Raw genomic sequence first — 72,089 nt, forward strand, 5'->3', positions numbered from 1 at the left:
GGGTGAGGTACCCGGTTGTACTAAACTTGAGAACACACAGGTCCCCGATTAGTAGGAGTTTGGCACATAAAAGTCCCCGGTCGACACACAACTCATAACAAAAGTCCCCAGTTGTTAAAAAAAGTCCCCAGTCGGCACACATTACAAGTAGGGGTGGTCATGAATTTACTGGGGATCATAGCGTTTGTAGGCCTATACCAAAAATATTCAGTATTTTTTTACAAATCAAAAATGGGGGGGGGGGTGTATAAAATTATTAAGGGCTTGTGACTCAAAATTTTAGCGCGTTATGCGAGCATTTTTTTAACTTTAAATAAAAATGTAGAGTTATACTAGTATACCGCAACATTTGTACACATACAATGAAAATGTTCGCATGCACCGCACCCTTTCTTTGCACTTACAATCAAAGTTTTCCACGCTTCGCGCTAGTCCAACGAATGTCAGTGCCGGCGACAATTCCCTGAGGGGGTGTGTTACCCCCGGCCACGGTATCTTTTCTTTACTTTTTACGGGCCCACTACGGTCTCTTTCGGTTACGGTTTTCTTTGCCTTTACTGGTTCATTACAGGGTCTGTTTTCTTTGCTCTTTTACGGCCCATAAAAAGCAAACAAAAGTAGCGGGCCTGTAAAAACAAGTAAAAGAAACGTGAATTAACAATACAAGCTAGCCTTTGACATACAATTTCTAAAACTATTTCACACGATTATTATGTTACTGTCTGCTTTTGCCACAATGATGATCATCCTCGACTTCGAGAAATCAGGGAATGCAGCTTAATCGTGGGAACACAAATTGAAGATTTCCGCGCGCTTCGTGCGCATTTTGCCCTCAATGTTCATTATTATTAATTTTGATTATTCAACTTAAAATTGACAATTTTTCCAATAACTTCAATCTGGTAGCAAAAGCCGGTATTTTCGAATTGCAAATTTTGGCGCGATTCGCGCGCATTTGTCCAATTCAACGGTTCAAACTTGATCATTTTAGCTTCAACTTGACATTAAATTGGCACATTTTCTGCACTTTGCGCGGAAGTTGTTCAGAGTCTATGTTCAGAGAAACTTAATCTTAATATGTCACTTCAACTTTGAACATAATGTTCAAGCATTTTACACCAATCCCCCGTCCCCATGTCACCAAGAAATTTACGCCCCTGTTCCCCCCCCACCACCACACACACACACACCCCTACACCTATGAAGTCATACACCCTCACCATCATCACTCGGATCAAAGGGGCCCGTGCGTTGATTTTACCCCCGGGCCCGTAATGGCTCTCGGCGGCACTGCCTGAACGATAATGGATTGAGCCTGTCTGGCGGAAGGGGGGGGGGGGGAGTCACAAAAATTTTCAGCCAGATTTTCATAAAAAAAAATTAAGCCAGTGATAGGGGGTCATACAAATTGACTCTTGTCACCGATATATTCATGACTTCCTTTCCAAAAAATGACATCCCCTATCGATGCGTGACATCCCCTATCAGTAAGGCCTACATACTCGTACATATACGGTAAGGGGCCTACGATTATAAACGGCAACTGAGTTCCAATATATATGCACGCTTCATATGCATCATGTGTCAATAGTCCCTTTTGAGGCAAACTATAGGCCTACACAAAATAAATGAATGAATTCCATTTGTTAAGCAGCTTACACCCAATGACCCCTTTTTTTGGACCGGAAGTAACTAATACACCCAATCTCCCAATTTTACATTTTAAGTTTTTGCAGACTTTTGCCCAGAAAGTTATTTTTCCCTCCTCAATGACATCTAATTTTCAGTTGTCCCACACTGACTGACTCCCATTTTCTTGGGAGTCCACGCTAAATGCCCCTCCCCTTTTTGAGAAAAAAAAAAAATCCTATACCGATAGTCTCCTGGGGCGAGTTTCTCAGTATTTGCTAAGCAGTTGGCTAGTTTAGCCTCAAGGCTAAAGGTCGTAAGACCCCCGGGGGGGGGGGGGGGGGCCCCCCAACTTTGGAGGTGACGCGCGCGTATGTAGGGCTGTTAAGACCCCCTTTTTCAGCATCGCTGTCACCCAAAGACCCAATATTTTTTTTTACGAACACATGCTCTGTCACCCGAAGACCCCCTATTTTTCAATTTGATCTGTCACCCAAAGACCCTTACAAGTTCAATTTGAACAGCAACTTTCATTTATCACTGATTTTGTTACTTATTTTGAAAAAACAATGAAATTTGAAGCCATTTAGGACTAGAAATTCGATTTTCGAGGTTTTTGCGTGCTGTTTCAGCTCTCACCCAAAGATTCCATTTAAAAAAAAGGTCATGTTCTCACCCAATGATTCCATATTTTTTAATTTTGCTCTTACCGAATGCCAAAAATCATGCTCTCACCCAATGACCCCATATTTTTTACATTTTGCTCTCACCGAATGCCCCTTAGTGCGAAAGTGTCAGCCCTACACCTATATCCATTTCATATTGAAGTGCCCCCCCAGGTAAGACCAGGCTTAACTGCAAACACGTTTCCCGAAGCACGGCTACCATAGCCTCGAGTCTTAGTTAGCCGTGGGTGCAGGCTTGTATGATAAGCACAGGCTTCGCTAAAAATACTCAGCATTGATTTGGTAATACTTTCAGGCATATGTTTCCATAGGCCTACACCATGAAACTGAAAATAAAAACACAGTTCGCATTGAGACTTTCGCGTTACTTTGGGACCGCTCATTATTAATGCGGGGGGGGGGCAGGAAAATGTTGAGCTTTATGGGTGAAAAATACCTACCCCCCCTATTGCGATGAATCAATTTCATGTAACCCCCTATTGAATCAAACAAAATCACATACCCCCCGCTTCAAGCAAACTTAAATATTAATTAATTCAGTTACAGAGATTGTGATTTTGACATTGGGGTGATGGGGTGAGAAACAATTTCTTGAAGTCATGCATAGGGAATCCAGGTCTTTTTGGCGACAAAATAAGTGTATTGTACAAATGCGCGCGAAGCGCGAGGAAATTTTTGCCATTTTGAAGCTGAATTGATGGAATAAGATTCAAAAGTGGAATAAATTCGCGCAAGCACCTAAAAATTTGCAATTTTTGACTAAAATTGCCAAATATAAGGTTAATTTGGTCAGAAACCCACATAGGCCTACAGATGATTGTATGGACCATCTCCCTGGCCAAATAGGAGGGAATTTAACCCCCACACATCTCCAGGGATCTACCCCTATGCCAATAGATCTACTTTTGATGAGAAAATTTATAGGTGTGTGCTTGGAGGTGGGGTGGTCATGTGGTGAGGAGTGAGAGGTGTGTGTAGCATATGGCAGTGGCGTAGATTTCTTTTCTTAGGAAAAAGAAAATATTTCTTGAACTTGGTATAGTGAATCCAGCACATTTTGGCTGTTGACAATGTTTATAACTACAAATGCCGTGAAGCGCGCAAATTTTTGGCCCAATTGAAGCTAAAATGGTGACATATGGTGCAAAATGGGAACAATGTTGTTCAAGTCAAGTTAGACAATTATGTATGGTATGATTGATATTGTTACTGTATGCAAGACCTTCCAGGATTCTTGGTATTAAAAAATAGTGAATGACTATTAAATTTCACATGACCCCCCCTATCAGGAAAAATAAAATCACATAACCCCCCCTGTTTGTCAAAGTGAAAATCACATAACCCCCCTACATTTTTCCCGGCCCCCCTCCCACATTAATAATGAGCGGTCCCTTATTGGAAACTTTTTTTTAGCCTAACAGGTATATCGCGAAAAAAAATGTGCTTCTTTAGTCTTTAGATTCCTCATTACAAAAAGTGCACGAAAATAATCAACAATAATTAATATAATAGAGGTTTCGACTTCATTTTAAGCTCCATAATAAAAAAAAAGTCATTATTATTCTTTACAACTGACTCAATTCCAAAACCAAACAAACAAAACCAAAAACCAGCAACAGAAAATCAACTATAGGTCTGCTGTATAAAATATTATTCTGGTGTTATTTATAGAAGCAAATAACAAGTACAATTTGCAAATGATTTACAGTAATTACTTGATCGTGATTCATTTGCTTTTTCTTAATATGACGGATTTAAACACCACGGTACATCTTTTTCGGGAATATAATAAAATCCAGAATACCCCAACAGTATAACATCCAAGTTAAAATAATGCCATGATTGATCGTATATTGAATGGCATTGGTTACATGTAAGCACTACGGCAACGTTACACACAGTGAGTGAATTGGGGCGAACTGGTCGTGATGCGAAATTTGTGTTGGACGAACCTATCTGGGGCGAATGAGTTTCGGGGTAAAACGTCTCGAATTCAAAAATATAGGAGAGCACGCCATTGACTGGTAGTATTGTTTATAATATCTAATGTCTACGGTGACTGATATGTGACTTTTTTTCAGACTCATAAAAAATAAATAATTAATGCAAATAAAGTCATAATATTCGCGAATTAAACGTTTCATTCGCGAATCAAACGTTTCATTCGCGAATTAACCGTTTTATTTGTGAATTAAATGTTTTATTCATGAATTAAATGTTTTATTCGCGAAATTAAATGTTTTATTCATGAATTAAATGTTTTATTCGTGAATTAGAATGATTTTATTCGCGAATAAAATATTAAATTCCTGAATTAAATATTAAATTCAGTCGCGAATTGAATGATTAAATTCGCGAATTGAATTATTAAATTTTCTTACAGATTAATTCGTTAAGCAAAGATATGGTGAATTTGTGTACCAGAACGAAATTACAACACATTGTCTATGGAGCAGTCTAATACACATAATCATATGTAACTCGCGAATTAGTCTGTTTTTTTATCTCCGTCTTTCATTATAAAAACCCCATCAATGCAAGTAGGGCCTATTGATGAGAGCCATTAAACATTTTAATAGAGGTTATCCATGTTCTATAAGCTACATGTCCTATCAACGACTGCTATAACGTGTTTAGGACATTCTAAAGAAGTACCTGCATGTGCAACCATGACTGTTTCAAAATAGCCCGCCAAAGTCATGCAGGTAACTCCGAGGTCGTGCATTGAATTAGTTTGAATGAGGAATACTACGGGAACCAGTCAGTGGCGTAGCTGGGATTTTTCCAGGGGAGGGGCAAGCCTGTATGGGGCGGGGAAAATGGGGTTAGGTGCGAGTGGTGCCACGCACCCCCATCGAAAAGAAAGTGTACTTTCAAAGAAAAGTACACTTTCAAATATATCAAAGAAAAATAAAAACAAGGTAAATACGTTTAAATTTGGCAATACAGTGGCCCAAGAGAGAAAATGGTAAACCGGGTTATTACTGAGAAAAATTTGCCTTTTTATCACTAATTTGGTCTTAATAGAAATGAATTTGGGCAATTCTTGCTAATTTCCTGGTTAAATTTCAGACAATTTTATTCCAAAATGAGGGCAAATTTTACGTCAAGGCTAGGGCTGCGCAAGCGCGCAAAATTTAACAATGTTACCATATTTCGGTGTGTTTTGGGGAACATACCTTAGGCTATTTTAGGGGCCTGGACCCGGTACCCATCTGGTCTAATCGTAAATCCGGCCCCAAGTTTGAAATAGCTCAATGGTAAATGACTTAATCGGCCAATTTTGTGTCGATACTGAAAATTTTCGGTTGGGGCATGCTTTCTTGACCACCTTTTTCGAGATTTCTTTTCGGTTGACCATTTTATTGTTTTAGTCAATATACTGTTCCTATAGGTGCTTTTGTGCAATTAGCATTTCAAAAGATTTATATTTCTTTGTCTTCAAGAAGTCATTACAAGTATATTGTCGAGTATATTCATAATAATCGTATGGCCCTACATATCGTAGGCCTATGGATTCCCTCTTTCTCTTTCCCTTCTCTTCCCCATCTTTTTCCTCTCTCTCCTCCATCCTTTCTCTTTTTCCCCGCACTAGGGGGGCGGGGGCCCAAATAGACAATTTTTGCCAGGCTTATTGACAATAATCGTATGGTATTGAATATCGTATGGATTCCCCATCTATTTTCCTCTTCTCTCCCTCTTTTTTCCTCTCTCTCTCTCCCTTTTCCTTCGTTAGGGGGCGGGGGCCCAAATAGCGCTAGGGGCGCAGGGTCTGAGGGGCAGGGGCCCAAATAGACAATTTTGCCAGGGGAGTGAAGTGGATAACCTCTATTCGTCACTTATAGCTAATATCATTTTTTGTTGTTGATATATCTAAAAAAAATTAAATATGTCACATATCAGCCACTGTAAATATCAATTAGTATGATCGAGCGTATATATTTCGAGACGTTTCACCCCATAACACATTCGCCCTACTACCGGTCAGGGGATGGAATGCTCTCTTATATTTTCATGTTCCTCTTATCATTTTTGGAAGACTTTTGTGTTCATGCTTTTGATTTATTCCGTCCCTTTTTAAAAGTTTGTGTTTTCATGTTTATATCATTATAGTGTCTTTTATATTATAGTATTTTGGGGGCGAAGTGGTATTGAAGTGAAACGTCTTGAATTTATTTCAATTCCATTCTATAGCTACTGCCGACAATTCCCAGGGCCGTGTGAACATTTTTCACGATTTCGTCGGAAATATATCGATTTGGAGCATCAAATTTCAGGATGGTAATGAGAAATTTACTATCTAGTATGTGATATCAGCAATGAGAAAAATCGTGTGGGGAGTGTGAGGCTGTCGATTGCGTCATGGACCTTTAACAAAATTCAAGTGATATACTTCAGAAAGTACAAAAGTTGCTGTGACAGCTATCTTTAATGCATATACTAACAGCCTACTGTGCTACAATAATTGCCTATTAGTCATTTTTTGTAATTTTGAAAACAAAGTACAAAATATGGTTCAAGCATGCATTTTATTTATTCACCAATCTTTGAACAAGAACAAATGATAATGATACAATTTAAAGGGAATAATTCGAAAAAATAAGGGTGATAATGTAACTAATTTACAAAATTACAAAAAAATGACTTATTATCGTAATAGGTAGACCTCTTTTCTTTGCTTCGGGCCCCATGGGCCCCATAGCATGGATGACGCATAACGTAACTAAAATTTTTGTTTTGCTCCAAAGTGGTCCAAATTTTTAGGAAATTGGATTTTTCCCCATTAATAATCATCGGAGGTCAAATCAAGTCGATTCATGCAAAAGATCCGGATAAAACAATTTTTTGACATGTAAACCATCAAAACGCATAACATAACAAAAATTAGACCCACTCGATTTTTCCGACAGTGTAACTTCCAAAACGCATTACGTAACAAAAAGTTAGACCCACTGGAATCTATTTCTTTCTTCGATATTACCTGGAGGTCAAGTCATGTCCATATATGTGAAATTATCCGGATAAAAGAGGTTTTCCGACAGTGTAACCTCCAAAACGTATAACGTAACAAAAAGTTAGACCCACTCGAATCTTTTTCTTTCTTCGATAAATATCAACCGAGGGTCAAGTCATGTCCTATGCGAAAAAAGCCGGATAAAAGAGGTTTTCCGACAGTGTAACCTCCAGAACGCATAACGTAACAAAAAATTAGACCCACTCCAAACTTTTTTTTCTTCGATAATTAGGAACGGAGGTCAAGTCAAGTCGATTCATGCAAAAAATCCGGATAAAAGAAATTTATAGAGCTCAAAAATCAAAAAAACAAGTTTGTTACGTTATGCGTCGGAGTACTAAAACACATACAAAAGGGACAACTTTTAGCATGACTGACGCATAACGTAACAAAATTTTAATTTTGCTCCAAAGTGTTCCAAAACGCCTGGAAATTGCTTTTCTTATTCCATTGATAATCATTGGAGGTCAAATCAAGTCGATTCATGAAAAAAAATCTGGATAAAGGAACATTTTCGACATGTAAACCATCAAAACGCATAACGTAACAAAAAGTTAGACCCATTCGAATCTTTTTCTTTCTTCGATAAATATTAACTGGAGGTCAAGTCATGTCCATATATGCGAAAAAATCCGGATAAAAGAGGTTTTCCGACAGTGTAACCTCCAAAACGCATAACGTAACAAAAAGTTAGACCCACTCGAATCTTTTTCTTTCTTCGATAAATATCAACCGGAGGTCAAGTCATGTCCATATATGCGAACATATCCGGATAAAAGAGGTTTTCCGAGAGTGTAACCTACAAATCGCATAACGTAACAAAAAGTTAGACCCACTCGAATCTTTTTCTTTCTTCGATAAATATCAACCGGAGGTCAAGTCATGTCCATATATGCGAAAAATCCGGATAAAAGGGGTTTTCCGACAGTGTAACCTCCAAAACGCATAACGTAACAAAAAGTTAGACCCACTCGAATCTTTTTCTTTCTTCAATAAATATCAACCGGAGGTCAAGTCATGTCCATATATGCGAAAAAATCCGGATAAAAGAGGTTTTCCGACAGTGTAACCTCCAAAACGCATAACGTAACAAAAAGTCAGACCCACTCGAATCTTTTTCTTTCTTCGATAAATATCAACCGGAGGTCAAGTCATGTCCATATATGCGAAAAAATCCGGATAAAAGAGCTTTTCCGACAGTGAAACCTCCAAAACGCATAACGTAACAAAAAGTTAGACCCACTCGAATCTTTTTCTTTCTTCGATAAATATTAACCGGAGGTCAAGTCATGTCCATATATGCGAAAAAATCCGGATAAAAGAGCTTTTCCGACAGTGTAACCTCCAAAACGCATAACGTAACAAAAAGTTAGACCCACTCGAATCTTTTTCTTTCTTCAATAAATATTAAGCGGAGGTCAAGTCATGTCCATATATGCGAAAAAATCCGGATAAAAGAACTTTTCCGGCAATGTAACCTCCAAAACGCATAACGTAACAAAAAGTTAGACCCACTCGAATCTTTTTCTTTCTTCGATAAATATTAACCGGAGGTCAAGTCATGTCCATATATGCGAAAAAATCCGGATAAAAGAGGTTTTCCGACAGTGTAACCTCCAAAACGCATAACGTAACAAAAGTTAGACCCACTCGAATCTTTTCTTTCTTCGATAAATATTAACCGGAGGTCAAGTCATGTCCATATATGCGAAAAAATCCGGATAAAAGAGGTTTTCCGACAGTGTAACCTCCAAAACGCATAACGTAACAAAAGTTAGACCGACTCGAATCTTTTCTTTCTTCGATAAATATTAACCGGAGGTCAAGTCATGTCCATATATGCGAAAAATCCGGATAAAGAGGTTTTCCGACAGTGTAACCTCCAAAACGCATAACGTAACAAAAAAAGTTAGACCCACTCGAATCTTTTTCTTTCTTCGATAAATATAAACCGGAGGTCAAGTCAAATCGATTCGTGAAAATAAAATCCGGATAAAAGAAATTTATAGAGCTCAAAACTCGAAAAAACAAGTTTGTTACGTTATGCGTCGGAGTACTAAAAACACATACAAAAAGGGACAAATTTTAGCATGGCTGACGCATAACGTAACAAAATTTTATTTTTGTTCCAAAGTGGTCCAAAACACCAGGAATTTGCTTTTTCTTCCATTAATAATCAGCGGAGGTCAAATCAAGTCGATTCATGCAAAAAATTCGGATAAAGCAAACTTTTAGACATGTAAAATCGTCAAAACGCATAACGTAACAAAAAGTTAGACCCACTCTAATTTTTTCCTTTCTTCGATAAATATTAACAGGAGATCAAGTCATGTCCATATGTGAAAAAATCCGGATAAAAGAGCTTTTCCGACAGTGTAACCTCCAAAACGCATAACGTAACAAAAAGTTAGACCCACTCGAATCTTTTTCTTTCTTCGATAAATATTAACTGGAGGTCAAGTCATGTCCATATATGCGAAAAAATCCGGATAAAGGAGCTTTTCCGCCAGTGTAACCTCCAAAACGCATAACGTAACAAAAAGTTAGACCCACTCGAATCTTTTTCTTTCTTCGATAAATATTAACCGGAGGTCAAGTCATGTCCATATATGCGAAAAAATCCGGATAAAAGAGGTTTTCCGACAGTGTAACCTCCAAAACGCATAACGTAACAAAAAGTTAGACCCACTCGAATCTTTTTCTTTCTTCAATAAATATTAAGCGGAGGTCAAGTCATGTCCATATATGCGAAAAAATCCGGATAAAAGAACTTTTCCGACAGTGTAACCTCCAAAACGCATAACGTAACAAAAAGTTAGACCCACTCGAATCTTTTTCTTTCTTCGATAAATATTAACCGGAGGTCAAGTCATGTCCATATATGCAAAAAATCCGGATAAAAGAGCTTTTCAGCCAGTGTAACCTCCAAAACGCATAACGTAACAAAAAGTTAGACCCACTCGAATCTTTTTCTTTCTTCGATAAATATTAACTGGAGGTCAAGTCATGTCCATATATGCGAAAAAATCCGGATAAAAGAGCTTTTCAGCCAGTTTAACCTCAAAACGTATAACGTAACAAAAAGTTAGACCCACTCGAATCTTTTTCTTTCTTCGATAAATATAAACCGGAGGTCAATTCAAGTCGATTCGTGCAAAAAAATCCGGATAAAAGAAATTTATAGAGCTCAAAACTCGAAAAAACAAGTTTGTTACGTTATGCGTTGGAGTACTAAAAACACATACAAAAAGGGACAAATATAAACCGGAGGTCAAGTCAAGTCGATTCGTGCAAAGTAATCCGGATAAAAGAAATTTATAGTTGGTCTACTTTAAACATAAGATCTCTGAAGTATTCGTTATTTTTTAAATTTGTATATAGAGGACAAATGTGGCATGGGCCGAGTTTTGACTTGAACAGGAGGGACGACTTCCAACATATTGAATTTTTGAAGTATTTGTTATTTTTGAAATTTTTATTTCGGGGGACAAATTTGGTGTGGACGAGATAGCATGGCCGAGTTTTGACTTGAACAGAGGGAGGAGGACTTCCAACATAAAATCTTTTAAGTATTTGTTACTTTTGAATTTTTTTTATTTCGGGGACAAATTTGGTGTGGACGAGATAGCATGGGCCGAGTTTTGACTTGAACAGAGGGAGGAGGACTTCCAACATAAAATCTTTTAAGTATTTGTTACTTTTGAATTTTTTTATTTCGGGGACAAATTTGGTGTGGACGAGATAGCATGGGCCGAGTTTTGACTTGAACAGAGGGAGGAGGACTTCCAACATAAAATCTTTTAAGTATTTGTTACTTTTGAATTTTTTTTTTTTGTTCAAATTTGGTGTGGACGAGATAGCATGGGCCGAGTTTTGACTTGAACAGAAGGAGGAGGACTTCCAACATAAAATCTTTTAAGTATTTGTTACTTTTGAATATTTTTATTTCGGGGACAAATTTGGTGTGGACGAGATAGCATGGGCCGAGTTTTGACTTGAACAGAGGGAGGAGGACTTCCAACATAAAATCTTTTAAGTATTTGTTACTTTTGAATTTTTTTTTTATTTCGGGGACAAATTTGGTGTGGACGAGATAGCATGGGCCGAGTTTTGACTTGAACAGAAGGAGGGAGGACTTCCAACATAAAATCTTTTAAGTATTTGTTACTTTTGAATTTTTTTTTTATTTCGGGACAAATTTGGTGTGGACGAGATAGCATGGACCGAGTTTTGACTTAACAGAGGGAGGGAGGACTTCCAACATCAAATCTTTTAAGTATTTGTTATTTTTGAATTTGTTTATTTCGGGGGACAAATTTGGTGTCGACGAGATAGCATGGGCCGAGTTTTGACTTGAACAGAGGAGGAGGACTTCCAACATAAAATCTTTTAAGTATTTGTTACTTTTGAATTTTTTATTTCGGGGACAAATTTGGTGTGGACGAGATAGCATGGGCCGAGTTTTGACTTGAACAGAAGGAGGAGGACTTCCAACATAAAATCTTTTAAGTATTTGTTACTTTTGAATTTTTTTTATTTCGGGGACAAATTTGGTGTGGACGAGATAGCATGGGCCGAGTTTTGACTTGAACAGAAGGAGGGAGGACTTCCAACATAAAATCTTTTAAGTATTTGTTACTTTTGAATTTTTTTTATTTCGGGGACAAATTTGGTGTGGACGAGATAGCATGGGCCGAGTTTTGACTTGAACAGAGGGAAGGAGGACTTCCAACATAAAATCTTTCAAGTATTTGTTACTTTGAATTTTTTTTTTTTTTCGGGGACAAATTTGGTGTGGACGAGATAGCATGGGCCGAGTTTTGACTTGAACAGAAGGAGGAGGACTTCCAACATAAAATCTTTTAAGTATTTGTTACTTTTGAACTTTTTTTATTTCGGGGGACAAATTTGGTGTGGACGAGATAGCATGGGCCGAGTTTTGACTTGAACAGAGGGAGGGAGGACTTCCAACATAAAATCTTTTAAGTATTTGTTACTTTTGAATTTTTTTTTATTTCGGGGGACAAATTTGGTGTGGACGAGATAGCATGGGCCGAGTTTTGACTTGAACAGAGGGAGGGAGGACTTCCAACATAAAATCTTTCAAGTATTTGTTACTTTTGAATTTTTTTATTTTGGGGGACAAATTTGGTGTGGACGAGATAGCATGGGCCGAGTTTTGACTTGAACAGAGGGAGGAAGGACTTCCAACATAAAATCTTTTAAGTATTTGTTACTTTTGAATTTTTTTATATTTCGGGGGACAAATTTGGTGTGGACGAGATAGCATGGGCCGAGTTTTGACTTGAACAGAGGGAGGGAGGACTTCCAACATAAAATCTTTCAAGTATTTGTTACTTTTGAATTTTTTTTATTTTGGGGGACAAATTTGGTGTGGACGAGATAGCATGGGCCGAGTTTTGACTTGAACAGAGGGAGGGAGGACTTCCAACATAAAATCTTTCAAGTATTTGTTACTTTTGAATTTTTTTTTTTTCGGGGGACAAATTTAGTGTGGACGAGATAGCATGGGCCGAGTTTTGACTTGAACAGAGGAGGAGGACTTCCAACATAAAATCTTTTAAGTATTTGTTACTTTTGAATTTTTTTATTTCGGGGACAAATTTGGTGTGGACGAGATAGCATGGGCCGAGTTTTGACTTGAACAGAGGGAGGAGGACTTCCAACATAAAATCTTTCAAGTATTTGTTACTTTGATTTTTTTTTTTTCGGGGACAAATTTGGTGTGGACGAGATAGCATGGGCCGAGTTTTGACTTGAACAGAGGGAGGGAGGACTTCCAACATAAAATCTTTTAAGTATTTGTTACTTTTGAATTTTTTTTTATTTCGGGGACAAATTTGGTGTGGACGAGATAGCATGGGCCGAGTTTTGACTTGAACAGAGGGAGGAGGGAGGACTTCCAACATAAAATCTTTTAAGTATTTGTTACTTTTGAAATTTTTTTTATTTCGGGGACAAATTTGGTGTGGACGAGATAGCATGGGCCGAGTTTTGACTTGAACAGAGGAGGAGGACTTCCAACATAAAATCTGTTAAGTATTTGTTACTTTTGAATTTTTTTATTTCGGGGACAAATTTGGTGTGGACGAGATAGCATGGGCCGAGTTTTGACTTGAACAGAGGAGGAGGACTTCCAACATAAAATCTTTTAAGTATTTGTTACTTTTGAATTTTTTTTTTTTTTATTTCGGGGACAAATTTGGTGTGGACGAGATAGCATGGGCCGAGTTTTGACTTGAACAGAGGGAGGAGGACTTCCAACATAAAATCTTTTAAGTATTTGTTACTTTTGAATTTTTTTTTATTTCGGGGACAAATTTGGTGTGGACGAGATAGCATGGGCCGAGTTTTGACTTGAACAGAGGGAGGGAGGACTTCCAACATAAAATCTTTTAAGTATTTGTTACTTTTGAATTTTTTTTATTTCGGGGGACAAATTTGGTGTGGACGAGATAGCATGGGCCGAGTTTTGACTTGAACAGAGGGAGGGAGGACTTCCAACATAAAATCTGTTAAGTATTTGTTACTTTTGAATTTTTTTATTTCGGGGGACAAATTTGGTGTGGACGAGATAGCATGGGCCGAGTTTTGACTTGAACAGAGGGAGGAGGACTTCCAACATAAAATCTTTTAAGTATTTGTTACTTTTGAATTTTTTTTTTTTTTATTTCGGGGACAAATTTGGTGTGGACGAGATAGCATGGGCCGAGTTTTGACTTGAACAGAGGAAGGAGGACTTCCAACATAAAATCTTTTAAGTATTTGTTACTTTTGAATTTTTTTTATTTCGGGGGACAAATTTGGTGTGGACGAGATAGCATGGGCCGAGTTTGACTTGAACAGAGGGAGGAGGACTTCCAACATAAAATCTTTTAAGTATTTGTTACTTTTGAATTTTTTTATTTCGGGGACAAATTTGGTGTGGACGAGATAGCATGGGCCGAGTTTTGACTTGAACAGAGGGAGGAGGACATTAAACATAAAATCTTTCAAGTATTTGTCATTTCTGATCATTTTAATTTTTTGTTACGTTATGCGACGAGCAGCCAAAAAGTTGTCCCTTTTCCTTAGTGCCAAACGGTTTTGAACGCATAACGTAGCAATTTGTTATGTTATGCGATTTTGTTACGTTATGCGTCGTTACATCTGTGCATATATCGCCTCGCTATAAATGAAAAAATATTTTTTTAGACCAATCAAACCAATATATGGGTGTAGTACGCCCTTAAATGACTTTAATATATTAATTGAATTTCCCTTCCAAAAATATTACCTTCTTATAAACTTACCTTCCAATGCTTGAGTATCCGTAACGGTCAAATGAGTACAAATCACATCTTGGTTGCTCTCCAGGAAGGATATCTTCCACAACGCTTCAACAACTGCATATTTCTCATCGTCTGTATACTCGGGTCTCAATATCGCGGTTAGGATTGGTACACCCCCATGCTGTACTATGGCATCCTTGTTGGCATCATTGCTTGCAAGATCATTTATACAGCGCACTAGTGACAAAAGGGCAATGTCGTCGTCTTCATCATCATCTATTTCAATTGTTGGAAGCCAGTACTTTCTATCTTCAGCTTGAGCTGCTTTTTGGGAAATATCCAGCATCTTTACTATGCATTTTCCTGATGTTGCCAATAATTTACTTTCCTTTTCATTGGTAATGAAGGTTAGTACTTTTAGACTACTAATTGTATTCATAACATCTTCCGCCTCAGCAAATTTTATCAGGACGTTAACGGCATTTGCTGCACGATAGATAGGAATGACGTTTGGTGTCTCACGCAGATTGATCAAGTCACATAAGGTACTTCTGATGAGAAATCGTTGTTTTGGATCCTTTGTATGTGGATCGTAGGACTCTAGTTCTTCCACAAGTGATCGCATTATACCGCTCTTGCAAAGCTCTAATCTAACTTCCAGGTCTAATTCTTCCGGAAATGACACCCCGGTGGTTATAGATAAGAGTACTGTAATTTGGTTCCTAATTTCATACGAAACCTTTCCTATAGATTTTACAATCTTCACCATTAATTGTGCCAAACCTTGTTGTAGCATGAAGCCAACGATCCTACTGCAAATCTTCTTGTAGTCTTCATCCGTGTCAAGAAGACAAAAGACGTTTGTAATGTGGTCAATCGCATCGAACGCTTCTTTTATGAGATATTCATCGCAGGATTTCAGATACTCCATCTTGGTCCCAATTATACGTTTCTCTTCCTCAAAGAGCTCTTCTAGTTCCTCCTCTGTATATGGCTCCGATGTTTCCTCTTCGTCTGTCATCGGCTCTGATGTTTCCTCCTCTGTCATCGGCTTTGATTTTGCCGTCATCTTGACAAGAGTATAGTTATGCCACACGTTAGCTGCAATGTTTAAAAACACGTTCACTTATCCCGGGCACTTTTCATTAAAATGAAAATTACTTGCAGCACTATGGAAAATAATAGAAAAATGAGGCTGGTGGAAGATGCAACTGAAACATGCAAACATTTTCAATTATAAGGAAACATCGAAAATATACGTCCAGTTTCTATATAACAAAAACCACAACAAAAGTATTTTAATTTTTTTTTGAGTAAACTGAAAAGCAAGTGGCAGTTGTTGAAATAGATCGATATTTTACTAAAATATTTCTTGTACTAAAAAACATGACTTCTGTAATAAAAATACATGAACTTTCTTTTGCATTGAACTTTTTAAGATTTTATATATTGGATAATATGTGATAAATGACTAAATGGGTTCAAATATGATGTCGTAATATCTTCTATTCTGTATACAGGTTTCTAATGCAACGGCAGAGTCTAATGCTGGTGTCATACTTTCCTGCCGCTGGCCGCTTTGCCGCTCTGAAGATGATTTTACTTCACTGCGCAGTCGCACCAGGAACGCTAGCGGTGACCAGCGGCAAGCCGATATATCGATCACTCCATCGCTTTGCCGCCGCGGTAGCACCGCTGGGATAGGAGTTGAATTCAAATCAACTCGGAGTGGTGCCACACTGACGTTTGACATCAAAATAATACGATTTTGGAGCGATGCTGAGCGGCAAGAGGGGCTTTCAGAGTCATGCCGCTGTCGCTTAGCGATGTGCCGCTCCGCTTGCAGACAAGTGCAAGCGGCATGATGAAGCGTCGCGCCGCTCAGGGGCAAGCGGCAGAAAGTATGAAACCAGCATTATTCGAGTGAACCATCACATCTAAATGTACATCACTTAACATACTGCAGTTACTGTCCGTTTTCCTATACACAATACACAGTGCTCTCACCATTGACGCGTGACCTCTAAAAATGATGTACGTTGGAAGAATGGGCACTTGCCTAGTTAACATCACTGTGTGAAAAATAACCAGCCAATATTTTAGCTATTCTCCAAACTTCTAGCAAATATATTTCTCTAACATGACCTAAAATTACAGCTAGGTTAGATGTTCAGAAATAGTCGCACTTTTGTAAAAATATGAGTGAGGGCAAGGCATAGCTAGCCAACTCCCCGTGTTAATTGAATGGAGATTCGACCGAAAATATTGGTATCGGACCGCTCACTTCTGAAGGATGCCACAAAAAAAACGGTACAAGCTACATTTTAACTATCCTAAATAGGTTCTAGAAAATATAGTTTTGTAACATGTCCTAAATTTTTAGCTAATTTAGATGTTTGGAGAGGGTCGCACTTTTGTGTTTTAGGAAGGATATGTAAACGACAGATAACACCAAAAATATGAAGAAATTATTTCCAAACCGTGTTAAGTCAACAATCATTATGTTGCTCATTTTAAAGAATGCTGGTTAACAAAAAGCAGGTCTTTGTCTCATTTCGTGAACAAAGGTACACATACCATTGTTTCCTTTCGTTTCCTTTATAATCGGTTACCCAACTGAAGCTATAATACCAGCTTTATTGCGATGTCGCACATTGAAAACAGACACTTGTGCACAACCAGAGAAGATCTGATTTAATCAGTTGAGCTGCTTCAATGAGTGTTATCTTGGTTTAATAGCTTTTAATGGGGTTTAAGTCCTGCAAAGGTCGAGATGAATTCTACTGTAGACATGACTGCATCATGAGGGGAAATACACCCCGGTGTAGTGCCCAATTTTGTGCCTATTTTTGCATTTTCTCAAAAATGATAGCGCATTGGTTACAATAAGATATGTATATTATAGGGGCAAGGACTACAACTACTGCACTGGAAATTTTATTTCAGCACAGACAACAGTTGTGGAGTTACAGTCAAAAATGAGGGAAAACCAATATTTGATCAATAAATCAATAACTAGCATATACTTGCCTTGACTTGCTGAATTTTCAGTGCAGTAGTTGTATTCATTGTCCCTATAATATACTTACTTATATATCTTACTTGTCACCAATGCACTATAATTTTTGAGAAAAATTCAAAAATAGGCACAAAATTGGCCAGGGATGTAATAAAGGTTCTAATAAGTGTTTATTTTACCTTCATGGGATGTATGAAGACGTGAATTGATGATGAAACGCGACTTACATGGAACCATGGACCCTGCGAAAAATATTTATTATAAATAATGTCGTCCCAACACGAAACGTTTTTTACATTATTCGCAAAAGGTTAGAAAAGGTAACCAGAAAACGTTTAAATGTCGGGTTATATCGTTATGAACACGGCAGAGTGCCGAATACGCACAAATGTTGTTCTGAGTAAACAGCGTTTGAAAATCTTGGCACTATTCCATTGGTCCTTCTAAAAATTTAGAACATTCGTGAGCACTCATTTGAAATGTATTTTATAGAAGTGAACGTACACGAATTATTGCCAATACTTGCATGTTCTGAAATAATCGATATATCCCTCAAAACGCGTCTGAACAGCTATTTGGCTTTATGCTATATCCAAAATATCTCTACCACTGCGCAGAGAGAGGTCGAATACGCATTCAACTACGTGTAAACCATAGCACGCATTCCTGATTTGGGGCTTTTGTGTAGACGTTTGTCCTAAGGCTGTGTAGACTTAACTTGCTATATAAGTTATAAATAGTCATCCCTGTAATATTTAGCAAAAACTCGAGGATTTTAAAGCAAAAATAACAATATTGGTTTATATTTTGTGTATGATTTTCCGGGATTTTCCAATTTCACGGGCGCGCACTCACATTATTAAAGCACAGCAATATCATGTGGGGAATGTTTGTACTTATTTTGTAATCACTGGATAGAAGATACCTACAGCTATACGTTGGTATCAAATATATTAGTATAGGACATGTAAATGGGAAATCGTCCTCTGCTGCTGGTATTGATGGTATTTCGGGTGCCATGCTTAAAGGTACCGCCATCACCGTCTCCCCAATTCTGACCTATATTTTCAATCTTTCCTTGTCTTCTGGCAGGGTCCCCTCTGCTTGGAAAATTTGCCGTGTCATTCCTATTTTCAAAAAAAAAAAAAAAAAGTCCATTACAAACTACCGTCCCATCTCTCTCCAGCCCATCATTTCCAAGATTTTAGAGAAAGTTATTCATAAACATATTCTCTCCCACCTTCAAGAATTCAATCTGCTCACTGAGAGGCAATTTGGATTCCTTCCAAATTCATCTACCACAGATGCCCTTCTTACAGCCATCTTAGACTGGCACAATGCCATTGAAGCCCGCAAAGATGTCGTGGTTGCACTTTTCGATCTGGCGAAAGCCTTCGATAAAGTGCCACACAGACTTTTGCTTCAAAAACTTAGTGCTTTTGGCATATCTGGTCAACTGCTGTCATGGGTTAATTCTTATCTTACAGACAGGTACCAGTGTGTTGCCGTCCATGGGTGTTCCTCTCGTCTTGTTCCCGTTGTTTCTGGGGTTCCCCAGGGGTCTGTCCTGGGGCCCCTTCTTTTCTTGCTTTTTATCAACAACATATCTCTCATCCCATTTTCTGCAGGTCGCAAATTAGTTCTATATGCGGATGACACAACTTTGTACAAGCCAATCAACAACCACCAGGACTTAGCCGACTTTCAAGAGGACATCACCAAAATCTCCGTTTGGTTTTCTTGCAATCTACTTCAAGCCAATGCTAAGAAAACCAAAACCATGATTATCTCCACCAAAATCAACCCCTACCCGGACCTTCTTTTAAAACTTAACAACCAACCCATTGATAGAGTGACAGACATCACCTTCCTTGGCATTCACATTTCTAGTAAATTAAATTGGAACACTCACATTGATGTCCTTTGTAAGAAGGCTCGTCGGATGATTGGCATGATACATAGGAACTTCCACCTTGCTCCTCAACATCTTCGTCGCACCTTGTACATTTCTCTGGTCCGTCCAGCTCTTGAGTACAGCAGCTCAACCTGGCACCCACTCACCAAAACCCAAACCAACCGCCTGGAATCTGTTCAGAGGTTTGCCTGCCGGGTCATATTACATTCTTGGGACCTGGATCATGACAGCCTTCTTTCCCAAACTAACCTCCCCTCTCTTGAGGCCCGTCGCGACTCCTTTACGGTGCGCCATGTGTTCAAAATTCTTGCCGGCCTTTCATCTGCTCCTAATGTATTCACTCCTTATTCGCGTTCCAACTCAAGATGTAACCATTCCCGAGCTCTTTACCCACCTTTCAGCCGCCTCACACTTTGTCAAAGAAGTTTCTTCCACCTTGGTCCTATGTTATGGAATGCGCTGCCAGAAAATGTTGTCTGTTGTCCCACCTTGTCCGCTTTCAGGGCTGCAGTTAAAACCCTCCAATAGTTGTCTTTTTTTTTTTTTTTTTTTGCTTTTCAGTTTATTTTTGTTCGCTTTGTATGTAGGGCTTCCCTTTAATTTAGTGCTCTTTGAGCACTATTGGGTATTGCCTGTGCTTTTTGCCAAATGTTATAAATAAATAAATAAAATAAATAAATAAAAGTAATATAGAAAATCCGGGGTTTCCCGCTATACAATACTATATATCAGCATGATTTTTACAGCTAAGTATACGATTCGTCTCTCTGCCGAATTCATTAATCGCACTTAGGCGCGATTCGTCCAAATCAAAATTTCAATAACTACGTCGGTGAGTAAGATTTACCATTAATTTTTGGTGGAAATAAAAGATAACCTGAAACTTAATCATAAACATACAAAAACTCAATTTGCTCAAAATTCTCGATTCGTCACTCTGCCGAATTCATAACGATATATAGGGAATATTAAGGATATAAAACGATTTCAAAACATTCTAAAACATTTTTTGAAAACTTACTGCAAAATATTATAACAATGGTGATAAAAGTGTTGCTAAAATATTTCGCAAAAAATGTTTGCAACAAATATTTTACAATAACATTTTGACAACATTTTGAAAATGTTGTGGTAGTGTGTTTTCATACTAAACGTTTAAAAACGGTTTCATGACCTTTATAAAACCCGACATTTAATGGTTTAAAATGTTTTTACCAAACCCAAAACCAAAATATAACATGTTTAAAACGTTTTAAAAACGTTTTGTGTTTGCTGTGGTATTGTATTTTTTCTTATCTTTATTATTTTGTGACTCGTTCCTACAAAACAGGCATAACAGTCAGATTTTGTTACTCAAAATTAATTGCATATTTAAATTATATGTTTTGTTTCGTTATTAATATTGTTGGGTGCTGTTGATGCTTATGTGGGGTGTGTGTGGGGTGTGTTTTAAATAGGCTAGTATTTCATATACTTTTGGTAAGATGCGATCATAAGCGCTAATCCGGCTTGAAATGTGGGGGGGACAATCGGCCTACATTGTCAAAAATGGCTGAAAATAACAAAAAATGGGTATTTTGCCAGAAGGTGGGGGACACGTACCCTGTCCCCGGGATTGACGCCCATGGATGTGATACATTTTGTATAATTATGTATTATATAATGTATCGAAGATGGTTTCGAACATATGCCCAATATATCTGTATATACAGCCTGTCTCAAAAAAAATTGTGCAAGTGAAAAGTGCCCTCTTTGACAATTAGAAAATACCGTTGTGACATAATGTTTACATCAACGTCACGGGCGCAGTCTTAGCTCTCAAATACCGTTTGTTCTGTTCAATTTGCTTGTTCCAATTCCGAGATATGTTTATTTAACAACGAAAGGGTAAAATCACAATTGTGCCACTTTTACTAGGGAAGAGAGCTGTACATGTAAATCAATAATAGCTGATGTTGATGCGTCTAATGCACTCCCCTTTCGGGGCGCATGCATTAGACGCATCAAAATCAGCACACATGCATTATATCTCTCCCACAAAGTAATACGCGTTCATTAACCTATAACATGTATTATAAGTGCGCAATATTTGTTTGTCTTTTAACATGTCTTAAGTGACTAAGAGAACAGTATTTAGCATGATAAAATCATTGACATGCACATGCAGAACAGCAGAATGTGAAATATTTATTTATCTTTTAATCTCTTGTAAGTGGAATAAGAGAATCATCATTCCTGCATCATGATAAAACAATAAAAACAGTAAAAAAAATTGTATTGTGTTATTGATTAATTCTTTTGATTTCACGAAGGAACTCTTGATAAACTTGATGCTATCACTGTTACATGTAAAGCCCTCTTCCCTAGTAAAAGTGGCACAATTGTGATTTTACCCTTTCGTCTTTAACTAAACATCCCGGGCTAAACATATCTCGAGATTAAAACAAGCAAATTGAACAGAACAAACGGCATGTGAGGGTTAAGACTACACCCTTGACGTTGATTTAAGCATTATGTCACAACGGTATTTTCTAATTGCTAGAGAGGGCGCTCTTTACTTGCACAATTTTTTTTGAGACAGGCTGTATAGGCCTACACTGATTCGAAGTTCTCAGTGATGCCACGGCTTAGTATTTGCAAGTATTATACAAAACGAATCCAATTTCACGCATTCCTACACCTCAATAGCAGCCATAGCTGGGTCGCCCCTTAGGTCTATTCCACCTAAAATGTGAAATGATGTGGCCTTTGGGGAAAATATTAAGCTCCATTCCATCACCCGTGTTACACGTAGACAAAAGAATGATGAAAGTTTACAACACAATACAATTCAATATCGATTTTTAAGCGGATTTAATACACCGAATTGGGCAGTAACAACACCAGCTTTGTGCAGACGGAACCCAGTAATGACCGGCTGAATTCTGACCATCACTTTGCTGAAGTTGGCTCGTTGGATTCGTCTATAACAGTTGGCTGAACTTTTTTATGTTTTCTTACAAGTTATTTATAATAAATGCTCTTACCTGTATAAACGTTTCAATATCAATTTGTGGTATGAAACAAGAGTCAAGTGCACCAAATAATTATATATTGTTGAATAAATACGGTGACAGTTGAGACAGTGTCGTATGATTATAATTATGTACACAATTGCGTACAAAGTACGACTCGTTTGTTCTTTGTTTGTCTGTTTCTGTTTTTAGTTTTGTTTGGTTTTGTCTGCTGATCTGCTCTGTTTTTGTTATTGTTTGGGCTTTTTTTTCTTTCTTTTCGGAAATATCATTCACCGCTGTAATGATAACATTTGTGTTTTGAATATCAAAGTAGAATTAATGACTTACGATTTGATGCCGGGTATTCGTTGCATTTTAATGTTTTTATTCCATTGTTTTATTTACTCAATATTACAGTGGCTAGCAACCTAAAAACAAAAGAGTTTTTAAAAAAATGATCTTCATCGTATTTACCGATGGTGTTAACTTAGTAGACCTCTACGATAACGAACTTGAAGCGATATTATAAGATTTACTTAAGATCAGGCCACTAAGTTACTAGACATCGCATGTTGAATTGCTAAACACAAACCATCGAATCTCTATTAAAATATGTTTAGTTTAAGGTTATACGATGTATTGTTGGTCGAAGCAGCAGAAAAAAAGTAGTTCACAGCATCTTGCGAATGGTAGTGAGCATTAGCAAAAATTGCATTGCTCAATTCATAGCGAGCGGTGGTAGATAAAATGATTAAAGAGTTTAACTTCAACACTACACTATTTTTCGCTCACCTGTAACGTTTTCACTAGTTCGACTAGCGTCTTCAGCAGATGGTGATGCTGTGATGATATCTTGTCTACAATCGGGATATCTCTCACTGATGACGTCATATGATTGACAGGATGACGTCATAGGATGTTACGATGTAGCGCCGCCCCCCCCCCCCTGGGCATCAGCAAGTTATCCCAGATAGGGTCTATTTCTAGACCTTTGTCACGATTCAGTCTTGGTTTCTGAGTCCTTATGTGTATTGCTTCCAGAACTCTACGGGAATATTCATCAAATTACTTAAAGATCTGAAGGATAAAGGTGCCATTGACTCAAGAACTTATTGGAAATTATATCCTACTGTCTGTGATGTACCGAAATTTTATGGGTTGATAAAAATCCATAAAGCTGGTGCCCCGCTTAGACCGATTATAATCAAGCATCGGATCGGTCAGCTACGAACTTGCGCGGTTTGTGTCAGGGATTATATCTCCTCTTATTGGCAACACTGAACATCACATTACCAACACACAATCCTTCGTGGAGGACATTCGCGATTTAAAATTGGAATCGGATGAGTCCCTCGTGTCATTTGATGTATCTGCTCTGTTTACCTCCATCCCCGTAGACAAAACACTTGAAGTTGTCGGTGAGCTATTGAAGAGTGATTCTAGCTGGAAGAAAGGCGAGGCGGAAAACCTTGAGCCTGAGCAAGTGCTGGATTGTTTGAGCTTTTGTTTAGACACTTCTTACTGTGTGTTCCGGGACACCTTCTACCTTCAACGATATGGATGTGCGATGGGAGTTCGTGTAGTCCTCTTTCTGCAGACGCGTATATGGAATACTTTGAGAGTCAGGCATTAACATCAGCCACCCACCCACCGCGTGTTTGGAAAAGATATGTGGATGATACCTTCGTGGTCATAAAAACTGCTCATATCGAAGATTTCACTGATCATATTAATAACATTGATCCCAATATCAAGTTTACGCGTGCGGAAGAAGAAGACGGCAAACTTCCCTTCCTGGATACTCTGGTCTGTCGTCAACAGGACGGAACTCTGAAAATCAAAGTGTACCGAAAACCGACACACACAGAGCAGTACCTGAACTTCTCCTCTCACCACCCACTTGAACACAAACTCAGTGTGGTAAGAACGCTACTCCATCGCGCAGAAACGACTGTCACAGACCCGGTAGATAAGGAGGAGGAGATCGCACATGTGAAAAACGCTCTTAAAAACTGTGGCTACAAAGACTGGACTTTTTCCGCGGCCAGCCCAAAGAGAAAGACAGTGCTTCTCAGAACCCGGACTCGGAGACGGCCAATAAAGGTTTTGTCACCTTGCCTTACATAGAAGGCCTTTCTGAGAAGCTACGCCGAGCGTTTAGGACCGCAGGAGTATCTACCAGCTTCAAACCTCAAAATACGCTTAGGAGTGCTTTAGTAGCCCCTAAAGACAAGACAAAACCCATTAAACAAGTCTGGTATTGTGTACGAGCGTACGAGATCACTTGCGCTGATTGTGATGCTAGTTATATAGGCGAGTCGGCCAGGAAGCTCGAGAAAAGGATCAGTGAACATAAATCCACCGCTGGCAGTTCCAAATCAGCTGTCAAGGAGCACGTCGTAAGATCAAAAGGACACCAGATTGACTGGGAAAATGTAAAAGTTCTGGAACGGGAGCAAAAGGAATATTCCCGTAGAGTTCTGGAAGCAATACACATAAGGACTCAGAAACCAAGACTGAATCGTGACAAAGGTCTAGAAATAGACCCTATCTGGGATAACTTGCTGATGCCCAGGGCGGGGGGGGGGGGTGGCGCTACATCGTAACATCCTATGACGTCATCATGTCAATCATGACGTCATCAGTGAGAGATATCCCGATTGTAGACAAGATATCATCACAGCATCACCATCTGCTGAAGACGCTAGTCGAACTAGTGAAAACGTTCCAGGTGAGCGAAAAATAGTGTAGTGTTGAAGTTAAACTCTTTAATCATCACAGATATACTTTTGTAGGTCATGTGGTTCTTGAGTTATGTTGTAAAGAGAGCTGAAACAACAACACTTTTGTAAAACGTACACAACTCATTAACAACAATAAATTAAGCAAGTTTTCAAAGTATACCGTATGATTTGTAGAATGAACTGTTGCAACCAAAGTGTTATTTTTCAATAATTGATTCAGATAATGAAAATTGATCTTTTTTGCTGCTTCGACCAACAATACCTCGTATACCCGAAACATGCGTACAAATCGATTAGCCCTACAAGAACAGTGTTTAATCTGTAGACATAGCTTTGTTGTGTTCAGCTGATATTTGTATTTATGACGTAAATATCTACCGCTGCTATCGAGGATTGCTGATATCACTATATACTACTAATAAAAGTATTGATGAAGTAGCTATCTACTGCTGATATTGGTATTGATGAAGTAGCTATCTACTGCTGATATTGGTATGGATGAAGTAGCTATCTACTGCTGATATTGGTATGGATGAAGTAGCTATCTACTGCTGATATTGGTATGGATGAAGTAGCTATCTACTGCTGATATTGGTATGGATGAAGTAGCTATCTGCTGCTGATATTGGTATTAATGAAGTAGCTATTTACTGCTGATATTGGTATTATTGAAGTAGCTATCTACTTCTGATATTGGTATTGATGAAGTAGATGTCTACTGCTGATATTGTATTGATGAAGTAGATGTCTACTGCTGATATTGTATCGATGAAGTAGATGTCTACTGCTGATATTGTATCGATGAAGTAGATGTCTACTGCTGATATTGTATTGATGAAGTAGATGTCTACTGCTGATATTGTATCGATGAAGTAGATGTCTACTGCTGATATTGTATTGGTGAAGTAGATGTCTACTGCTGATATTGTATTGATGAAGTAGATGTCTACTGCTGATATTGTATCGATGAAGTAGATGTCTACTGCTGATATTGTATTGATGAAGTAGATGTCTACTGCTGATATTGTATCGATGAAGTAGATGTCTACTGCTGATATTGTATTGGTGAAGTAGATGTCTACTGCTGATATTGTATTGATGAAGTAGATGTCTACTGCTGATATTGTATCGATGAAGTAGATGTCTACTGCTGATATTGGTATTGATGAAGTAGATGTCTACTGCTGATATTGTATCGATGAAGTAGATGTCTACTGCTGATATTGGTATTGATGAAGTAGTTATCTACGCAGATTGATCGGCGAATGAGGTGCTGACGAGGTGATGACGTGATTCAATTATCCAATCAGAACCAAAACCGTGCAGTGCAAAAAGGGTCTTTGCAAATAATTGCAGGTGAAATTTCATATTTACAACATTGTCTGATATTTATGCCGTATTTACAATTATCATGATAATTTGTACAAGTATTACGGTAACAATACAAATGATAAATCAGGTGCATTTGTATGATGTGAACCGATGATCTGTCAGCACAGTCGTGTACGAGGGTTGGTCAATAATATCCCGCAACCATTATTTATCTCCGCTCATGCATGACTTAGATGACTGTTACTTACGATCCATAAAGTTTGTACCTTTGTCTTTCAAAACGCACAACAATTAGTATCAGAGTACCTTTAATTGCGTAATCTCATTTGCATAAAGTCATTGCTATATGTACACTGACAATTGTCAACATTGGCGAGAAATTTGAATTGGCTTTGAGGAACGTGTAATAAAAAGAAGCAGAAGTAAGGACCAAAGCAGTTTACAAGCCTTATTTTTGGTATGAGGTAATCTGAGTATATTCAATTGATAATTGTGAAAGAAGAAATGTATCCGTCAACAGATGAGGAAAGGGACCGTGTTTGAACTTCACCAAAAATAGGCCTATAACAACAAGCAAAAATGGTGTGAAAATCGCGAGAAAAAGAGCCCACACGGCAGAAGAAAGAATCCAAATTATCTCCAAAATAAAACAAAACCAAATATGGTTATTGGTATGGTATTAGAGATCATAGTCAGAACAATAGAATTTGTTGCAACAAAAATAGAAATATGCGCATGCGTTGATGGTATGCATTATTGAAAGTACCAAAAATGTATGAAAAAAGTAAAAATTCATCAAAAACGCGCTAAAAATATGACTAATACAAGGTTTGCGGAACAGTAGCTGTGTGAGTGAATTGCTATACCAAGTCTTATGCTAAAATTAGACACACCTTTCGAAATTCAAATTTCTTATTCAATCCAGAGCCTCTCTATGGTGTGCTATTTTAATTACAAAAACAAGACCTTTTGAAATTAAGGGTTCATTAAGAAAGAAATGTTTATGGTTTCACCACTGGGACCTCCCTTTTTATAATCAGTAGATACCCAATCAAACCAGGTACCATTGGTTAAATTTTGTCATCGATTAATCTTTCTATCTCTTATTATGTAAAGAACAATGGGTGATAAAGCCTACTCATAATTGGAGATATTCAACACGATTTCTTTTCTTTAATAAAAATGGTATATGTCTAAAAAGAGTCCAGCATCATGCCTATGTTATCGGTTTATAAAGCTGCAAAAACCGTGCCACATTCTATACTTTTATTCTCGAGATATTTGGAATTATGTAACAATACCTAAGTTTGCCGCGAGATTTTCTTGACTACTTTTCACCATAAATCAGACAGTGCCCATACGCTATTGTGTTTATGCTAATGTCATTACGTAATCAAGCATTCAGCATCGCTAATACATATTCGTTTTGAAAGACGAAAGTACAAACTTGAATTTAGCGTAAGTAACAGAGTGCCAAGTCATGCATGAGCGGATCGAGATACACCATAGTTGCGGGAACTTATTGACCAGCCCTCGTACTTACATTTACAACTCAGCTTATTTTGCCAATATACTTCATGAATTTTCGGTTCATCTATCACATCCATTTCTAATTACATAATACACATTTCATTTTAAAATAGTGAAAACACCCAAGCAAAGAGTTGTAAAAACTGAAGCTCAGTGGAGAATGGATGGCCAACAGCATCACAAGACGCCTAAGATTATACGCCTAACTTTAAACATCCAAGATTCCTAGGCCTCATCTATCACATCCATTTCTAATTACATAATACAAATTTCATTCTAAAAAAAGTGGAAAAAACCCAACAAAGAGTTGAAAAAACTAAAGCTCAGTGGAGTATGGATGCATGGTCAACAGCATTACAGGACGCCTAAGATTATATGCCTTAAGGGGGTACTACACCCCTGTGGTAAATTTGTGACTATTTTTGCATTTTTCTCAAAAAATAATAACACACTGGTAACAAAATTTATGTATATTAATGGGGCAAGGAATCCAAATTCACTGAAATTTCAGTGACCCAAGACAAGCGGTTCAGTATATACAGGGTGTAACAATAAAATTTGTACAATTTTGAAAATAGAATGACACAAGTATGCTGCTTACTTTTTGCTTTGATATTTATATGTCTATCAAGATAATTTCTTTAGCCACCAGATAAGCTTTGTTCCAATAAAATCGTAGGTATACAAGTGAAGATATAGCCAATTATGTAACCTAGTCTTAAAACCGCTTGGGCCACTTTTGTCACTTTTGCCTAAAAGTGACTGAATAGAGTTGAACCATGGACCAGTTGAACGGTTCTCTTATGATAGGACGTTTTAAACAATGGGGTATATTCGAAGTGGTAGAAATGATTACATAATAGAATATCTCCTTGAGTTTTTGAAAGTCAAAACTAAGCACTAACATAACAACCTCATTTACTAGAAATCGTAGCTGCAGCTCAACAACTTCAACCCCAATTTACGTTTGAAGAGCGCATTTTTATGTTTGTTACATAAGGTAGTCAAGCAGACACCATAAGATTGTTTATATCTCATTTTCCAAACTCTAGTCGTCCATCAAGGCATACAGTTACATAATTATAAGAAGTATGTAAAATTTGTTGATAGAAATGCTGGCAACAGTGGTCCCCCCAGAACAGCTAGAAGCCCAGCTGAACTTAGTTTCAAATTTTCATTGTTTTGTACTTATGGGTGCAAAAACTGTTCTCAGTTATGATATTTCAAGGATGATATTTCAGGGATATGAGAAATTACTTTATTTATAAGATAATTGAAAGACATATCATGACTTCATTTATAGATTTTAAAGAAATATCATATTATTTTTACGTTCATGTTAATTATATATGAAGAAACACCACTTACAATTCTTTTGTGTCAGTTCTTTGATGTTTAATCATGATAAGCACAATTCAAACTTGATATACGCTAACATGGCAAAAGTGGCCCAACACGTTTTTTGGACGGTTTAATTAATCGGGCATAACTTTTGAACCCAAGCTAGTAGAGAAATCAACTAAACGTCTTCTTTTAGCCAAGATATTACTGATTCTATTGCATATAACATTTGTGCCGTAACTTTTTTAGTTTTTTCCTGAGAAGTCAAAATGCAATTGTACAAATTTTATTGTTACACCCTGTATGATAGTAAATGAGGTACATCCTAACGGTACCTTATCTATAAGGCTAAGTAAAAAATAAAACATGTTTCACGTCCGGGTTTTCGAAAAAAAGGAGGAAGAGGGGGCTTTTTATTTTCTATTTTTTATCGCAAAATTGGTGTAAATACCCATACTTGGAGCTGTTTTAGCGTACAATCCGTACATACAATAATGCCTGGAAAAAGGAGGAGGCCCTTTTTATTTGTTGTTCTGAGAGTTACACCCCTCTAATGATCACAAAACCTTCCTAAAATGTTTCTTGTATCTTAACAAGGCTATAGAAAGCATCCCAACTTCCTAGACATATTTTTGAAAAGTTATAACTGAATTTCAAAAATAAAAATTTATTTGAGAAAACCTCAAAAAAGGAAGCGGGAGGGGACGTGAAACATGTTTATTTTTTATTTGGCCAAATAAATTACTGAGTTTGGCGACTTGATAAGGCTAAAAACTTCTACGTTTTACATTATTTCGGAAAACGGATTTTTGCGTTGCGTAGAGTAAAGTTGTCCGCACCCCAATAAAACGTCCAATTTTGTTTTTGTTTACGTTAAGGGTGTCAAATTATGTTAATTAGTTTCAAAGCCACTACCAGAGCACCTGCATCCTAAAACTTTTCACGCCAACACAATACACTAATGGTGACATAGCCTGCGGTGTGAGGATATTATGCCTGTAGTCTCAACTATTACATGACACAGTAGAAGTATGCCTGTAGTCTCAACTATTACATGACACAGTAGAAACTCAATTAACATCTATTGTTTATTCAACTAATTTATCAACATTAGCATGTATTCTGTGTTTTTATGGAGAACCTATAGTCAACAGTAGAGTGTTTGTTTATTGAATTAGTTTGTAAGTGAAACTTTTGAAGGACAAATTAATCAGGGTTGCCAAACCTGTTGGTAACCCAAATGGGTGACTTTTGAACAATTTCACTGAGACTTCCCATATGAACAGATCATGGTTAAGAAAAACACAGCTGCACAGTGGTAAGAGTACGACAAATTTATCCAAAATGGGCTAACAAATAAAAAGTACAACAAATGCATAGAAATCTAAAATATCAGATCACCCAGCAGGCCACAGGGGCCAAGAGGGATGTGAATAAAATTGTGTTCATCTGCTCAGTGATGTAGCCAGGACATTTGCAGGAGGCGGGGGCAGCAAGGTACATTTCAAGGTGGGGGACAAACTTGGATGAAAATTAAAAAAAATTAGCTAAAAGGTACAACAAATTTGTCCAAAATGGGCTCAAAAGTACTGTAGAAACAAATGCATAAAAATCTTGAATATCAGAGCCGCCAGCATCCCACAGGGGCAAGACTTCTCACAGTGGATATGATATGGTGGCAAGAAGACTTGCTTCGATCATGATCTAATTGCAATTTCAAGCCATTGATTTATATGGAAAAGATACTAAATATTATACTTCTAAGTTCTAAATGATAATCTCCTCTCATACCTTTAATCACATTAAATAAAACATTTACATGTACACAAAATATACAAAATTTACCAACCGCGGAAGACTCTGACCGCGAAAGACGGGTGACCACTAGTTTCTTATAATAAATAACGAACGGTTTGTCTTGGGTCACTGAAATTCCAGTGTAGTAATTGGATTCCTTGCGCCTATAATATACATAACTTTTGTTACCACTGTGTTATTAGTTTTTGAGAAAAATGCAAAAATAGTCACAAATTTACCACAGGGGTGTAGTACCCTTAAACATCCAAGATTCAACCTTGGACGTCTAAGATTCGTGGGCGTGTTTTGATGCTAATAGGCTTCCATAGTGGAGGTCAAATTTGCTTCAGAAAATTAAATTCTAATTGGCACTGGCTACTAAACCTTTTTTTGGCGCCCTCTACGGAGGCGCCAAAATATAGGCATGACTTTGTGATTCTTTGTGAAAAGCTTCTAATTTCACTCTTGCTAGATTGACTTCGCAATTGTTTTGCTAAAATTATGCCCAGCTCAGAAATAAAACCACAATTTGCTTGGATTTTATTTTATTATTGTTTTCTGATATGCACAGGATAAAATGGTGAGCGTATATTCTTTGTTTAAAATACAAAATTAGGATTTATAACAACACCAAATAAATCCTGACCTTTGTATGGGTTCAACCAGTTTACCGTGTGCCTTAGAAACCCGATAGACGGTGACATTTGACCATACACTAGGATCCACAACATGCTCATCTATCATGGGAACAGTTCTTAAGCCTTAATACATTTGTAGGTCTACTTTCATCCTTTGAAAATTTGGGTACACAAACTCATACTCTGCAACTTGAGGTCAAATTTTGCACTATGATTATGTAATTGAGGTTATTGGACTATGCCATTGGGATGAGACTATTGTGGTCCATAGTGATAACATCAATTAACGAGGACTCTACTGATGGCTTTTGTTTGCTAATTACCATAGAATCTATATAGCGGTTATTGCCAAAGTTGCAATATGGTGGCACAATTGGGCGGAAAACTGTATGCAAACAACAGGGCATATTAATTATACATGTTCTACATTGTTGTATTTTAAAACACTGAAGACCAAAATTGACGTTATTGCCATGATTGGATCATGGGGTAGTAAGCCTACTACAACTCTGGCGGAAATTCGTTGCCACACCAGGGCCACACCGGGGGCCACACCAGCACGTTCTGGTGTTAAAAGCACGCAATCGAAGCTAAATATGGGATAGTTCCGTACTATTTTGTATAATAGTTGCAAATGCACATTCAGATTACACTTGCCCCCCATTTTCCAATGTTGGGAGACTGTAATGTAGAAATGATGACGATTTTGTCCAAATCAACATTGCAATAGGGGAGCGGGGAAGGATGTTGGCCAATTAACGCTCAGGTGTGGCAACATTTTTCGCCAAGGTTGTAGCTATACTACCTCCATGATTGGATTAAGTAAATAACTAAATCCTGTTATCTACCCAGCAATGTTTGCTTATCATAATAATTGTAACAAACTGTAGACAGAAAAGGCAAACAGGCAGAAATTTAGAGTTTTAAATTAGAGAGTTGAGAGGAAGTTGTAAGAGTTAAATTGTTATGGATATGATTGGTGTAAGAACGAAAAAGTTGAATGTCGGAACAAAGTCATCCGAGGTGAATTAAGTAATGTCAATCACAAATTGTTACAGGTCATTTGAGGTGGACTAAGTTTATATTTGGATTGTCAGAACACCTTCCCCAATCAGACACATTTCTCTTGTTTGGCTTGACTTTGCAAAGAGCGTCTAATTTCGGTCTTGCTAGATTTACTTCATAACTGTTTTGCTTAAAAGTATGCCCAGCTTAGAAATAAAACCACAATTTGCTTGGATTTGATTTTATTATTGTTTTCTGATATGTTCGGGATAAAATGTTGTGCGTATATTCTTTGTTTAAAATACAAAATTAATGGACTTCTTTCTATGCTAATATTACATTATTGTTTTAAAGAGAAAAAAAAGTATCCAAACAGTTGGGCGCCCATTCCTTTTTTAAAGGAATTTTTATCTAAGTATAGAAAGACTATGTACAAAAATTGCCATCAACTAATGTTCCTTACTATTTCAGTTTGATAAAACTTACGTATTTCAGTTAGATAAACTATAATCACAACACGCCTAAGATTATACGTCTAACCTTAAACATCCAAGATTCAATCTTGGACGTCCAAGATTAGGCGTGTAATCTGGGCGTATTTTATTGCTAGTGGCTTTCCATAGTGCATGGAGGTCAAATTTGTTTCAGAAATTTAAAATTCTAATTGACACTGGTTGCTAAACCTTTTTTTCTGAGTATAGAAATACATGTACAAAAATTGCCATCAACTTAGGCCTATGTTCCTTTATACAATTTAAGTTTTATAAAAAATAATATTGATGTGATCACAGCATATTGCCGAATAGAATATAAATATAAACCGTCTGTATTGGTTTATTCTGTCAACAGAGGGCGATGTTACCGATTTTTTAACAATAAAAAGCCGTTTTTGTCTTGATCACATATCGCGAATCGCATAAAACACTTGTTATAGTAAACTGATATTAGGCATATTATAATCATGATATGTATGAATAAATTCACGATATTTTCCTCTTTTAACCAATTACGTTACAATCTATATATCCAAACTAATTGCTAAACCAATCACCTTCATGGTATATATTAATTTGCTCTTCTGTTTCACAATTTGCCCATTTAATATTTATAAACCATTATATTTATCCGAAGCTTTATAGGCTATGGGGTCTTGGATTTTGCTTGTGTATACCATCGAGCTTGTACATATTCCTAAGCATACGGTACACCCATGTGTGAGTTACGGCTTTTACCAATTGGACAAGGCCTTATATAGCGGCTCCATACATTCGATGTATGTAAGCATGTACGGGACTATTATAGTAATTGCGTAAGTGACCCTCGCAAAGAGTATTCAAAAAGTCTCGTATAAAACATGGTAAAGAAACGTATCAAAAAGTAAGATTTCTTTGACTTTTATCATTTTTGGGTCTCACGGAGGCATCACTTTCGCTTTTCTTTTTTGACCCTGTAAATGGTTCCTTTCATAACCTCTTGTATGGACATGATGGAAGCGTAAACAAAATCCAAGACCACTCTTTAATATCGTATCACTCTACACAGCTCTTCCTTTGTTACCCAATTCACGCAACAAATCTCTCATGTCTGTGTCCAGGACATTGTCATCATAAGCTCTGATATATTTCTTGCCAGCGATAAGGAACCCCAACCAGCCATCTGGTTTGTAGTCTTCAATCTTCACTGGAATGATTGGCTTTTGTTGTTCCCGGGCGTAGATAGCCTCTGATGGAATTGTATTAAAAAGGAGTAATAGTAATGAGAATGAAGATTTCAACAACATTTTATCAAATTTTTGTTTATTTCATTTTTTTTTTAAATACGTGTGAATCGTTTTAATTTCGTGCCATAAAATTTGTACATATCGTGAATTTCAAAAATCATTCTTCGTATTCAGAATGCAATTTGGTGGTTCTGATGTGCTCTGTCCCGCAAAAATACTACACCAGGCACAAAAAGAAACTCGTCAGTTATATTCATCCTTGCTGTTCAATAACTTGATCATTTTGGATTATTCTGAAATATACATTTTGTTAATTGGACTTTTCTTTCTCATTTGACACCCTGTTCGTGAACATTGAGCAAGAATTGACCAAGATATGCGCCTCCAAACTCTCAAACCCCAAAATGAAAAGTTGCAATTTTAACGATTCAATTGTGCCTGTTACACTGTGTGCTTTATTGATTGGCCCGTGGTGCTTGTGTGCAATTAATACAACGATGCGTTCCCATTGAAAATCGTTGAAAATGCAACTTTTGATTTTGGGTGTTTGAGGATTTGGAGGCGCATATCTTGGTCAATTCTTGTTCGTTTTTCACGAACAGGGTGTCAAATGAGAAAGAAAAGTTCAATTAACAAAATGTATATTTCAGAATAATCCAAAATGATCAGGTTGTTGAACAGCAAGGATGAATATAACTGACGGGTTTCTTTTTGTGCACGAAGGTAGGTGACCGAGCCCATAAGGACTCTGGTATGAACGTTTGCACAGTATTTTTGTGGGACATGAGAGCTATCGAAATGTATTCTGAATACGAAGAATGTCCTTCTGATATCAAATAATTTTGATTTTTTTTTAATTCGCGATATAGACCTAATACAAATTTTATGGCAAATTATTAAAAATTAATATTTGTGTTATTTTTCATATTTAACCGTCCTCGAAGTTAAATTGATAAATATAATAATAATATTAATATGTACTTAAAGTATATGTAGCTGGGAGTAAAAGCCGATGATCATTTGAAAATTTTGACCTTCCGTATTGAAGATCTAGATTGTTTCCCCCAAAACACCTAAGAAATTGAGGTCTTTTTGTTTGTGGCGCCCTCTACGGAGGGGCCACATATAGGCATGTACTTTGTGAAAAGCTTCTAATTTCACTCTTGCTAGATTTACTCCTAATTGTTTTGCTAAAATTATGCCCAGCTCAGAAATAAAACCACAATATGCTAGGATTTTATTTTATTATTGTTTTCTGATATGCACGGGATAAAATGATGTGTGTATATTCTTTGTTTAAAATACAAAATTAATGGACTTATAAAAACACCAAATGACCCGTGACCTTTGTATGGTTTAAACCAGTTTACCGCCTCTTAGAACCCGATAGACGGTGACATTTGACCATTCTAATTATGTATGTTTTGAACATGTTTGCACATGAACTAGTTGTTTACAGTGTGAAGAATCTACAACATGCTCATCTATCAGGGCACAGTTCTTTAACCCCAATACATTTGTGCATTCATTGAATGACCTTCTACAATGTGAGTACAAAACTCATACTTTGCAAATTAAGGTCAAATTTTGCACTATGATTGTTTAATTAAGGTTATTGATATTATAGTGATTGCACACAGTGCACCTAATCCTTAAACCAACACCAATTAATTATAGTTGACCAACACAACCACTGACCAAACATGAAATCACTAATGGTTTATGTGCTTGAATACAGCTCAGTATCTTTGTGGTGACTATCTCTGATAAAAAACAAAACATTAATTAACGAAAATCAATCCTGGTCAGCAGAGAAAGGAATAAATTTGGAAGACATGACTGTGTTGAAGGTCAGAAGTTTATTTGCAAAAATAATATTTATTGTAATATGCCTAACTGCTGGGAAGGGTTCCTAGCAATGTAAAGTGAAAGAAACCCCAATGGCTATTTTGTCTGTTTAAAATAGAGTTCTATGGCCGACTTAAAGTCATAATTATGACGTAATTTTGTTATTTATTAATTAATTTTTAGCAGAATTAATAACATAAAAATGGGCTGTGCCCGTTTCATGAAGAATAACGATCGATCTTACCCTTGATTTAACAGGCCTGTCAATTTCTTGGTATTGTTTGATATGAAAGGAGGGTATGATTGTTTTGTATTAGTTTAAGTATTTCCTAGCCTCTCTTAGCCACATGGTTGGCTACAAAAGACACAGAGTAGCCTATACCTTATAAACTGGCATGAGTGCGCCGACCCCAAGTTTTCAACATTTCAGGATTGTTTCTGGACGGAGGTCGGGTGAAAAACGAAATTACGTTTACATGACTTTGTCGAAATTCGTCGTGTGACAAGAATGAGTGTATAGATGACTAGGGGAAGCTTACTTATTTGTGTCTTCTAGTTATCCATCATATACCCTAGGCCCTGATAACAAAATTCAACAATATTCAATATCCAAAGCAATATCCTCACTACAACGGCCCCCAAAACAGAACTCCCACCCACATAATCGCAAATTGACACGAAAGCTTCATTCCATGAAGCATTTCTCTCGTATTTGATCATCTTCTACTCTTCCCTAAAAAATCATTATAATACCAAATCTAATCACCATGGAATTCACCATATCCCGTCCAGCTCACATTGGGCGCCACATTCCTTTTTTAAAGGAATTTTTATTATGAAAAAAAATGTGTATCTTTAACATGTTTAATACGAAATGTCAATATTTTCAAATGATCGTCGGCTTTTCCTCCCTGCTTCATACACTTTTTAAAGTACATATCATTAGATTTATCAATTTAACTTCGAGGACGGTTAAATATGAAAAATAACACAAATATCAATTTTTAATAATTTGCCATAAAATTATATCGCAAATTATTTGATATCAGAAGGACATTCCTCGTATTCAGAAGATAATTCGACATGTGTCATGTGCAAAAAATACTGTGCAAACGCTGTTACTTAACTAACATATAACATAATTTATAATGCGCCTTTTCCTGTGGCTACAAAGCGCAACAAGCATATTAAAAAGAACAGCAAACATGATTATAAACAACATTATGGAAAAAGATATGTCTTGAGCATAGTTTTGAATGATTCAAGAGTAGCAGCATTTCTGATATGAACCGGTAAGGTGTTCCACAAACGTGGAGCTGCCACTGAAAAAGCTCTATCCCCAGCACCCTTCTTAGAACGAGGCACAAGGAAGGAAATACTATCTGCCGAGCGGGTCTTCATTGCGCTCTGGGATGATCTTTTCACAGTGAGGCAGTTAGTTAAGTACTGGGGAGAGAGCTCATTCAGAGATTTAAACACATAAAGCAGCGTCTTGTATACAATCCTCTCACTGACAGGGAGCCAATGAAGTTGGTTCAAGAGAGGGGTAACATGCTCAAATTTTGGTTTGAGACATATTAAACGTGCACACTTATTTTGCAACTTCTGCAAACGATTTAGATCTTTCTTTGATATACCATTAAGTAACACATTGCAATAATCAAGACGTGATATAATGACAGCTCTAACAGTATTATGGCAAGTATCATAATCAATGTATGGGCGAATTCTGTATATGTTTCTTATCAGCCAGTTGACAGACTTACATAATTGAGTTACATGATCAGACATACACATGTGATGATCGAAAACAACCCCAAGGTTCCGAACAGACATAGACGGAAATATCTCAACACCATCCAGAAGAAGAGTGATGTTTTCCAATCTCTTCTGATGATGCAGAGAAGAAGCGATGAAAAACTCCGTCTTGTCTTGGTTCAACCTGAGTTTGTTCTCAATCATCCAATGCTGAATGTCGGCAACACACTTAGAAAGTTTAAAAAGGGCACATTGGACATCACCAGGAATGCTGGGATCAGGGGTGAGATATATCTGAATATCATCAGCATAAATGTGATATTTTACATCATGATACCGTAATATTCTACCAACAACATGGGTATAGTAAACAAAACCCAAAGGTCCTGTAACTGAACCTTGTGGAAGGCCATATTCCATGTAAAGGTCTTCTGAATATGCACCAGGAACAAAAACTTGACATGATCTACTTTCAAGATAAGAACTATACCAACAATGGGCAGAGCCAGTTACACCAAAATCATCTTGAAGCCTTTGCAGCATAATCCTATGGTCAACCAGTATCAAATGCTGCTGATAGATCAAGCATCAGCAGCATAACAGCTTTTTGGTCATCAAGGGCGCGCAAGAAGTCATTATGGACGCAGGCTAAAGCAGATTCAGTACTATGCTGACTCCTGTAGGCTGACTGCAAAGGCTCAGATAGACTATGGGCATTGGTGTGTTCAATTAATTGAGAGGAAGCACACTTTTCCAACACCTTCGAAGTAAATTGTAAATTTGCCACTGGGCGATAGTTACTAAGCACATTACGATTGAGAATGGACTTTTTTAGAACAGGAGTAACAATGGCTTTATGGAGATTATCCGGGAACACACCAGAGAGCAAAGATGCATTTACAATTCTACATAAAATAGGAAGCAAGACATCTATGTGTTGCTGAACCAACCAGGTAGGCATAGGGTCAAGTGCACAGGACTTATTTGGACACTTCTTAATGATCTTAAGTAACTCTTCATCAGTAACACTCTTAAATTCAGGGAACAAACATGTAACTGGGTCTGACTTCATACATGACTTGCAGCTTGTATTACAGTTGGACACCAAGCCATCCACCTCGTTACGTATGTTTGTTACCTTCTGAACAAAATATTTGCCAAATTCATTAGCAAGATCTTCTGGACAGTCAGTATCAGGGAGAGCTTTATTGGTGTTATTAAGAAGCTCATTTGCGGTCTTAAACATGTCCTTGACACTACAGTTATTGAGTTTGTCTGAATAATGAACAGTTTTTGCTGCGCGTATTGCATCGTTAACAACCTGTTTTGATACAAGATATTCTTCGCGGTTAGCATCAGATCTTGATTTTCGCCATTTTCTCTCACTGCGACGACGCTCTCTACGGGCATTATCTACAGACTCATCATACCAGGCAGGACGATGTCTAATCCTCCTTGATTTTGTGGAGGGATGGGCATGACAGTCAAGGACTTCAGAACATGCCTTGTTGTAATCAGCAAGCAAAGCATTAACATTGTCATATTCTTGATTGGCGATATGACACATCTTTGAATTAAGATCATCAGAAAAATCATCATGATCAATAAGCTTATAATTACGCACAGTGTATGTCACTGTTTCAGCCGATGGTTTGCAGTTTTGGAATAATTTGAGACATTTTTGTGTTTACGTGTAAAACCAATGACGACGTCAAAATTCAGCCAATCTTGGCCGCCCCCCCCCCCCTGGATATAGGGGTATATATGCTAGTTTTACCCCCTCTGTACCCAAGCTTTGTAGGGATATCAGAACATATGTCAAGTTGTTGTAAAGTTCTGTAGGTAGACTGGGAAACACGACCATTAACACTAGTTCTATCAGGTTGGAATCCAAATAATTCTTCACGGGTATCGGGTATAGCTATAAGATGTATTGGGGGCCATTATAGACCCAGTCATGCCAAGTAAAGGTGCTATAAACAAGGCATACACAGCAAGTCCAGCCATGGGTGTTCAAGTGAAGTTTAATCAATTCAAGTGTAAAAAGATCAATACTAGTCAATCACTCTACCTGTAGGCCTACTGCAGTAAATATCAGTAATGTTGAATACTATAATATTCAGATCTGAAATTTCTGTAATCATAAATCATCCAAGAACAGCTCCAAATGATATCATATATTGTAGCTCAGAATGATCACCACATTTCAATCAAAAGAATGATGTACTTTTCAATGTGCATCACACAGTAAAAACTGGTGAAAACAGACAGATGTTAAGAGCCCTGTAACAGTGCAGCCTCAGGCGCAACAAGCTCTAGTACCAGAGCCCTTAATAAATTGAAATCAGTGTTCAACTATGAATGTGTCATCGACATAACGTAGACATAACGCTTTCCAAGCATTTTCAATTATCCTGATCATGTTCTCGTTCGGTGGTACTTCCGAAACCCCAATGAGATCACAATCATCTCACAACTGAATTCTTCATGTTTGTAGGACAACAATAATAATAATGTGACATTTTGTACATACCTCCCTGACAGTTGACGCTTGACTTATAGGACCTGGAAAAACAGACGAGAACTGCAGCCGCCTTCTCCACGGCATTAGCCATTGACACAAGAAGGTTACCCTCTGTTAAGTGACAAAAGGAAAAAAGTATGTAATTGAATAGTTGGTTATGTACGGCGAGGCAACGAAGACTAAATACAGGAGAAATTCCGTTTTTATTCAGACAATATGCTCTCTATAATAGGCGTACTATGGCGTTCAGAGCTTTTTTTATTGCTTTTCCTATGCAGAAAGTTAGATCATGACTGATTTGGACGAGGATGGGGGGCATCCTTATACGCACCCATCTTGTCTACGTCCATCCAGACGTGATAACCCTTTGCCTGGAGCATATCTTTGACTTTCTTCGCCCTCTCCTGATGCTCCCATTGGTAGCTTATCATAACATGAGGTGCATCCATGGTTTCTTGATATGATGGAGGAGGGTCACGAGGACGCACCGATGACGACGATGGGGATGCAGATGCTGTCGGTTCTGTCTGTTGTTCCACTGGAGGCTCCTCATGAATGTCAACGAGTCCCAGTTGGTGCAGAAGACCTTGGCATGCGTCACGAAGTTTGGGACTTCCTTCCGATCGCATTTTCTTCAATTCTATAAAATTGTTAAAAATAGCATCGATTCTAACAATAATAATCCTTCTCCTCTTCCTTCTCCTTCTTCTTCTCCTCCTCATCCCCCTTCTCCTCCTCCTCCACCTCCTCCTCCTCCTAATCATCATCATCATCATCATCATCATCATCATCATCATCATCATCATCATCATCATCATCATCATCATCTCCTTCTTCATCTTCTTCATCTTCTTCTTCATATTATCAGTATCATCATCGTCGTCACTTAATAATATCAAAATATATAATCTGAAGGGCATTGAGCGGAAATAGCATCTTAGTTATTATACATCTATAGGCCTAGATTATTCAATATATTTGCGCACAATTAATATAAAACTGGACAGAGCTGACTTTATGAGTCCCTCATTTGATTATCACGTCTTTAAAATAACGGATATTCAAAATTTGGGTGAACAAATTGGAGTATTTGTAACAAAAACAAATTTAGGTCAATAGGTTATATAGAAGCTAAACGTGTCATCATTAATCCGTTCGTTCAATGGCTTTAATATATTATTTGATTTTCGATATTTAAAAAGTATTATCTTCTTGTAAACTCACCTTCCAATGCTTGAGTATCCGTGAAGGTCAAATGAGTAAGAATCGCATTTAGGTTGTCCTCCAGGAAAGATAGCTTCCACAGCGCTTCAACTACTGCTCCTTTTTCAGCATCTGTATACTCAGGTCTCAATATCACGGTTAGGATTGGTACACCCCCATGCTGTACTATGGCATCCTTGTTGGCATCATTGCTTGCAAGATCATTTATACAGCGCGCTTGTGTCAGAAGGACAGTACCAAAGTCCTTCTCGTGTTCATCATCTATTTTGATTACAAACAGGTACTTTCTATCATCAGACCGAGCTGATTTTTGGACAATATCCAGCAGCGTCGCTATGCATTTTCTCGATGCTGCCAATCGTTCACTTTCTCTTTCATTCACAATATAGGCTAGTACTTGCAGACTGTAAATTGTAGTCATATCATTATCCCCATCAGTAAATTTCATCAGGACGTCGACAGCATTTGTAGTTCGGTAAATAGGAATGACGTTTGGTATCAGGCGTAGATTGGCCAAGTCATATAAAGTACTAATTATGAGGATCCGTTGTTTTGGATCTTTTGTATTTGGATCGTAGGAATCTAATTCTTTCACAAGGTACCGTATTATACCACTCTTGCAAAGCTCGACTCTTACTTGTTGTTTTAGTTCTGACGGGAAGCGAGACGTGGCAGATAAGGTTGATGTAATATAATACCTAAATTCATGCGTAATCTTTCCTGTAGATTTTACAATATTTACCATCAGTTGTGCCAAACCTTGCTCTTGTTCTAGCATGAAGCCAACCATCCTACTGCAAATCTTCTTGCCGTTTTCATTCTTGCCAAGAAAGATAAACATTCTTGCTATAAAGGTGATCGCATCTAGCGCTTCCTGTGTAAGATATTCATCACATGATTTCAGATACTCCAGGCAGGACCCAGTTTTAAGTTTTACTTCTTCAAATAATTCTTCCAACTCCTCCTCTGTCATCGGCTTCGATTTCTCCGTCATCTTGACAACAGTGGCAACCACACGTAGCTGCAATGTTTAAAAACACGTACACTTATCATGCTTATCCCAGGTACTTTTCATTAAAATGAATATTATTTGCAGCACTATGGAGATTATAGAAACATGAGGTAGGTGAATGATGCAACTAAAACATGCAAAAAGTTCCATAATATGGAACTTTTTGCATGTTTTAGTTGCATCATTATTGTTTTTCTAAAATACTTTTTGTATTAAAAACACACGACTTCTGTATTAAAAAGACATTGTTTACATTGAATAATATTATTTTGTTAAAGATTTTATATATTGGGTGATATGTGATCAGTGGCGCGGCGAAAATCGACCTATATAGGACATTTTTCCGACTCCCCAAAACCCCCTAACATTGAACTAAATCATCAAAATAATGAATCTCCCCAAAAATATTGCATCATGGTAGCCTATAAAGATGCATTTTTTGTTTGTTAAAGAATATTGAATATACATGTTCATACATTTCCACAGCAAATATGAAGTTCATACTTTATTTATTTTCAAATTTATAGCTGTTTTAATATTATATTGACATTTTTGGTTAAAAATCACAACAACTGCATCTTTCAACTCAAATATCTCAAAACACGTAACTTTTCAGAAATGACAGCTGGGTAAAGTAAAAAGATCTGAGTGTGTATAGGCCCTACATCTCAACACCACAAGAAGCTTTGTCCAAAAATGTTGCGCGAAAATCTTAAATTACCTTCGTGGGAAATGACTTGAACCAAACATTGATACCATATTAACCATTGAACAAATACCTATTGTAAACAATGTCATATTGTCATGATTGTATATTCATGTAAATGTATATTGGATTATCATTGTCAGCGGCGTAGATTTCTTTTTGACATGGGGGATCATTGGGAAAATTTCTTGAAATATAGTGAATCCAGCATCTTTTGGCAACAGACTAAGTTAATGGTACAAATGCGCGTAAAGCGCGCGAAAAATTTTGCCATATTGAAGCTAAACTGATGAAATTTGGTACAAAAGTGGAATAAATTCGCACAAAGATTTGCACTTTTGAGGCTAAAATGGCAAATGTGGGTTAAGTTGGTCAGAAACACTCATACAGGCGTCAACATTGGGGGGGGGGGCGGGATGATTGTATGGACCATCGATATGCATCCCCCTGACAAAATATTGGGAGTTTGGTATCCGATTGGGCTACAAGTCAGCAAGTTATAAACATACATGTAATAGTCTAGATGTAGGCATATTATAAATCTTGTTTCTTCTGCAATATAATGATTTTTAAACCAATATGATTTTTATAACTTGCTGACTTGTAGCCCAATCGGACACCAAACTCCCGTATTACGCAGACGTAACATTAATTACCGCTGAAGCATAAAATGTGACCCGTTCCCACAATTTGGAACATGTCGGCAGACACAGTTTTGAGATATAGGCCTATATAACACATAGATAGTGAAGGAGCTTCACTCTCTATGAGCTTCTATGATAACACATATCATATAGAATCTTGTCACATTTCCAGCGATCGGGGACTTTGACATTATTCCAACCGGAGCTAACCGGGGATGGGATTAGTATTGATGAACCCGGTTTCAGAAAAGTGCGTGAGTGAAAAAAAAAATATATCTCAAAATTCCGTCATTTTAGTCCCCAGTAAATTCAAGTATTATAAAAATTTGAATTCATACAATTTTTGGTAGTTGTATGCAATTCTATTTGTTTTTAAGCAATGTTGCCAAATGCCAATTTTATGCGAACCTTTGCAAACTACCTATGACATGGGATCTCATAAGTTCAAGCAAGCATTATTGAAAGTGCTATCTATTATTTCATAATCATTCAAGAATCAAAATACCAAATTTATTTGTTTAATAAGGTTATTTCTAAAAATTAAAAATAATGTGTTCTCAAATTCGTAATATTAGTGGAAAGATATTTAGTTTGAAAACATAATAAAATTGAAAGTAGAAATATTTTGCTTTAGCCTGCATACTCGGCAAAGTTAATGGTCCGGCTGTTTGTTTAAATAAGAGAAAGCAACTTGTTGATCCAAACAATATCTCTTGGCAAATAGACCGTATTTTTAGATATTACATCATTCAATTTAATTTTACAGGCCTATCACATGACCACGAAAGACAAAATGAATTCTGATGTTACTCAGTTATGGTTATACCACATATCCTGGATACCGTCACAATACAGTTAGTCAGAACGAAAATAATATTATACGCATTTTCAATTTCAAAATTCTCTTTTAATGGATAATAAAGCTGAATTGGTAAAAATGTGTTGCCTTGTCCCCGGTCCTTATCCTTACCCAGCTTGATGCAAAACCGTTTCCAACTTATCTTCAAATAGATTTGAACCAGTTAATTCTAAACTCTCTACTATCTATTTAGTTGAATTGAAATTATTAAACCACACTAAATCATCATTTTATTTTTGTAATAGGGAGGAAACAATATTTGCTACATATTTTAATTGTTTTGTTTTTTCATTCAGGGTCAAAGATGTCTCAAGTTTTACTTTATATTTGACTGAATAAGCATAGTCGAGAATTTTTAATCATTTTTAGTATTGGTGCCAATTTCGGTGGCCATTTTAGGTGCTATCACAGAAGGACACTGATGGCTGGGATGCTTTTTCCCTTTATCTTATCTCAGAAGTATATTATGCCCTAAATCAAATCAAAAAGTTACAGATTGGTTCAGAAAAATCCCGTTATATGATAACTTATAGTCTTTTTTTCAGTATTTGGCGGCCTTTTTGGGCGCCATTTTGAAAATATACTGACTGTTGGGAATTCTTTTTCTTTATATCAACTTGAGTTTACGCTGGGCTCTTTAATTAAGCTAAAAAGGTTAATTTGATTCAGAAATAGTATTCATATATGGTCATTTATTGTGATTACCTGCATTTGGCGGCCATTTTGGGCGCCATTTTGAAAATACACTGACTTTTGGGACGTTTTATCCTTCATATCAACTTGAGTTTATGCTGGGCTCTTTAATTAAGCTAAAAAGGTTAGTTTGATTCAGAAATAGTATTCATATATGGACATTTATGGTGATTACCTGCATTTAGGGGCCATTTTGGACGCCGTCTTGGAAAAACCCACTTGGGGCCAGTTTATATTTTTGGGAACATCCTGATTATGTTTGGGGGTCATCTCAGGAACCTAAAAAAGTTGGTTTGGTTTAGTCCTGTGGGGGATGCACAGGACGTGCCTCTGGCTCCCCGAGTAGTTGGGTCATTTGAAGTGGATCAATGGTGCGTTTGGAAGAAGCAGGCATTTCAAAAACACCAAAAACGGATGAAGAACAATCATTTTGATACAGCCTGTATTACATCTAATCAAAACTTGTTTCTTGAAGCACTGGGTCTTTTAATTCATAAATAAGATGACCCTAGCAAACGCAACAATGTTTTAAAACGTGTTATAAACGTGTTTTAATAATAATAGAATGAAGGAAAAAAGGAAGGAAAAAAGGAAGGAAAAAAGGAAGGAAAGAAAGAAGGAAAGAAGAAAGGAAAAAAGAACGCAAATACAAAACTATGAAAGGAGGAGAGAAAGATAACCATTAAGAAAGAAAGAAAGAAAGAAAGAAAGAAAGAAAGAAAGAAAGAAAAAAAGAAGGAAGGAAGGAAGGAAGGAGAGAAAAAAGAAGGAAAGAAATAAGAAACGAAGGAAGGAAGAAAGGAAGGAAAGAAAGAAAGGATATAAGGAATGAAAGAAGGAATGAAATAATGAAGGAATGAAGGGAAAAAGGAAGTAAGCAAAGGAGGAAGAAAGAACAGGAGGAAGGAAGGAAAGAAGGAAGGAAGCAAATGAGGAAGAAAGGAAAGAAGAAAGGAAGGAAAGAAGGAGGAAGGAATTAAGAGAGAAAGGGAAGAAGGAAGGAAGAAAAGAAAGAAAGGAAAGAAGGACGCAAATACAAAACTATTTTGTAAACAGTGGACTACATGGTGTCCCAGAAAAAATTACCAAGTGAATAAAATTGAACATAAGTCGAGAAATAAACATCAAATTCAAAAATATTAAAATGTAGCTGATAGCCTATTTTATTGTGCATCACATACGAATAATTTGTTTGATTCAGTTGACTGTTTGCGAAGAAATTAACGATTATATAATGCGCGCATCACTGCACTTCATTCCAAGTTTGATCTACAGGCGCTTTTTTCATACTCGCTCACCCCTTTCTAAAGTTTGTGTATCTCATCACATTATCTGTTCTATACACTTCTAGTGCCCGTTTCTATTCATCGTTATGTATTCTTCTCCCGTGCATTATTTTTGCGAACTACCCTTCATAGCCCAAATTATATAAACCTGCACGCTAAACAATGCATTATCTAAAACCCGCACGCTAAACAATAGATTCTAGATAATACGTGCACACTCAAATACTAGAAATACTACTTTCACATAACTATATAGTAGAGTTAGGTGGCGCTTTCGACACAGAGGTCACATAACTATATAACTGTCTGTTCGATATATATACCATCAAAAAAGTACGAATATACATTCTGTGGTGTTAAAATGGTATAGTTACAAACGGTGTTCTATTTTGCAAATATCATTGTCATAAATTATGATTAATGACCTCAAATAAATCAAACATCAAATGAGAATAATCGAGCTTCTATTAATTAAAAAGGGCCAAAAACAGGTGGATCATAATTATACAAGATGACACCATTGCAAAATATTCAGCATTTTACAAATGAAATACATGTAGGCCTATATCTAAAATAACATGGCCGGGCCCGGGAAACACACACTAGCGCATAATATTATGATCATGATTTATAATACTGAACAAATTGTAAAATCCCAATGTCGTGTGTTTTAATATAAGTAGATTTTAAAGTTCAAATTATAGAGCTATAAAGTCCAGTTGATATTAATATGTTTTTTTCTCATCTCAATTCACCGTAGTACTAGTCGGACATCTAAATCGATCGTTTCCAGATGAACTGGTTCAGTGCTCTCTGTGTTCGGTTCGAAACCACGATCACATCATAAAGTCAATTGGTTACAAACCATGCGTGAATAAGTTACTAAAGTATGACGTATGGCGCAATCGATACCATTGATAGCTAACTTATACAGGGATTGATTTTCTTTACCAGTTAAATGCTACCTAGCTGGTCAATGACCTGACGGTGTTTTTAAAATGTAAGATATATTCCCTAATATTAAAACTAATATAATGAATGCAGCAATTAATATTGCCTATTGTTTTAACAAACACCCTAAGTGTATGACGGATAATGTATTCGTGCAAATGCATTCGTCAAGATAATTGCACTTGCCATGGAGTTATTGCATTTAGCTCTTGAGCCTATCGGCTCTCGAGCTAAATGCAATAACTCCACGGCGCGTGCGATTATCTTGACGAATGCATTGCACTCAGTTCATTATCCTTATCATAATCCAACGGTGTTATGTTACTGTTATTCATGCTTTCACTGAAGATGAATAACTGTGTGTCTGAGAAAACCTTGATTTCTGCAATTGGAAGCTTTCCAACTTTAACTCTTTAGGTCATGCAAATTTATTATATTTTAACTTTCGAAAGAACATTTGAACCAATGATCAAGTGCTTACAGCTTTACGTGTGATTTTTGATACCAACATCAATGTTGAAGTTTAAAATTTCTTGGAAATATTCCAAAAACATTAATGTACGTGAGAAATTTTTTAAGCCAGCTGGAATTCTTTCTGCAATAATTCTGTATGCAACATTTACGAGGGGTATCCAAAAGTTTTTGACATCACCCAGAAGCGAAGGAGCTATATCGATGAAATTTTGTCAGTGTAATTACTGGTCCTTCTCTACATTATGGTCCAAAAATGGTCTCATAAGTATGTTTACTTTTTTTACAGGTGGCGCTAGATGGGCAGTAGGCGCATAACCTGTAAAATGGTGAAAATTGAGGCACGCAGCGTGATTAAGTTCCTGCATTTGAAGGGTTAGGCCTACAATGCTCAGAAAATCTATGATGAAATGAAAGCTATCCGCTACGGTGATGATTGCTCATCATATGGCACTGTTGCTTTTTGTAAAAGGAATTTCCAAACTGGCCACATGTCCCTCACAGATGAGCCAAGAAGTGGACGTCCATCACTTTCGGATGATGCGGCCACAGTGAAGAAATTCAAGAAAGTGGAGGATCTTATCATGAAAAGGTTATGCGCCTACTGCCCATAGTACGGTGTACCATCTCCGCCAATTTCCTTTTTAATTCCCCTTTTTTTTAATTTCCCTTTTTTTTAATTCCCTTTTTTTTTTAATTTCCCTTTTTTTAATTTCCTCTTTTTTTAATTTCCCTTTTTTTATTTCCTTTTTTTTAATTTCCCTTTTTTTTAATTTCCACTTTTTTTTTAATTTCCCTTTTTTTTTTAATTTCCACTTTTTTTTTAATTTCCCTTTTTTTAATTTCCCTTTTTTAATTTCCCTTTTTTTTTTAATTCCCCTTTTTTCTCACAAAGCAGAATCTTGGCCGAGGCACATACTGGTAGTTGTCCGATATTTTGCTCGCTTCCTACTGCGTATGCTGGTCTTTACGCACTGTAGTCTTTACGTGTGAAGCTTCCTGGGCTATATCAGTGGTGTATTACACCACTGATATAGCCCAGGTAGGTAGTGGCACGTCCCTGTATAGCCTGTGTGCTAGGGCCGTAGACTTATGTCAAGTCACGGGAAAACCATAAGAATACTAGTATATAACTCGCAGTGGTTTTATCCCGGTCCGTGAGGGGGGGTGTAATTTTCCCAAGGCGTGCCAAAAAATTGCTTGCTTCCCTTCTGGGCCTGCCAAAAAATCTTCGCCCCCCTGCTTTGCACATGACAAATGTTTTAAAATATTAGAACGTTTTCGTACTATTTAATAGAGCTATTTTATGACTATTATGTGACTATTTTTGCATTTTTCTCACAAACTAATAACACACTGGTAAGGAACTGCATTGGCTTCCTGTCGTCCAATGAATTGTTGTTATAACTTATGTTGATTGTATATAAATGTAATAATGATATTGCTCATGATTTATCTGAACTTCTTTCAAATTATGTTCCCACTCGTACTCTTCGATCTGGAAACATGCAACTTCTTCAAGAAACAAAATAACAGCACGTGAGTCATTTGAAATTACAGCTCCACGTCTATGGAATGAACTGCCTATATATTTTAGAACTGCTAAAAATGTAACTATGTTTAAAAAGATGTTAAAACTCATCTTATGTCGGGGTTTGCTCAGGAAATTTGAAAATGCCACCAAATAGTGAAAAACTGTATAAAATGTCTAACTTTTGTGTTGATTTGCAAAATAAAACAAAGAAAAGTGATTATTTAGCAGTAATCAACCATTAAACAATAGCATTAATTTTAGGCCTACGATGCAAGGCTGCCCATAGGCCTAGTGCTTTATAGTGGACACGGAAAATCACGGAATAACACGGATTTTAAATTTTGTAACACCATGAACACGGAGAAATCGTGGCTTTAGCTATATGCCGAATAATTATATATTAGCTACTTATACAGTGGAAGGGTCTAAATATTTAATATATTATTAATAATTATTATTGTAATGTAATCTAATTCAAATTAGGCCTTCTTTAATATAAGCCTCGTGATCACTCTATATCTATTGGATTCGGATTGTTTTACTAGGTTTGGATTTAATTTTTGTCTTCACTATAGGCCAAGATCCCGGGGCCAAGATATAAAAAATAGAAAGCTATGCGAGCGCTATCCATGTTCAATTGGATAGCTGTGTTCCATTGGCGTACGCAGGGGGGGTGTTACGGGTGTGAAACACCCCCTTGGATCTGTCTAAAAAATAAAATGGGGGAAAAGAAAAGAGAGAGAGAGAGGGGAGAGGAGAAAGGAGGGAGAGGGAGGGAGAGGGGGGAGGGGGAGATGAGCAAGGCATAGGGGACATATTATTATCACAATAATATCATAGGCCTATGCCTTAAAAACCACCACACAAATGATCTCACCCCTATACCCGGTATTGACCGGCAACATATGTGTGTTAATTGTTGATAGGCCTACATGTCAACACCAGACACCCCCTCCCCACATCATCACACCCCTGGCAACATACGTAGGTAAAGATTTTAATTGTTAATTGACATGGATATAAATGTTTACACAAACACCCACCCCATCTCATCACACCCCACAACCTTACCCCAGCAACGTACTTGAATGTTTTAATTGTCAACCTCATCATCACGCTTTAAAAAAAAATGCATCTCTTACACTGCATTGCGCCATGTTATCAGCTGAAACCGTCAAAACATGGCGCAAGTACGCAAGCATAATGTACTTTTACTCTGTAATCCAAATCTAATCGCTTTTCAAAAGAATATGTTAAAATAAAGCATAATTAGACAGTATTTTGCATTGTAATAGTGTAAAAATTATGCACCAAATGGTGCAAAATTTCTGAGGAGGGAAAACTTGTTCACGAAAGGCACAAGTTTTCGGCTTTTTGAAACTAAAATGTTACACATGTTGCCAAAATGGTCCACAAAATCGCTTCAATTAGGTCTTCATTTTGCAAAAGTTTCTTACTTCCGAAGGGGGCATATCCCCCCTCAGACACCCCCATACATAATGGATAAACAAGTTGCCATTTTCGCTTCTGCTTTCGACATTTACCAATTTGTGTTTAACACTTAATTTATAGGCCTTCAATTAACATGATTAAAGGAAAAACTTGTTCACGAAAGGCTTCATGGACCGTCATTTCACAAATTTTCGGCTTTTTCAGACCTAAATTTTACACACTGATAGTGCCAAAATGGTCCACCAAATCACTTCAATTAGGTCTTCATTTTGCAAAAGTTTCTTGCTTCTGAGGGGGCACATCCCCTCAGACACCCTCTGCAGCCGCGCAAGCCTCGACGCGATGTCCGCTCCGCGCCATTTTTAAATTGTTTTTTTTTTCATCACACCCCCCTTGAAAAATTCCTGCGTAGGCCTACGCTACTGCTGTGTTCAAAGATAAAGTACGGTCGAAGCCTTGACTAAAGCTAATGCTCCCCGCGGTATACTAATTTGAATCCACTAGCTGCAACATTATACGCACATCAAAAAAAATATCGGGGAAATTAAAAAAAAAAAATTAAAAAAAAAAGGGGAAATTATTTCGCAAAAAAAATGCATATTCATCAAAAATTAAACTTTGTCCGATCGGGCCCAAATTTGGTGGGTGGCATCCTTGATACAAGGGGAATATAATGCGCGAAATAAAATCGAGGTCAACCAAGGTCAAAGGTCATTACGGAGGGGTCAAATTTCAAACTTTGTCCGATCGGGCTCAAATTTGGTGGGTGGAATCCTTGATACGAGGGGAATATATTCCCGAAATAAAATTGAGGTCAAGCGAGGTCAAAGGTCATTATGGAGGGGTCAAATTTCAAACTTTGTCCGATCGGGCTCAAACTTGGTGGGTGGAATCCTTGATATGAGGGGAACACGTAAAACTTAAAATCGAGGTCATCCGAGGTCAAAGGTCATCCAGGAGCTACATTTTAAACTTAATCCCTAAGCTTCCCTGGGTGGGCGCTTTATATATTGGGGCATGGGCGCTTATTGGAATGAATACGGTTGTTATCAATTAATTTATTAAATGAAAACGATTAAATAAAGAAATAAATATAAATAAAAAAAATCATTAATTGATCAATAAATTAATAAATAAAAGAATTCATTGATTGATAAATAAACACATAAATAAGCGAATAATCAATTACCGGTAATTGTTAAATAAATACATAAACAAACAAATAAATCAAGGCAGAGAATTTTATTTCAATTTTATAATTATATACGCCAAAATATTTTCTGAATTTAGTCAAAATTAACACTCTATTGATGGTAAAAATTTTATGAAAATTTTACGTAGGTCCTAGACTATGCCATAGTCGATTTTTGATAAATAAAACATGTTATTAATCATGATGAAAGCATTCAGTTGAACTCGAAATTATACTGATATTTATTACATCAAAATACTAGTATAAAATGGTTATGAAAAAGTTTATATAATTATAATAGTGACAGTAAAGGTAAAGTAAAGTATACGTAGGCTTATATTATTGAATGCAACATCATGTCATTATATAAGCACTTCAATAACTGGAAGAAACTTTGGGGGACCTACGTGTAATTATCCTATAAATTGCGAAAATCCAGACCGTGTATGCACGAAAAATGGCAGGTTCTATTTAATGTAAACCACATGTATATACCCGGTATCCCGGGCCCGGTTTATAGGAGTATTATAGCACGTGCAGCCGGTGCAGCCATACGGCCTAGCGAGTTCAAATCGATAATGCATGTATAATAATTGCCCATTTATCATGTCGGATTTCTCAACAATTGAGCGCTATTAATACACATTAATGTTTTTAACAAATAAAATTCCAAAATATGGTACATTTTCTCCCGCATTTTCTGCCTTTGCTTGTCACGTGGTAGGCATATGTTGAAGTTGCGACCATATGTTCAAATAATTTTCGAAACAACAATATGACAAGTGGCCGACTGGTCTAAGGCGCTAGGCCCACAGAGTATCCAAAGCCCTGCGCCGTGAGTTCGAACCCCGCCTCTGCCAAACTTTATTTTACTTGGGGAAATTAAAAAAAAGGTGAAATTCAAACAAAAAAAAGGTGAAATTCAAAAAAAAAAAAAAAAGGGAAATTCAAAAAAAAAAAAAAAAGGAAATTCAAAAAAAAAGGAAATTCAAAAAAAAAAAGGAAATTCAAAAAAAAGGGAAATTCAAAAAAAAAAAGGGAAATTCAAAAAAAAAAAGGAAATTCAAAAAAAAGGAAATTCAAAAAAAAGAGGGAAATTCAAAAAAAAAAAGGAAATTCAAAAAAAAGGAAATTCAAAAAAAAAAAGAGGGAATTAAAAAAAAGTGAAATAAAAAAAAAAAGGAAATTAAAAAAAAAGGAAATTAAAAAAAAGGGAAATTAAAAGGAATTGGCGGAGATGGTACACCGTACCATAGCGCCACCTGTAAAAAAAGTAAACATACTTATGAGACCATTTTTGGACCATAATGTACATAAGGACTAGTAATTACACTGACAATAAAAATTCCTTTAAAAGGAATAGGGCGGGCAAATGAAAAATTGTCAAGAGAAATGAAAGAATGAGTAAGTCAAGTTCACAATTAAAAACAGGAAAATATGACACAACGTCGATGGGGAATAACACAAAACGTATAAACAAAGTTAAAAGAGTTTTTAACTTTATACGTTTATACGTTTGTTATTCCCCATTGGAGGTTGTGTCATATTTTCCTTGATTTTAATCTTATCTATTGCTTATCCTTTGTTCTCTGCTGGTCAGTTGGAACAGATTTTCCCTGTTTTTATATTAACCCTTCACATCATAACAGAAGACGTTTTATGTTAACATTTTATATAAAACATTGTTATCAAACTTTTGTAGATAATAGTTATTTAAAACATTTTCGTAATCATACCTAGAGTTGTTTTTTTTATCATCAGATAGAAAGACTTCTGCTCATCTTCTCTGGTGAGACAACAGGGCTGGGGTATCTTTCCATATCAAAGTTTAAAAATCTGTCATATCAATTTCCTCAATATGTTGTTTTGATACAACTTATGAGGGAAAAGTTTGATTTTACAATATTTCGATATTATTTTTTAACTTTGTAACTTTATTATGATTAACATAACTGTATTTCAAAGCGTCAAACTATATCATTATTTTGTCCCAACAAAAATAATCCAGGGAATAAAATATTCATTCATATATTCAGCCATTTCTATTGGTGCATCTGCATTCTAATAATTTGTCTATAATACCTTATACAAACGTCAGCAAGCACTATTTGTCACAAGATTTGAAAAGTAAATAGCCTATTTACACACTGAACACAATGCACATACAAGCTGTATTTAAGTACATATATATGACCTTCACGATGCTATTAATTTAGCCCAAAGATTAGGAAAACTAGCAAAACTGGTGAACTGGTACTGTTCAAATAAAAACATCTGCAAATCTTGCTGCAATTTCCAAATAGTATTTCTATTTACTAAAATAATTATTTTTGTTATTTCTTTTAATACAAACACATTACTGCCTATGATGACTTTATCGTATTACTTACATATCAAAATCAAGTAATAATTACAAAACTCGCCGTAAACTATCACCTCTGTGGGTGTTTGGGATATAACCGGCACGAACATTTTCTCAACACTGCGGCATGTGAGAAAGTAGGTCAATAGTCAGAGAATACAGGGCGGGTGCGGCACGCCGCACCCGCCCAAAAATAGTCTCATAAGTATGTTTACTTTCTTTACAGGTGGCGCTATGGGCAGTAGGCGCATAACCTTTTCATGATAAGATCCTCCACTTTCTTGAATTTCTTCACTGTGGCCGCATCATCCGAAAGTGATGGACGTCCACTTCTTGGCTCATCTGTGAGGGACATGTGGCCAGTTTGGAAATTCCTTTTACAAAAAGCAACAGTGCCATATGATGAGCAATCATCACCGTAGCGGATAGCTTTCATTTCATCATAGATTTTCTGAGCATTGTAGGCCTAACCCTTCAAATGCAGGAACTTAATCACGCTGCGTGCCTCAATTTTCACCATTTTACAGGTTATGCGCCTATTGCCCATCTAGCGCCACCTGTAAAAAAAGTAAACATACTTATGAAACCATTTTTGGACCATAATGTAGAGAAGGACCAGTAATTGCACTGACAAAATTTCATCGATATAGCTCCTTCCCTTCTTGGTGATGTCAAAAACTTTTGGATACCCCCTCGTATATCAACATTAACGAAACAGATATTTGGAAGTACCGAGCATTATCTTACATGCAAACTTTCAATTTCAATAACGTGCAGGTTTTCAAATGAGAATTAAATGTTTTGCAAGAAGAAGCAGATTGTTTAAAAAGATCAAAAACGAATTTCACCGAACAGAATTTGAAGCCCATAGACAGTTAAGGGATCTGGAATGAGCGTTTTGGGCGTTTCGACAGTATTTTTTTGTGGGACATGAGAGCACATCAGGCATATCGAATTGCATTCTGAATACGAAGAATGTCTTTCTGATATCAAATAGTTTTCATTTTTTGAAATTCAAGGTATAATACAAATTTTATGACAAATTATTAAAATTTGATATTTTTCACATTTTGATATATAACAGTCCTCGAAGTAAATTTTCTAAATCTAATGATATATTCTTATTAAAGTGTATGTAGCTGGGAGGAAAAGCCGACGATCAATTGAAAATTTGACCTTACATATTGAAGATATGGATTTTTTTCCCAAAAAGATCTAATTTTTTTGGTGTTTTGGGAAAAAATCCATATCTTCGATACGAAAGGTCAAAATGTTCAATTGATCGTCGGCTTTTCATCCCACCTACATGTATAAGAATATATCATTAGATTTAGAAAATTTACTTCGAGGACTGTTAAATATCAAAAATATCAATTTTTAATCATTTGCCATAAAATGCGTATTACATTGCGAATGTCAAAAAATCAAAATTATTTGATATCAGAAGGACTTTCTTCGTATTCAGAATGCAATTCGATATGTCTGATGTGCTCTAATGTCCCATAATAAATACTGTCCAAACGTTCATACCCCATCCCTTAACCACTAGTGCGCATTGTGTTGAATGATTTTTCTTTCAAACTTGGAATGAAGTGAATTGACGCATGCGTTATGTAATCGCTCATTTCTTCGTAATCATTCAACCGATTCCTCTAAATTTAGCGTATAAGGTGCAGAATAAGATGGGCTATACGCTGATTTTTAGATTTTTGGACTCTGATGTCTATTTCTGGACTTACGGTCAAATTTATTTGCCCGGTAATTTTTTTATGGGACACCCTGTATATACTCAATCTTGAGCACTCTTTCAGCAACAACAATAATGCGTGTCGGCTCAACAATAATTGCTTCGTAATTAATGCTACGTTATGCCAGGCCTCAAAAGTGAACAAACATGGATTTGCGTGATTATGTTTATGGCAAATAAGTCAATAATATAATAAATACTTACATTTCAATCAGAACTCGGACTTCGATGAGTATAATATTTCCTCTTCAAAATGGCGGCACCAAACAGGTCCTGTTGTGAATTCAGTATAGGAAAGTGTAGAGAAAATGACTCTAGAATGTAACACTTGAGTGGACATCGGGTATTCCAGAAAACAGACACGACCTTTGCACTTGAAACTTATTTTATTTTCATTTTCAGCATTCTTATCATTCTTTTGTGTAAAAAAACTATGACATTGCACTAATATTATAGAAGTAACAGGGATTATGTCGTTTATTATAGTTTAATAATAATAATAATAATTTATTCTTATATAGCGCATTACAAACAAATCTCAATGCGCTTTACAAAGCATACATAAAAGCATAAACACATGGCAACAATATTTAAATATACAGCATTAAGATACGAACTAACATTTTAAAATTAACAAAGAAAATAAGTTGATGTATATTGCACAGTTACGTCAGAGGCGAGCAAAGGGGGGACAGTAGCATGTGAAATATACAACAATAAACATGCAAAATTCAAAGCCAAAATAACACAAGATGCATATTTCACACAAGGAGCAAATCAAAAGAAGGCAGGCACACGCAGAATCAGCAAAAAATGGAAATGTGAAATAGGCACCAGTGCAAGAGGCAAGAAATTGGAAAAGCATACAATGCATATTGCACAGAAATGGAGTGCTTTAAAGCACAAAAGAACAAAACAACAAACGTGGAATACGCATCGTAGGCTTTGACAGAGGAAATTCACAAATTTAACCTATACAAAAAACAACAAAATCAACTGAATCATTAAAATTAATTACTTGCATGCAAAAACGTTTATTCTTAGATACATTAGGTTGTCCATCAATTATACGTTTTACGGTGGAATTACCAGGAAGATCCAATAAAATGAGTAAAGTAAGATATATCAGCTAGTTTATCAATATCCTGATCTACGGTATAATAGCCAGATAACTTATTATAGTCCATCAATTATTTGTTTTACGATGGAATTACCAGAATGTTCCAATAACATGATTATAAGAGTTAGATATATCAGCTAGTTCATCGATAACCTGATCTACGGTAGATATGCATGTAGGCATAGACTGGGCAGTTTATTTTAGTTTATTATTAGATACATTTTTCTAAAGAACCGCAAGAACTACGGAAATATATACGAAATATTGGATCAATTAAGGGGGGACCACAGGTCGTTTTTAGGTGGAATTTTGAATGGCCTTGTTTATAGACTATTAATGATAGAAGTATGGCTTGTTATATATCAATATAACACACAAAGATTAAAGTTTCAGAAAATAATATTTTTTTGTGCGTGTCGATATGTATATGCAAATGAGGCGAGGTCAAAGGTCAAATATGTTCAAATGAGGCACAGGAAAAATGTGAATTTTGCCCCCAAAAAATAATGTTTAAGGAGAACATTTAACTTACTATTTACTATCCAGATATGTTATATAGGTATAGCTTTGCAACTTAATGGAGAGACATTTTGAAATTTTTGCTTTCTGTTGCCATGGCAACCGTTTGATGACAAAAACTGATTTTTTTCGTCTGGATTTGACTTTGAAGACCTATAAATCAAAAAGTACAGCAGATATCAACAAAAGCTCCCATTAAGTTGTAGAGCATTACAAATAGTACATGTGTGCCAAATTTCATGGTCATAAACCTATGGGAAGTGGAAATGTTTTGGGGGCAAAATTCTGACACCGCCGAATTACCATTTTGAGATATTAGCATTTTTAGTCTAGAAACACTAAATAATTTTTTTAATTCACATTTTAGAAACACTTACATTTAAATATTGATATTTGTATTGATTTATATTTTTCCTAAATTACTAAAACACCATACCTTTACACCATAAATTGGTGTTTACTTTGCTGTAAATAATATTGTTATGAAATTCATTAACTATCGCAGCTTGAAAAACAATAAAATACAAAAGAAATGATTTATATAGTAATAACATAAGAACGAGCTGCTATTTCTAGTATTTTTCCACGACTTATCATCTTGTATTGGTAATAACTTTAGATAGGAATGTTCGATTGTAACCAAACAAAGACCAAATTAAAGCTCAGAAATAGTACAATTTACCTGTGACAAAATCTCCATTTTGACAAGGGTTTGGGAAGTTGACCTGTGGTCCCCCCTTAACTAATATCTTATAAGATCAATGTATTAATGTTAAGAAGTACACTGCTGTTTTTAGTTAAATTTCTAACCTGAAAAAATATTGTCCTACCATCACACTCGCCTTAAGGGGGTACTACACCCCTGGCCAATTTTGTACCTATTTTTGCATTTTTCTCAAAAGTTATAGCATATTGGTGACAAGTAAGATATGTATATATTATAGCGGCAAGGACTGCAACTGTACTGACAATTCAGCAACGCAAAGTAAGTAGTTTTTAATTTATTGATCAAATATTGCTTTTCCCTCATTTTTGAATGTTACTCCACAACTGTTGTCTGTGCTGAAATAAAATTTCCAGTGTAGTAGTTGTAGTCCTTGCCCCTATAATATATATATCTTACTTGTCCCCAGTGTGCTATAATTTTTGAAAAAAATGCAAAAATAGGCACAAAATTGGGCATGGGTGCAGTACCCCCGTAAGTTTTGAAATAACGCTTCAAATGTGTTGACATGCCGACATTGAATAAACATAATCTTCATAGTCATCTAAATTGTTTCAAATAGTAGATTTGAACCCTCCTCTCACTTTAAAGTTATTTTTCTCAGACAAATTAATGTAAAGTAATAATTTTATATTTTGGCAAACATGAAACCACAGTGATTGCATATATGTAACCCTAGTTTTAAAGTAGACGTCGCAATTGGGTCATTTTGGCTCACATGGATTTCTGTAATGTGCTTATGGAAAATTATTCAACAATATAATGAATACTTACATTTCAATCACACCTAAGACTTCGATGATTATAATAATTATTTCTTTTTCAAAATGGCGGCACCAAACAGTAACTATATCTAGGCTATATTATATACAGCGTGAGCCTAATAGATTATACTTTTTGTGAAATGTTCATTTTGGTAATTGATTGATCTTTTAAGGGTGACAGAAAGAAGTTATTTCTAATTTTTTATACCGTATTTGGTGTGACAACATGTATAGTATAGTATGGTATGTTATAAATAATAGTATACGGTATACCAGGTAGGTTATCAATAACCTGATCTAAGGTAGATACACCATGCAGTTTATCAATAACCTGATCAAAGGTATAGTAGATACACCAGGTAGTTTATCAATAGCCTGATCTAAGGTAGATATGTCAGGTAGTTTATCAATAACCTGATCTAAGGTAGATACACCAGGTACACTGCAAATTGGCCAGAACACATGGAACGCGTTCATTAATGTAACGGTTTTTTAACACATGACACGTGTTCAACTTAGTTAGATAACACTAGTGTTAATGTAGAGAACACAGGTGTTATTACCTCAGAACACTAGTGTAACGTGTTCTAATCCTTTAAACACTGGTGTTCAAAATCACTATCTATGAACACCTCGGACATATGAAAGAAATGTAACGGTTTTTTAACACATGACACGTGTTCAAACATTGATTTTCAGAATGCTGGTGTTCAACCTTTATTTATACTTTTTCAAAATCTCATTACTCGACAATAAACAAATGCATGGTAGTATAAACAAGATATTGGCGGTGTTCCGAAGAATTCCGATGAAGGCAAGCCCAAGGCTCGAACCCTCGCCGATCGTATCTCCCGGCCGACAGCGCAACGCCTTAACTGCCATGATGCAGTCATGTCTACAGTAGAATTCATCTCGACCTTTGCAGGACTTAACCCCATTAAAAGCTATTAAACCAAGATAACACTCATTGAAACAGCTCAACTGATTAAATCGGATCTTCTCTGGTTGTGCACAAGTGTCTGTTTTCATGTGCGATATCGCAATAAAGCTGGTATTATAGCTTCAGTTGGGTAACCGATTATAAAGGAAACGAAAGGAAACAATGGTATGTGTAGCTTTGTTCACGAAATGAGACAATTGCCTGCTTTTTGTAAACCAGCATTCTTGAAAATGAGCAACATAATGATTGTTGAACTTAACACGGTTTGGAAATAATTTCTTCATATATTTGGTGTTATCTGTCGTTTACATATCCTTCCTAAAACACCAAAGTACGAATATTTCCAAACATCTAAATTAGCTAAAAATTTAGGACATGTTACAAAACTATATTGTCTAGAATTTTAGAAGAGTACTTTTAATATTGGCCGGTCATTTTTCACACAGCGACGTTAACTAGGCAATGTACTATTACCTATAACATTAACTAAAACACCAAAGTACGAATATTTCCAAACATCTAAATTAGCTAAAAATTTAGGACATGTTAAAAACTGTATTTTCTAGAACCTTAGAAGAGTAGTTTTAATATTGGCCGGTTATTTTTCACACAGCGACGTTAACTAGTCATATCCCCATACATTTAACGTAGGGCTATTTGTAGAGGTCACGCGTCAATGGGAAAGAGCACTGTGTATTGTGTATAGGAAAACGGACAGTAACTGCAGTATGCTCGGCCATCTCGCCCTCTTGTGTCTCTCCGATGCTTGTTCATCGCTGTCAACAGATATACGGGCTCCGAGTCGCTCTCAAAGTTGCCCTAAATTTTATTCTTCCCTAAATCCTTCGAATTTACTCTCACTATCATCATCCCATTTGCCTTGAAAAAGACAGTTTAATAGCGTTTCCACGTTGCATCGCCATTGTTGTTGTTGTTACTTATATGCCTCCTTCAAAGGAGCGTTCCATGCGTTCCATTTTTGAACACCAGTATTCAATATAATCATTCAGATCACTTGTGACACGTCTGATCAATACTGTGTGTTCTACATTATACCAAAAGAACACTAGTCGCTGAACTATTGGGTTCAGCTATTAATTTTTTTTAATAATTCTTACCCCATGCAGCTGATGGGGTGATTACGGGTCGTCAAAACCACTAACCGCGAAATGAGGATATCGAACTAGTTTGCCCCGCAGGGCTAAAAAGAACCACAAACCGCGAAATATGGATATCCAACTAGTTTGACCATCGAAGCTTCAAAAAACCACTCATCCAGAAATATGGATATCCAACTAGTTTGCCCCCGCAGGGCTACAAAGAACCATTAACCGCGAAATATGGATATCCAACTAGTTCGCTTCGCATGGCTACAAAGAACCCACTTACTGCGCAATATTTTTTACCTCAAAAAAGAAGTAATATCTATCAAAAACGTTTCAAAACGTAAAAAATCTTTCCTGTGTGGCTTTTCACCCTTTTTTAAACTTGGTCCCATTTATGAAAGTTTCTAAAGACCCATATGAAGTCATCTTTAGGCTACTTGTTTGTTTTTATCTATGCCCGTGCAACGGGGCATAGATATTGTATTTGTTGTGTTTAGTCTTCGATTCTCTCTTATCTATGCCCGTGGTAACGGGGCATAGATATTCTGCTTGTTGCCTTTAGTCTTCTCCTCCTTTTCCTCCTCAAGACTTTTCTTTGCTCCAGCATACCTTAGGAACTAAAAGAGCCCTAGGGCCCAAACTTAGTACAAGGATAGCCCATGGCCCCTAGATATTTCCTAGGGTAGTCTCGGCCCCAGAGGTCAAGGTCACGGGCCCCAGGGGCCCAAATGTAAAAATACAAAGCATGCAGTTTCTCATCAAATAAAGTAGCCGCAGGGCCCTGAGTTGGTACACTGATAGCCCTAGGGGTACCCTATATTTACAGGTATACATGAGCCCCACATGTCATATATTATGGGCCCCAGGGCCCCAAATGTTAAAATAATGGGCAACATATTGACAAGGATAGGTCTAAAACTACAAGGGCACTAGGGTTCATATGTGGCGCACGTATGGGCCCTAACATAAAGATGTGCCTATTTTTCATTTCGGCCCAAGATGTTCAAGGCTAGGGGCCCCAGAGGCCCATATGGTAAAACAAAGGGCCAGCCGTTTCTCAGCAAATATAGTAACTACAGGGCTAAGATTTGGTACTCTTATAGGTCTTCAGCATTATATTGTTATATGTATATGTGAGCCTCATATGTCACATAATATGGGCCCCGGGCCCTGGGCCCCAAATGCTAAAACATAGGGCCGGACGTTACTCGGTAAATAATGCAGCTACAACGCCCTGCTTGAGTATACTGATAGCACTTAAGAATTATACCCAAACATGAGCCCCATACGGGCCCCAAATGTTAAAGCAAGGGGTTAATTGCTTAAAGGGCACTCCTGTTTTGGGCTTAAAGGGGTAATCAGATTTTTTTTTGCAAGGAGCATATTTATTGCATTATTTAAGGAGAAGCTCCTCAAGCGTTTACACAGCAAATGTAATTAAAGGGGTATTCCTTGATTTTTAATTTATTTTAATTCTTTTAGTCGGTATACTAATAGCCCTTTTAGAATTAAACGTATATCGGTGTGTCAAGATGGACTATGAGTGTCATGGTGGGTCATTAAAGGGGGGTGGAAAACACGGGCATAGATATTCGTGTTTGGTCAAACACAACTGTGCCATCTAGTTCTCCTCCTTCTCCTTCTCCTTCTTCTCAAGATCAGTCCTTTGCACCCCTCTAGCTCAGGAACTAAAGTAGCCCCTGGGCCCATACTTGGTACAATGATGGCCCATGACCCCTAGATACATCCTAGGGTACCCCCGACCCCAAAGGTCAAAGGTCATGGGCTACAGCGGGCAATATGTGTAAAATTTCAAACAGCTCTAGCTCAACTACTATAGCGCCCTCAGGGTTCATACTTGGTACAATGATGGCCTATGACCCTAGAAGTATGCTATGCTAGCCGCAACCCCAGAGGTCAAAGTTCATATGCTTTAAAAAGCAAAATAGGTACGACCGGTTAACACAGTGTATCGCAATAGGTAGCATTTTGGTAGCTACCTGTATTTGCAATGATGAAGGCTTCAAATATACGTCAAGACGTACAATGGGGTTAAGAGGTTAACCGCTTAAAGGGACACAATGTTTTGGGATTAAAGGGGTATTCTCCAGTCTGGTGGTGTTTCAGAGAGAGTGAGGGTCTGATGGAGTATAAGAGAGAGTGATGGCTTGGTGGGGTATTAGAGAGAGTTTGGGCAGCCTGGTGGTGTTTTAGAGCGAGTGAGTGTCTGGTGGATTATAAGAGAGAGTCTGGTGAGGTATTAGAGAGAGTGTGCGCCAATCTCGGGGTGTTTTAGAGCTAGTGAGTGTCTGGTGGAGTATAAGAGCGAGTGATGGCTGGGTGGGGTATTAGAGAGAGTTGGGGTCAGCCTGGTGGTGTTTTAGAGCGAGTGAGTGTCTGGTGGAGTATAAGAGAGAGTGAAGGCTTGCTGGGGTATTAGAGAGAGTATGGGTCAGCCTGTTGGTGTTTTAGAGCGAGTGAGTGTCTGGTGGAGTATAAGAGAGAGTGAAGGCTTGGTGGGGTATTAGAGAGAGTATGGGTCAGCCTGTTGGTGTTTTAGAGCGAGTGAGTGTCTGGTGGAGTATAAGAGAGAGTGATGGCTGGGTGGGGTATTAGAGAGAGTTTGGGTCAGCCTGGTGGTGTTTTAGAGCGAGTGAGTGTCTGGTGGCGTATAAGAGAGAGTGAGGGTCTGGTCAGGGTATTAGAAAGAGTGTGTGCCAGTCTGGTGGTGTTTTAGAGCTAGAGAGTGTCTGGTGGAGTATAAGAGAGAGTGATGGCTTGGTGGGGTATTAGAGAGAGTTTGGGTCAGCCTGGTGGTGTTTTAGAGCGAGTGAGTGTCTGGTGGCGTATAAGAGAGAGGGTCTGGTGGGGTATTAGAGAGAACGTGGTCCAGTCTGGTGGTGTTTTAGAGAGATTGATGGTCTGATGAGGTATAAGAGAGAGTGAAGGCTTGGTAGGGTATTAGAGAGAGTATGGGTCAGCCTGGTGGTGTTTTAGAGAGAGTGAGTGTATAGTGGAGTATAAGAGAGAGTGAAGGCTTAGTGGGGTATTAGAGAGAGTATGGGTCAGCCTGTTGGTGTTTTAGAGCGTGAGTGTCTGGTGGAGTATAATAAGGGAGAGTGGTGGTTTGGTGGGGCATTAGAGAGTATGGGTCAGCCTGATGGTGTTTTAGAGCGAGTGAGTGTCTGGTGGAGTATAAGAGAGAGTGAGGGTCTGGTGTGGTATTAGAGAGAGTGTGGTCCAGTCTGGTGGTGTTTTAGAGCGAGTGAGTGTCTGGTGGAGTATAAGAGAGTGATGGTCTGGTGGGGTGTTAGAGAGAGTGTGGGCCACGGGCATAGATATTCGTGTTTGGTCAAACACAACTGTGGTTTCTAGTCTTAGTTGTCATTGTTCATTTTGTAGAGTAAATGAATTAATGTTCGTGCGTGATTGAAGTTTTTCCGTAAAGACGTTATAATGTATTTTGATTTAAGCAAAAGTAGCAAATACTCACTTTGTTAAATTCTTCATCGTCTTGTGCGATTCTGCGCCTCATGTACAGATGTAGGGCCTATATGCAAGTTGACAGACAGTCAATTTACTAAGTATATATAATACTCTACTACTCTCTATGAACACGCAATATAATGAAACATAAACCTTCAAATGATTTTGATAATACATAGCCTATGCTTTTGAACAGTCTTAAACCTAATTGTAGAAATTACTACTATACTGAATGGGACCAAGTTTAAAAAAGGGTGAAAAGCCACACAGGAAAAGATTTCACTGTCGGAAAAGTTCTTTTATCCGGATTTTTTTTTTTTGGCTTGAATTGACTGGACTTGACCTCCGGTTACTAATTATTGAGAAAGAAAGAGTAGGCCTACTCTTAATTTCTCTACCTTTTGCATGCAGTGGGCATAGAAATTACCCTTTTTGGAAGTTGTGGAAGAAAAAAATCCCTTTTACCAAAAACAACAACAACAACAACAACAAAAACTAGGTAATTTAAAAAAGCAACAATCTGAATCCACACAATTTTAAATTATAACATGTTAATTGCCAGTTTGCAGCAGTAAGGTGGTTTTAAATGCATATTAAAGATCTATGGATCGTTTTCATCTTCGGCAGTGTTTTCAGCACCCTATACCAACTTATTGCTCTCCAGGGACAAAGAAATTTCAGACCTGGATACTTGTAAATATGGCTGATACGGTAGGCCACTGGTTTAAATAAAAGTTCTGGCAACAACAGGAATTGGTTTGGTGATGAATTTATTTCTTCTTACTGGTGCAGATAACATAAAGATAATTTGTAATATAAACTCCGGAGAAAATTTTTCGTAAATTTTTCTTCGGTTCAGCTTTCACACCAATCTTCTTTCTTCAGTTGTCCGTCAATCCGCTCAGTTCAGCTCAACGAGTGAATATAAAACACGAAATTTCCGTTCATCTGACATCACAGTCACAAAGCCATCTGAATCCTCAGTTCTGAGAACATCAAACCAACCTCTTGCAAACTCTATATGAAGCAGCAAATTCGCTTAGACTGGTATAATTTTGTCGAATATAGAGTGCCCAAGTTACCGTAAGGATTTGCGACGTTAACATGCAAAGAAGTGCTTACGGTATATCCCCAGATAATCTCAGCATGAAGCTAGATGTACATCGGCCATCTTGTTTTGGTCTGTTGTGGAGAACGAAACCACCGCTGCCACCATTGTAAACATGGCTGATAAGGTAGGCCACTGGTTTAAATAAAAGTTCTGGCAACAACAGGAATTGGTTTGGTGATGAATTTATTTCTTCTTACTGGTGCAGATAACATAAAGATAATTTGTAATATAAACTCCGGAGAACAGAAATGATAAAACAACCAGAGCAAAAGCTCCGTGTTACAACCCCATGTTGATACATGTGTCTGTGGTATGAGATAGAGTGAACCTCCCTGAGCACGCGCTACCGGTACAGATTTTATCGGAAGTTCGCCAGCATCAGCCCACACAAACCCTGAACTGTGATTGGTCAAGATTGCATTTCTATTGTTCCTAATGAAAGACTCGGAATGATTCGGCAATAGCCGTTTATGAAAGGAATCAGAATCCGAAATCGTGAATTTCAACAAGAATGTCTTACAAAAAAGTAAGACTCCCGCATCAACATTCTGCACTGTTGCATACTGCCCTCATACGGTTGAAATTGCACATGTCCAAATAAATAAAAAGTTACCCACAAATATTGTTTCATCAACGGACATTAAAATGATTTTCCAGTAAAAAAGTTTGTAAGTAATATGGAATCTGTGGCCAAAAAACGAAAATTTCACTTTGACCCCCCCACCCCCCGGAATTCCACTGGGGTTTTTTTTTTTTTACGGGAAAATCAGTGGAGGTGCGCAGGAACATGACTCAACACGTGAGTATACTTTTATTGGGACAAATGAAATGATTTGCGAAAAAACAGGAAAAACCCAACTTTCAATGTGATTGGTCAGAAGCCAATAGCGACTGCTTGGTTACCATGGCAACGGTTTTATTACCTTCATAACATGGCCAACATATCCCTCTCTCTCTCTAAGGTCACATTGCATACACGTATGCAGGTGTGGTTCGTATGAGAGTATGCCATGATAATTTTGATGTCTTCAAGCCAGCTCGCTGCAGGTCTGCCTCTCTTGCGTTTTCCTCAACCATTCCTTGGACAATTGTTTTCTAAAGGCAGTGATGTCTGGTGATGTGGCCAAAGTATGATAACTTTCTAGAAATGATATCGGCTCGCAAGGTCTTCTGAACTCCAAGCTCTTGAAGAACCCACTCATTTGTTTTCCTCGCAGTCCATGGAATCCTCAGGATTCGTCGATAGCACCACAGCTCAAAAGAATCCAGTCTCTTCCTGTCAGATAATTTCATCGTCCAGGATTCAGATCCATATGATGCCACAGCAAATGCTGTTGATTTTAGCAAACGAACCTTGAGGGATGACGGAAGTTTACTTTTCCACAGTTTGGTCAGGTTTGAGACTACACCTCGAGCTATTGCCAATCTTCGTTTTATCTTCTGGGTGCAGTCACTGTTGGTGTTAATGATGGAACCCAGAAATTCAAAGCTTTCCACCTCTTCAATGAAATCACCCTCTAAGGAAAAGTTTGCGTCTGTATCATTTCGTCCTGCGTCTACAATCATGACTTTCGTCTTTTTTGTGTTCAAGATCAGTCCCCTCTGTTCACTTGCCGATTTTATTGCTTTCAATAGATCCATCAATTCCTCTTTGCTACTGCAAACCATGGATGTGTCGTCTGCATATCTGGGATTTGTGATCCGCTGACCACCTATGGTAACACCTCCTCCGAAGTCTTCCAAAACATCTCTCATGATGCTCTCAGCATAGATGTTGAAGAGCTGAGGAGACAAAATGCACACTTGTCTCACACCTCTGCCAATTTGGAACCACTCTGAGTCACCTCTACTCGTCCTGACTGAAGATTCCTGATCCTGGTATAGCGTACTGATGACCTTCACCAGTGACCGGGGAATCCCATATCCCCCATGATGTTCCATATGTCTTGATGGTTGACACAGTCAAATGCCTTGCTGTAATCGATGAAACAAAGGTAGAGTGGAATGGAATGTCCTCTGCATTTTTCAATGATATTACGCATATTGACAATTTGATCCCTGGTGCCTCTTCCTGCTCTAAACCCGGCCTGTTCGTCTGCTATCTCAGTCTCGAGCCTCTGTCTCATTCTGTTGTTGATGATCTTGAGAAGGATCTAGCTGGCGTGACTGATTAGGCTGATGGTGCGGTGGTTTGAGCACTCTTTTCTTTGGTATCGGGATAAATACTGCTCTCTTCCAGTCCTTAGGCCATTCCGCATCCCTCCAGATTTTGTCACACCTTGCTCACCAGAGGCCTTCCAGAGTTCAGCTGCAATCTCATATCACAGCCTGGTGATTTCCCATTTTTTATCTCTTTCATTGATTTACGAACTTCATCCAGTAGGGGTGGTGGTTCAGGGTCAATTTCACCTGAAATTTTGGCAAATCTCCTCTTTTTCTGGCTTCCTGTCTCTTATCAGCAAGCTGAGGAGGAACCCACCATCAATGATTCAGGTGATATTTAATTACTAGCATAAGTACAAACTCACTTGAAATTGCATCATGAAAGGTTTTGGAGATATTTGCAGAAATGTTGGAATTCATGATTTCCCTAAACCTTGCCTTTAACACCACCTTTTTTTATAACGAGCTCAGTAATGTCGCTAGATATACTTTTCGGGGGAATGGGGGAAAAGTGAATTTCAGGGGGAAATCCCCAAACGTTGCGCAAAATTAATGCAAAAAGTGGATTTTTCGTAATTGGGTTTTTACTGGGGGAAACTGTGGGGAAGGGAAGTTCTGAAAATGGGACCCCCCGTGCATTTGCGCCGTCATTGAAAGAGCTTATTATTAATGTGTCAAAATGATCATACTTTTGTAACTTTTAGCTATCTACACTTTTTAAGAAAAATGCGACTGAAAATCCTTTCAGCTTTAATTATTAGCATTGCTTATCATGTTATAAACTGTCAGATAAGTGCATAAACAGCACATTACTAAGTTGATATTTTGTATTTTGTAATCAGTATTACGTCGGTATGTGAAATGGAATATTTTCACATTAACACAGATAAGACATAATATATAATATATTGATGTCAATTAAAAACTTCGGTCGAAGTTTTGCCAAAAGTTTAAAAAATAACGGTTAGTTCATGAAAAGAAGAAGTGAAATTTAGCAAAACGCGACGAGGTTTATTTGCCCGTATTAGAGCTCTATTGTTCCGCTATTGTATCCGCTATTGTATCCACTATTGTATTCTATTCATAAAAGCTACTGCAAGAATCGCGGCAATCCCTGATATTGCAGGTGTCTACCGACGGCGTTTCGCATTTATTAACATTCAAAATGATCCGATACTCTTACATTTATAGACTTATTACCGGTTTTTATATCATATTCAGAAATTGCAATTATGAAAACTACAAACTTTGAAAGTGAAATATATTTACCATCGAAAATATATCATACTTAAATTCTATAGATACCCAACCCAGAAGTGCCCATTTCTAAATTTTTTTTTTTTTTTTATAATGCGATTGATTTTCTTACACGTAAAATACGGCCAATTCAGAGAGAAATCTTGTTTCACGTATAGGGCCAGCTAAGGGCCTACTATAGACATTTTCTTTTTGTTGGCTGGCCGCTGAGCTACATCTTTTTACTAATTATAGATACGTCAAAACGTGTTCCCATGCTGAAAGTGTACAAGCTATTTCTACTTGCTTTAGAGAGAGCACAATTGAATGAAGACGATTTATTTATGCCAGGATTTCATTTAATATAACTATTTTTTATTTTAATAATACCCCATACCTAACAAGAACATAAGGAAATATTGTAAAGGCTATAAATATACGCACTCGTGCATAGGGAGACAAACATGATAAAGTTAATCTGTTCTTTTCATTCTCGTTCATTAACCTTTGGAACATTTCACAATCCTTCTCGGCAATCTAGGGCCATAGGCCTATAGTAATTTAAATCGTGAATTGGCGCAACACGCAAATTAAAGCAGCGCGAGCGAAAGCAGTCGCAGACAAACTCTAGATATTAAATGAAATGCAAAGAAAGAGGAAGAGAGACTGATGAAAATAAAGGAACAAAGTCAAGAATGAACAAGAAAGAGAAAATAGAAAGAAAGAAAAAAAGAAAGGAGGAAAGAAAGAAAGGAAGGAAAAGAAATGAGAAGAAAGAAAAAAAAAAGAAACGAAAAAGGAAATGAAAGAATGAAAGTAGGCCTATGAAAGAAAGAAAGAAAATAAGAAAGAAAGAAAGAAAAAAGAAAGAAAAAAGAGGAAGAAAGAAAGAAAGAAAGAAAGAAGGAGAGAATAAAGGAAGGAAGAAAGAAAGAATGAAAGAAAGGAAAAAAGCAAGGAAGGAAAATGAAAAGAGAAGAAAGAAATAAAGAAAAGAAAAAGAACTAAAAATGAAAGGAATAATGAAAGTAGGCCTATGATAGAAAGAAAGAAAAACGAAAGAAAGGAGGTAAGAAAGAAAGAGAGAAAGAAAGAAGGGGAGAAAGAAAGAAAGAGAGAAAGAGAGAAAGAAATTAATACAAAAAACTGCTATAATGGAGAGAATGAAGATCTACCAAATGGGCAGGGCGTGACCAAAAGGAAATTAAAGTTTGAATGCAGAAAATTGGACATTAAGTCCGATGCTATCAGGGCCAGCAAGGGTGCCGTAATGGCATATAGTATGTATATGAATGGATGAAATAAATTGATTGATTGATTGTATGTTGTTCCTTCAACCAACGCTAGTGATCTGAACCTGAGGTTTGGAGAAGGCCAGTGACTTTAAGATCAGACGGAATATGGGGAATCTCGTTGTAGTGGCGCGTGATGGGAGTGTCACCGTTGTTTTTGCTCACTTTGATAAAGTACTTTTGTACGAAAGTCAGTGTATAATTTTATATTAAAACATCGTTGCACAACACCATTTTGTTCAATTACTTTTCACTTTTTACCCTGCGATGTTAAGTGGGACTCTTATTTTTTTTTGCACCAAATAATGAGATTTATATATTTTCTAAGACATTAGATCTGTTTAATAATTTATTTGATTCAAAAAGAAAAACGTCAAGTGTTCAAACTTTAAAGCTCTTTTTCTCGAAACAGCGATTTTAATTTCAAGTTAGATCATTTTACCAAATCAGGGCCGAATTAGGCTGTTTAGCTTAATCATGTGAAGTGACCTCTTGAAATGATATCACACTGATCAGACTGATCTTTCAGTCAGGCCCACATACAAAGTTCAACAAAAAGTGAACGATGTTATAGCTTGAGGGCTAACAAACCAACACCGCCAAATTCGACTGACGTGTGTACAACGTGGGAAGCTATGGGGAAATTGAACACTCGTTGTCTGATCATGCATGTGTTTATGGTTATGGATAACGGTTACTTAGCAGCT

The 72,089-nt window shown here is 37.1% G+C and overlaps 1 protein-coding gene across 1 annotated transcript; it reads right to left on the reverse strand.

Moving 5' to 3' along the window:
• Window positions 1-32,596: 32,596 nt before the first annotated feature.
• LOC140168510 (uncharacterized) lies at window positions 32,597-57,208 on the reverse strand. The gene is made up of 5 exons (XM_072191913.1): window positions 57,126-57,208; window positions 42,013-43,033; window positions 41,120-41,428; window positions 40,798-40,899; window positions 32,597-34,660 (listed from the first exon to the last, which is right to left on the reverse strand). The coding sequence occupies exons 2-5, from the start codon at window positions 43,004-43,006 to the stop codon at window positions 34,473-34,475; spliced, it is 1,593 nt and encodes a 530-aa protein (XP_072048014.1). The 5' UTR covers window positions 43,007-43,033; window positions 57,126-57,208; the 3' UTR covers window positions 32,597-34,472.
• Between the last annotated feature and the right edge of the window lie 14,881 nt (window positions 57,209-72,089).

The sequence above is a fragment of the Amphiura filiformis genome, chromosome 13 (assembly GCF_039555335.1).
Source record: "Amphiura filiformis chromosome 13, Afil_fr2py, whole genome shotgun sequence".
Classification (NCBI taxonomy): Eukaryota; Metazoa; Echinodermata; class Ophiuroidea; order Amphilepidida; family Amphiuridae; genus Amphiura; species Amphiura filiformis.

Bases quoted from the DNA above. Each gene is read 5' to 3' on its own strand.
- LOC140168510 (XM_072191913.1), bottom strand. From the start codon at position 43,006: ATGACGGAGAAATCGAAGCCGATGACAGAGGAGGAGTTGGAAGAATTA. The intron at 41,429-42,012 runs GTGAGTTTACAA...ACAATTTTATAG, and splicing joins GGATACTCAAGCATTGGAAG to AATTGAAGAAAATGCGATCG. The intron at 34,661-40,797 runs GTATGTACAAAA...CAATTCCATCAG, and splicing joins AAGCGTCAACTGTCAGGGAG to AGGCTATCTACGCCCGGGAA.